Raw genomic sequence first — 72,089 nt, 5'->3', positions numbered from 1 at the left:
GAGGATGGAAAACAAACGAAGATGCCGTTCAGATGGCCATTCTCTATTTCATCCATACTTTTGTTTTTTCTCAACTAGGTGATGTACCTATATCAGTTGATGATTTCAAGATGGTAGAAGATGGTAGTTATGAGCAATATCCATGGGGAAAATTAGCATATTCAAAATTGATAAAAGGAATGCGTCAGGAGTTTTCAAATGCCAAACAAATGTATCGTCTAGGCGGCATGCCATACGCTCTGAATGTTTGGATATATGAATGTGCATCTCAAGTTCCCTCTGAAATTGCTGTAAGAGTGGGCAATAAAATTCCCAGAATTCTTAACTGGCGTGTTGTCGCCGTGAAGCCAAAATTTGAGACCTTCATGTCTACCATCTTCAGTGAGGTACATGCTTTGAATATTATTCGTTTATGCACTGATTCATTATACATAAAATTTAAGATACATTATATATCCATGATCTTGATACAGTATAATTTGATTCATAAGGTAGATGTATCAGCTCATATATTTATGTATCAGGATATAAATGTATCAAGATATAATGTATCTTATACATATACTTTATATAACCTTTCTGATACATATAATGGTATGTATCATAAAGGTATTTACAGCTCATGCAAACTCATTTATCAGTGTTTACAACTCATGAAAACTCTATCTTATGTATCAAATTATAATGTATCAAGAATTACATCTCATGATACATCTGCATGTATGTATCAGATAATGTTGTTTTTCTATCAGTTTAGCATGTATGAAGGATTAATGTTTCTGATACATCATGTTTATGTATCAGCATTAACATATATCAATTATTCAATTTTTTTTGCAGTATCAATGCTCCAACATTGTCCAATCTCAACATGAAATGGAATCTATTGTCGTTCATGACAGCCAACAGAAACCTGAAGATTCAACATCGGCTGCCAAGGTCAATTTTAGAAAACCTCATGAAATCACTGGATTTGAGGACTTTTCAACAACACCACCCACTGAATTTTTAAAGAGATCCAGGGATGTCGCTGAGACATCTTCTCCACCTCCTTCCAAGAGAATGAAGACTTCCCCTGCTAAAAAGCCAATTCAAGTAGAAACAACCAACATGCACAAGGATTTCTTATCACCAAATGAATCAGAAAATGTTGTTTCTCCTGACAATGAACCAGGGGCAAAGTCACCAAAGGAATCAGAAAAGCTTGTTTCTCCTGACAATGTACCAGGGGCGAAGTCAGCTGTAGGAGGTGAAACTTCCGGTCATTCGGATCGAATTATTCATATGCAATTCAAAGCATTGGAGAAGTCCATAAAGAAGTCTCTAAAGAGATACGTAAGTTATTACTTTAAGATGTATCACGTACAATATACTTTTAATTAGGTGATACATTCTAATTTTTCATATACATGTATCAAGGTTGACCGGAAGTTCAAGCGTTTGGAGAACAAAATGGATTCAAATCACATTGATCTTTTGAAAGCCATCGATAGTATGGCGAACCGAATGACTGGCACATCATCTCAAGTTAAAAAAGATGATTTTGATCAATCATTCCATGTGGTTGAACAACAAGAAGCACCTACTGGATTGGAGGTGCACAATTTTGCAAATAAATCTGACCCACCCCAAAAAAATGACAAATCTAATGTCCAGGAAGATATTAAGGTACATACATCATGTAATATTTGATATTTATGCTTTTAAACTTCTGGATACTTTTCATTGTCATGTATCAAATGTAAATGTTATTATATTTTCAGGGACCTGAACCATCCATCATGATAAATCAGGTGGACAACATATCGGAACAAAGCATTTTAGCAGATGTTCCTGAATTATTTGATCATCAAGTTTATTCTGATACATTAAAGGTAATGTATCAGAAACAAATTGATGAATAATTTGATTCTATATATATATTTTGTATAAGCTCTACCTCGTTAAATATATATATATATCTAGACATTTAGTACATTTATATCATAAGTAAATGTTATTATATTTCCAGGAAGATGAACCATCCGTCAAGGATGTATCAGCACACCAAATGGAACCACAAAGAGCAGATACTGATCAGCTTATTGCTGATTCTGATACATTACAGGTAATGTATCAGATTCTTTACTGAGATAAAGTCAACATTTTTTTTTAATGACGTTATACATTACGTGTAGAACACTGGAAAGAAAGATGAAAGAGTAGCTGATGATAAATCTGTCAAAGTAGAAGAGCAAGTTGAGGAGATTGAAAAAGAAAAAATCAAACCAAGCACATCAGAATCCAATACTTCAGCACAATTTTCGACCGAAACTCTGGATGTGATAGATGCTCTAATATACGGACTTCCATTACCAGCCATGCCATTGACAGTTGTTAGTCAAGAGCAAGTTCAGGATGAATGTCTATTACGCGATAGCCAGCTACCAACCACTCTTCCATCAAAAGCTAATGTATTGTCTGACGATGCGAAGACACCATCTCGAAGAAGCAGGATTCCTTCGAAGATCTTACAGTCGCCGTATCTTTCAAACTTTGGGTCGAGTGAAAAGGAAAAGGAAAATTTGTCAGATGTTACGCATCAGACACACCCTTTTGAAGGTTTTGGTATATGCTATCAACCCCCTTCCGAGCTTGTCACAGACTACTCTCAATGGATAGATAAAAGACTTCTAAAATCACATGGCAACAAGTAAGTATGACATATTCAACTTATACCCATACAAGTTGTGTATTATATTTGTTATGTTATTAAACTACAAGTTTCCATTCAGGAATTCGAAGGAGGATCATTACAGATCTAAGTGCTCTTCATTCGGCTTTGAAAAAATGGACTTTGTTGTGGCATTTCCTAAAGATAAGAACTGGTTTTACCTAATGTCACAGCCGGACAGATGCTGGAACGATGAGGTAAAAATTTCATCATAAATAATATGATACAACTCATAATAACTACCTGATACATACATATTAATGTATCTGATACATAGATAGATAAATGTATCTGATACATACATAATCTGATACATGATGCTAGTTGTTATATAACTAATACTTTCTTAAAATGTGCAGCACATCGATGTAATATTTTACTACCTTCGGAAGAAATCGAAGATGCAGTTGAGCAATCAGTATCGATACACAACGACAAATTGCATTTTCAAAAATTACATCGAATATGCACACACACGCTACTATCACCTTCCACCTAACATTTCTACACAAGAAGAAATGGCAAGGTCCACTGTTACAGCTCATCAAGAGAGATCCGTGAAGAACATAATAAGAGGTTTCTCAATACCAGCCGGTTTGCCTTGGCATTTGGTAGATGAGGTATACATTCCAGTAAACTGCGATATGGATTTTCATTGGGTTCTTGCGGTAGTTGTGTTGAAAGAGAGGTTGATACGTGTGTATGATTCATCGCCTAGACGAAGAAGTAGCAACCCTTCCCAAGAGATCCAAAAGATAGCAGCAATGCTACCAACATACCTGCAAGACAGTGGTTTCTTTGACAACAACGAACGTACTGGTTGGTCGTCTCTTGATTCATACAAGGACAAATCAACCGGTAATATGCTTGAACCATATCACCCATTAGCAGTTGAGTATGTTGAAGGAATTGCGCAACAGGGAAGTGGCAGCTTGTGAGTATTAACATCGGCTATGTATACCTAAATCATTCATATGTCAATTTTACTTTTTTTAAATTCCTGTATTCCTTTATTTGCAGGGATTGTGGAGTTTTCCTGGCCATGTTTGCTGAATATCTTAGTGATGGAATTTCTATTCCAAGTACCGTACTAAACGCTGAATTCTTCCGTTCAAGATATGCCGCACTCTTATGGAGATATGGTTGTCAGAAGGCCATGGATAGTTATGTTAGCGATAACGACGATCCAAAAAAACCAAGAAGAGACATATCTCCAAACCAAGGAGAACTGATTGATGTCCAATAATTTTTTTTTGATAGTAAACATTTTAGGTGATTCTGATTCTTTTAATGTATCTGATACATAAACTGTAATGTATCAGATTTAGTATATTTTAATATTTCCATACCTCAGATTTACTATGTTTTTCTCTGGTGTCAAAATGGAATATAAATTCTAAGTTTATGTTTTATATTATACTGTATCAAACTTGTATCGAGTATAATATTCATAAGTATCACATTTTGTGAATTCTGATACATGAATCAAGTTTTTTTTATTAGGATACATCATGTACATGTATCAGATTCTCATTTCTCAATATTTAATGATTCTGATACATTAATTTTTTGCATAAGAATTCTATGTCTCAAGATTTAAAGTATATGATACATCTTGCTTATGTATCAGATTCATATTTATCAAGATTTACTGCATATGATAATCTACAACCTATATCAAATAGGATCTTATGTATCACCAACAACTTTTGTGTAATTATGGTTGTCGAAAATGCAAGAATATTTATGTTTGGGAAAATAACGATCCAAAAAATAAACCATGTGAGATTTGTCATTAATCCAAGTCATGGCGAACCGATGGACGTCCTGTATTTTATTTTAAAAAAAAATTGTAGCAATAAAATGTTCTAATCTTGATACATAAAAAAATTGTCATTAAAAGATTTTTATATTTATGTCACGTGTCAAACTCAAATATAAATTATAATAATAGATGTTATTTTATGATTCAATTAGAATGTACACCGAGATACCACAAACATCATATCTATTTAGGAATGAAATTACAAGTCTTTCTGTTGTGGCCTTCGTGGCCACAACGTCCACAAGAATTTGTGCTACTTGTTATTTTCTCATTAGCGAACTTTTTTCTTCCTTTCTTTGGTCTTCCTGGCATCCTTTTGTATATTGGCGGCAACACAATTTCTTCCAAAATTTCCTTCGGAGCAGTCCAGTCTTTCTTATCTGGCATTGGAACCATTGGTAATTCATAAGTATTTGCCAACGCCTCTGGTTTGTAATAATCAGAATAATATGGGTGCAGGTCAGTAATGTTCTTGCTCTTCAACACTGCAATTGCATGTGGACATGGTATCTCGTCTAGTTGAAATCTACCACAAGTGCATGTTTTTCTCTCTAGACACACAATGTATCTTATACCTAATTCGTAAACAGAATAAAGATACTCTGATGAAGCAACAACCTGCAGAAATTATATTTCAAATTTATGTATCAGTACTGCTTCCTCACATACACAACTATGTATCAGAACTGATGTTAAAGGGTAATAATTATCACAGGATATACATATCAGATGAATCAACAGCCAGCAAGAAATAAATTTCACATATATGTATCAGAAAGTACGTATCAATTACAGAAATAATGTATCAGAACTGATGTATCAGTATGTATTTTAAACATGTTATGTTTATATGTGTCAGTACTTATGTATCATCTACACTAATAATGTACTTATGTATCATCTACACTAATAATGTATCTACACTGATGTATCAGTATATATTTAGAACAATTTATGCATAACTGATTAATCATCAGACTGAAGGAAAATAATCTTTACATATATGTATCAGAACTTATGTATCAAATGTAGAACTTATGTATCAGAATTGAAGTTTCATTATTTAATTAGCACATGTTATACATAACTGATGAATCATCAGCCACCAAGAAATAAATAACACATATATGTATCATAAAGTATGATTCAATTACAGAAATGATGTATTAGAACTGATGTATCAATATATATGTATCAGAAAGTATGTATCAGAAAGTATCTATCATGTACCAGAACTGATGTATTAGTATATATGCGTCAGAAAGTATGTATCGTGTACCTTCATTCTCGAACACTTGATCGTGTTTGAAACTAGGATATCTTCGAATTTTCTACCCAAAGTATGTTTTGTATAAGATACTATTTCTCTATTTTTGCAGTTCCAAGAACCAAATAACATTCTCGTTTGCTCCAAAAAGTCAATTATAGGCAGCTCTCGTGCTTCAACAAGACATCCATTGATACATTCTGCGATGTTAGAAGTCATCATTCTACCTCTGTTGACAGTGGCATAAACCCTTGACCACTTTTCGTATCCTGCATTTTTTAAATATTGTGCCACCCGTTGATCGATTCTTTCAACTTTGGCCATTAATTTATCGACTTTATCTTTTCGGTATGCCTTGGCCATTGAATAGAAGATGTCACTTAGTACAGCTTTGCTCCTTATGTATTTAGTACACACATTTTTCCATATATGCCATATGCATGCAAAATGAGGAACATTGGGAAATACCATGCTTACACTCTTGATTATGCTTTCGTTCATATCTGATACAACACACATATTGTCCCTCTCTCCAAATGCATTCTTGAAATTCTGAAAAATCCACATCCATGATGAATCATTTTCTGTATCAACAATACCATACGCCAACGGCAATATGCAACCTAATAAATCAATAATAGCGATACAATAGTTATTAGAATTCATCAGAATTACAACAAACGTGAAAAATGAGATGACACACTATTATTCAATAAGAAACAGTATAAGAAAGTAATACCTGCCCCATCAAGTGTGCTAGCTGATACAAACGTCCATTTATAAGGTCCATCAAGATGTGCACCGTCAACAACAACTACTGGTCGACAAAACTGAAACCCCCTCATCAAGGGCCTTAACGCTATGAACAAATACATGAATTCATCAGTTGATGACTTGTGCATACTTATGTACGAATTTGGATATACGGTTTTTAGAATATGTATATATACAGGCAGCTGTCGATATCCATCAGCAGGTTTTCCCCTTAACATCTGCAAAGCATGCTCTTTTGAACGCCATGCCTGTTGATAGGTAATATCAATTCCATACGCTGATTTAATATCCTCTCGTATATCATTAGGGGTGACAATTCTCTTATGATTAACCAATTTAGGGGCTGTGAATGCACTAACAAAAGCCTTTGTAGCATGAACTTTGTTGAAAATCCTATCTCTCAGTGCACATGAATGTTCACTATTGAAATATCTAACTTTGAATATATCCGTTTTATTCCAACATGAAGCTTTCATTCTCCAACAACATCCTTCTGAAAGGCATACTATCACATAACTGCATTTGTATTAAAAAAAATGACATGTATCATATCAATATTTTTTCATTTATAAGATCTACAAATACAGTGACATACTGATAGGAAGTGTGTCAACCCATGTACTTGATACATGCTTCTTTGTATGTATTGTTAAAAAAAAAAACATCTGATACATAGAGTATTATGAACCTGATACATACTGACAGCATTATTATCATTTTTTAACTGAGTTACAGGAATGTAGTTTTGATGTATCATGACATGAAAAATTATTTTATTTTAAGAATGTATCATGCACAGACAATAATATGTATCTGATACATACTGTTGGATACTATCCAACATCAAAATTTCCAAATGCAGAAATGGAGTTTTGATGTATCATGACATGAAAAATTATTTTATTTTAAGAATGTATCATGCACAGACAGTAATATGTATCTGATACATACTGTTGGATACTATCCAACATCACAATTTCCAAATGCAGAAATGGAGTTTTGATGTATCATGACATGAAAAATTATTTTATTTTAAGAATGTATCAGATACACACAGTAATATGTATCTGATACATACTGTTGGATACTATCCAACATCAAAATTTCCAAATGCAGAAATGGAGTTTTGATGTATCATGACATGAAAAATTATTTTATTTTAAGAATGTATCAGATACACAAAGTAATATGTATCTGATACATACTGTTGGATACTATCCAACATCAAAATTTCCAAATGCAGAAATGGAGTTTTGATGTATCATGACATGAAAAATTATTTTATTTTAAGAATGTATCAGATACACACAGTAATATGTATCTGATACATACTGTTGGATACTATCCAACATCAAAATTTCCAAATGCAGAATATGTGCATACCTTTTACTGTCGGATCTTTTAACCTTGAAATTAAATTCATTATTGATTTTGTATTTGGCCATTACATCAACTAGAGTTGCTTTATCCTTATAGAATTGATTCTCCTTCACTTCCGCACCATTTGTATCATCTATGTAGTTCGTCAACTCCAATTCTGCTATATAACAACTTGCAACTTTACCAGATTCTTCTAAACCAAAATTATGGAACTCATTCGCATTTGATTCGGCACAAACGATTGCTCCAGATGTACTATCGAATGATTTTATCTCACATCTTTTTATATCAAAGCTTGATATGCACAGGGGATAATTCACGAAACCAGGCTCTTTCTTCTTCAACTCTATGTAAAGATTAACACCCATATCATTACGAATATATATTGGCGACGAGTTACCTTCAACTATGTATCGGATTTTAATTTGTTTCTCTGATTCATCCACACTCAATTCAGCAGCGATTGCTGCTTTTAAATTTGAGTAAGATACATTGTCACCGACAACGATTCCATCACTTTTGTATTGTTCATAAGTAATATCTGATTGCCAAACTCCAGAATGTCTCAGTAGTATCGGGATATTCATATCGATTAATTGATGAAACGCGAAGTTTGCTTTGAATTGATGCTCTGTTGTTTTCCTTGTAGTTGATGCTCTGACTTTTGACTTCAAAATTCATCTACATAACTGTCGCCTTCTTTAATAGATCAGTAATTGATATAAAGAGCCAATCTTTTATCCATAAATAGCTGATGTGCATTAACTATTCTATAGCTAAAGTTATGTATCAGATACATAACTTATGTATCAGCAAAATTGAAAAATAATTGAAATCAACTTCGGTATGAATTGATGCTCTGTTTTTTCCATTCGAGACGACGCTCTGTTTTTTTGCTTGAATCTTCATGGACATAACAATTGTTTTTTTTAACAATTGATGTATCATATACATAACTGATCTATCAGATACATAACCCAAACTGGAAAAAAAAATGGAAACGAAGTTGGTTTGTTTTTATGCTCTGTTTTTTTTTTGCTTAAATCTTCAACTGCACAACCGTTCTTTTTTTAACCAAATCAATCCCATTAATTAGATCACTAATTGATTTGAAGAACCAATCATCCCTTATATTAAGATACTATCCATAAATAGATGATCTTCATTAATTACTGATTGGATAATTGATGTATCAGATACAAATCTAATGTATCAGAAAAGTTGGAAAAAAGGGGATATCGGGTAATTTTGATACAACGAGGGATGTATAGTAATTAAACTTTTCCATTAAGGGATTTAGGTAAAGTATACTATTTTTTTCCCTTTATGTAAGGAACCTTTTAGTTACTTATTTGAGAGAAAAAGATTAGCTACTTGGTTTTGGATGGGTGCTATGAGACATATAATTCCTTCAATTGACTTTCTTTAAGCAAAGGTTAAGTAGTCATTATTCATTAAGTCTAATCATGGGAATTTATCCTCTCTCTTTTTTTTACTTTTCTTTTTGAGAGAGAGGGGAAGAATATATGATGGAAAATAAAAGAAAGTCAATAATAAAGTGAGGGAATATCCATGAAGAATGTTTTTAGTGAGGTATAATTGAGTAGAATTGTAATGATACCCCATAATATCACCCCCTTGCAAGTGGTTTCCATCTTTTTATCCCTACTGTCATAGAGGATTAACATTTGTTTCCAATTTACTTTTTATTGCCTTAGATTTGTTCTTCAAATGAGTCGATTATTTAATTTTTGTCCTTAAAAATTGAACTTACATGTAGCAAGGCATAAGTTTTTTTAAGCGTGAAAAACTTAACTTGTCAAATATATAATATAAAAATATAAACTTATGTCTGTGAAAAAATTATTTGCTCTCAAGAATAAAAACTAAAGACACACACAAAATAGGGGCAAAAGGGCAATGGCCCCTTTTATTGTGGACTCCCCAAAAATTGATATGAGTTTGCTTAGTTTTCTTTTTTACATCCCATTAGTCTCAAAGGATTAATGATAGTTCTTTTTTCCATTTTTATCATAGTGTTACTTAAACTTTCAATATATTGTTGGAAAGTCAAGGTTTTTATTTAATTTTGAGTTTAAGTTACATACACAACGATGTACGTTTTATAAGAATATTGTCCGATCATCTTTTTTTTTTTTGATAACTAGAAGATTTTTATTTACCAAATGAGAATATGTACACAATCAGAAACAAAATCTAGCTGGGTTGGACATATTGCTCCTACTAGCCCAGAGGCACTTAGCATTATCCGATCATCTTAGAATATTTAAAAGTAACTTTTTTAGAATGTGAGATTTGCAATCTTAAAAATAAGACGAATTACATGCTACAACAAACAAAACTAAATCAATGGTATGATATTTGTTTTTACATCAATAATGTATATAAATTAAATTCTTTTATTTACCAAACGAGTGCATATACACAAACATATGGTTAAATGTGGGAAGAGATATATAAATAGAATGGATAAGATTCATCGATCTCTAATCAATTTTTCTGTTCAAATTTTGAGAGGAGAATTTTTGAGTGGAAGCACTTTTCCCCTTAGTGGGTCATTAAATTCAAACTCAAGTTAATTGAGTCAGTAAATTTCGAATATCAAATAACTAAACAAAAACAGTCATATAGTTACATTGATTAATTAGTAGTAAATTCAAGCTCCTGCTATAAAAGATTCTACTAAATCAAGTACTAAAAAATAGTCCAAACTAATAAAATATCACAATTTTGATATAGTAAAGTTTTTATAGTGGAGCACCATGCAAGATTTGAGGGTACGTAATACCAGATATCAACAATCCCAAAACCAAGTTGTTTAATTTCCTTGGATATTTGTGCATAAATGTTCTCCACTCAACAAATAATTGCAACATAAAAGTCATTCAATATGATAGATTTTGTCCATACTGTTATGTGTGGAAGAGATAAAGCATGAAGTTCCTATATCATTTTGTATAAAATATTTACATCAAATCATATAAATTTTGCTATAGTTAAATAATTAAATAAAGTAAAAAAATATATGTTAATTGATCATAATTAAGTGTTAAGAGTTAGGTATAAACACATGACATGCAATTATTGACTTGATGTAAGCCCCAAATTTAAATTATTTTTTATATTAAAGGATAATACTAGTAAGTATCAAGTTGTAGTAATTTAGTAAACATGATATAAGTTAGAAATTTTATCAAGGTATTCAAGAATCACTATATATATATATATAGAGAGAGTGTGTGTGTTTCACTAATCACCCTTCTGATTATGTGATTTTCTCATTGTTGACAGTTAGATTATATTGATGATATTTTAATGGAAAAATTATCCGAACTAACAATCTCGATTCATATATTACTCTTTATAGTAGTTTTGAAAAAATTACAATATAATATATTGAGATTGTGTAATTTTATAGTAAATATACACTATACATATATTTGTGTATATACAAACCCTAGTCGTCATTGTTTACACATACAAACACATATAGTTGATCACACATACATTCGACTTCTGCTTTGAAAACACTTATATACATATACAATTGGACATATATACATACACAACAAGTACGATCAGCTACTATATCAGTGCGATCTTCAGGTAGCATAAAATATTGTATGCATACAAATACATGTGTTTTGTTATTTTTATAAAAGTGAGTGATAATAACGCTATATATATATATATAAATTTCCCTATTTTAATACCTTACATTCCAATAGTAGCTACACAAGAGCTTAAGTCATGCAATGGGGCTTACTGGGTGTTAGTGATATTTTATGGGCCAAATAAAATTTGGGCTAATTTTTGAAAGGCTAGTTTCAAATAGGTTAAATTACTAGGAAAAAATCTTTTTAATAAATAATTACTGATTTTAGCGATATTTTTTATTTATTATTATTTATAGTAATATATAATAATATTATGATATATCTATTATGTATTAAAAGTAAATTATGCATGCAATATAAATGTATTATAAGTGTTTTAAAATATATTATACTTGTTTGGTAAGAAATTGACACAATGTATTATAAGTGTATTAAAGTATGTGATAAATAAATTATCCATGAATAAAACTTGTATTATATGAGTTTTATAAATTATTCTCGCTAATATGTATTAAAATTGTATTATAAGTGTTCAGTGGAAAAAATATATTATTGCGATAAATATTAAATATGTTCTTAATGTAGTACATTTATATAAATTTTTCTTTCAAATATATGCAATAAATTAATTACTTTACAATAAATATAGTTATATTTAATTTACAAAGAAATAGCTAAATTCGGCCCAAGACAGATCATGGCCTCATACTACAAAGCTGAAATCGGCCCAAGGCAGGCCATGGTCTCAAGACTAGAAAATCCAAATCAGTCCAAGGCATACCATTTTTACTTCCTTTTCTTTTTTATTTTGTAGCATTATTTTTTAAAAAATAAATAATAATTCTGCTACTGTTTTTTGTTGCATTTTTTTTAAAAAAATTATAAGAAAAACTTTTTTCATGCATTTCATTTATCAATATTGTGTAAATGATGTATAAAATGTATATATAATATACGTGTAACGACTCATTAGGTCATTTTGAAAACTGGACCTTTTTATTTCATAAAACACTCATCCCGTAAATTTTTAATGGGTACTTTGGACTATTCAATAACTATAGTTATTTAGTTGAAGGGTAATTTTAGATAACTAATTTAATCAATGGACTAAAGTGATAATTTATTTAATATCACATACAACTTATCTCATATTATTAAAATAAGTTAGAGGTATTTGTCACTTTTAATACATAAGAGTAGAAAAGAAAAGAAAAAGAGAAGAAACTACTGCGAGCGAACGAAAGTGCGGCGGTGAACAACGCGCAAGGAGCAACCGATCAAGGTAAGAAATTGTAGCCAAAACCTTGCTTTCTGTATGCATACTTATTGGTAGTCACGTGAACATGTAATAACTATGTATATTATGAGGTGAAAAGAATATTGGGGTAAATTGTTTGGTTGGAAATTGAGTAAGGAATTGTTTTCATTATTAACTAATGATAGTGGCTGTGATTGGATAAGGATTGGGAAAGGAGGGGTGAGATTGAAGTGGTTGAAGTGGTGGCAGTAGTAGCATTCTGAAATTGGTTTTCTTGATATGCCATTAGTTCGAATCAGTTGGCTTCGTTTTAAAATTTGTTCTTTCAATTTTTACATTATGATTCAAGTTTTGATATATTGAGATAGGTAATTAATTTTAGGTGTATTATATTATATAAATATCATTAGATTTTTTTATACTTGAGAAACTGAAACCCTAGGCTTGAGATTTTAAGAAATTGATTATAGAATTGAGTGAGTTGTTTGATCTAGGTTAAACATATAAATAATATTGGTGTCTACGGACCAGTTACTTATAAATATTATATATATTATAGATTGAAAATGGTCTGAGGCATTGAAGAAAGGAAGGACATTGGTGGATTATCTTGCTTTACTTCGGTTGAGGTAAGTTATGGTTTTTATTCTATATCATAGATAGACTCTTAATAGTGATTGATATTCATTGAGTAATATGTGAAGTTTACTATGCATTTAATTATTGTGGTTTGGATATTGGTATGTTATTGTGATGGTCTGAAATCCCAAGACCGTGAAATCTATAATCTTGAAATTGCCCTATAAAAAATGGTGTCTTAAATAAAGAAGGCTTGATGAAATATTGTTAATGAAGTGGAATGTAATCACAAAGAATGATAAATGAATTATATTTGAATCGGGTGTCACGTTCCGACATGATATATTTGGATCGGGTGTCATGTTTCGACACAGTATAATTGAATCGAATGTCACGTTACGACACGGTATATTTGGATCAGGTGTCACGTTCCATCACGATAATATCAAGGGAAAACAAATTAAAATGACATAATACTACCCAGTCTCCAATTACTCATTTTCAAAAGAGCGTGATGTGGAGGCCTGAGTCCTCATGTGTGATCTTGATATTGTTGACTGATTATGTAATTTTTAATTGGTTGTCATTTGTTAAGTGCTGTGGTTGATTTCCCACTATTACTTTATGCATATTGATTTCTATTTTGAGTCGGACGATGATACCTACTCAGTAGATATTTTCCTGTACTGACCCCTACTTGTATCTTTTCTTATTTTATTTTGTGGAGTGCAGTGAGTGTTCCAACGATTTCGACTCGACCACAGCTCTAGTCAGTCTTCAATTCAGAAGATTTCAGGGTGATCTATCCTTCTAGCTCGTGATGGATTCTCTCGGTTATGGCATGGTGTCCTTAGTTTTCAGACACATTTTGTGATTTATTTATTCTGGTGTTTGACATTTCCAAACTTAGTTTTAGAATTTAGATGTCCTTAATGTGATGACTTTAAGATTTTGGGGAACATTATGTAATAGATTTTAGTGGCTTTTGTTATTCCTAACTTTAATTAGATTGAGCATCCACATTATTGTCGTGATTTATAAGTTAAATTGTTAATGTAAGTTGAGGTTTGTATCGTTGGTTCTCCCACCTAGGAGGTTAAGTGTGGGTGTTAGTCATGGCTCAATTTGGGTCGTGACAATACGAATAACTACGTAGTGTATATATGTAATGTATCGATATTGTATAAATAGTGTATAAATGTGTATCAATATTGTATTAATGATGTATAAGCATATATATATATATATATATGATGTATAAATAATTATTTAGTGTATATTAATATATTTATATTGTATAAATGATGTATAAATATGTATATATGATGTATAAATAATTATGTAGTGTATATGTAATATATTGATATTGTATAAATGGGTATAATCATGTATCGATATTATAGAAATAATTATGTAATATATCGATATTTATTTGACTATCGTGCATTCTCATCTTAATAAATAAAAGAATAAACAAAAAAAGGACATAAATATTTATTTTTTCCACAAAAAAAGTGAAATAATTATAAAAGAAAAAAAATAAAAAAGCCAAAAAAAATGAAAACAACGATTTTTTGTTCTTTAAATAGCACAGTAAAAAATAATACTAATAAAAAGTTTTTTTCCTTTAAATATGAAAGAAAATGGCCATAGCCTTTTTTTATATATAAATAATTGTGCGAATGACTATGTGGTGTAATTTGCCCAATTTTGAAACCCAATTATTGAAAGGGAAGAGTTGTTCTTTGAAAGAAGTTGATCAAATTCGGGCTAATGAATCTAATTTTAAATAAGATTATAGTTGAGTTTGTGGGATGCTTAACACATGTTTCATATGTATACGAGTATAATACACATGTAGTGCTTGTCGAATGCAATTATTTTTAAATTGATTTAGCTGGATTTGTATACATATAATATATACATCTACTAATAAATTCACCTAGCAAATTTTTATATACATATGTTAGCATTGATATTTATTGATCTTATTCACCTAATAAATTGATATACATTATTCCGTATTCACCTAATAAATTGGTATACATTTGATTATTTTTTAATTGACTTTTAGTTGGGTGTGCATACATATAAGGTATACATCTGTTAATAAATTCACCTAACAAATGTATATACATTTGTTTGCATTGATATTCATTTGTCTTTCACCTAATAAATTAGTATACGTTGCTCCTTATTCACCTAATAAATTTGTATACAAATATATTTGTCCGTATTCACCTAATAAATTGTATACGTATGGAAAAAAAATTCAAAAATAGTATTTTAACTAATACTTGCTGCAAATTAAAAAGGGACAAAATAATATAATGGATATTTAGGGATATCAAGCAACAATATAAGAGCAAAAACAATTGAATCCTAATTTCAAGATTACAATAACGTGAACTTCTTATCCTTATCTGACTTCTCTTATGTTTTTTCTGAGCCGAGAGTCTTTCGAAAACAGCCGTCCTACCTTGGTAGAAGTCAGGTCTGCGTACACTTTACTCTCCCTAGACACCACGTGTGAGATTTCACTGGGTTGTTGTTGTTGTTGTTGTAATAACGTGAAATAAGGGGGGAAATGATATCCTCTCCCCTATATTTTTTTCAAACAAAATAAACGGATAGAAAGTTTGGCTATGTGGTGCTAAATCTTTTAGGCCCATTTACTTAAATAATATAGTATATAACATTAATTACAAATTTTAGTACATATTTATCATTTATAAAAAATGACAATACTTTTCTTATTCGAAATAGCAAAAAAATAAAGTACCTTTCTTTTTCTTTTATTTCTCTCCCTTACTTTTATTATATAAATAAAGTTTTCTCCCTCTCTCTTCCGTTTTTTTCAGTTTCTTTTCTTTTTCTCTTTTCTCTCTTTACTTCTTCTCTTCTTTTTTTGTCCGTTTTTCCTCTTTTTTTTATGTCCATGTTTTTTCTCTCTTTCTCCCTTTTTTAGAAATAATAATTAATTATTTTAATTTAATTTTGAATTGGATATTATAGAAATAATACTTTTACTATTTTTTAAATTAAATAATTTTTTTATATAAATACATATATAATGCATTTCTAATACAACAAAAAAATATAAACGATAAATGTAATATATTTTGAATGTAATATATTATACATATTATAGGCATGTTTCAATGCATGTGGTGAATATATAACTAAAACATTTTCAACACAAATGTATTATAAGTATTATGTGTGAATTTCAAATATTCTAGTACTATTCAAATTAATTTACGCTGTTAGAAATGTATTATATTTGTTGAAATAACAACAATTGAATTCATAACAATGTATAATATTGAATTATAATTGTAATACATTTTGAATTCAATATATTATACTTATTATAGAAATGTTTCAATGCACGTGGTGAATATATAACTAAAATATTTTTAGTATAATAATATATTTCGTTAATAAGAGAAAAAAATAAAAAATAATTATAATAGATTTTGAATTCCATATATTATAGGCATTTTTCAATGTACGGGGTGAATATATAACAAAAATGTTTTTAATACAATAATATATTCCTTTAATAAGAGAAAAAATAAAAAATATTATAATAGATTTTAAATTCAATATATTATAGGCATGTTTGAATGCACGTGATGAGTATATAACTAAAATATTTATAATACAATAATATATTTTAGCACCATTAATAAGTGAAAAAATAAACAATAATTAAAATATATTTTGAAATCAATTTATGATACATATTATAGGCATCTTTCAATAAATGTGGTGAATATATAATTAAAATATTTTTAATACAAATATATTATAAGTATTATACGTGAATTTTAAACACTTCGGTAATAGTTAAATAAGTTTTAAATTAGGATAATTAATTATTATTTTTTTTAAAAAGTTAGAATGAGAAAGAGACAGAGAAAAATAGATAGAAAAAAAGAAAGAAAGAAGAAGCCACAGAAAGGGGGAGGGGGAGGGAGAGGGAGAGAGAGAGGGGGTAATGGGGTGATTTTAGTTATTAATTAGAAAAATTATCAAATTACACACCTTATATTTCTATATTTTCAATTATTCCCTACCATCTGTAACAATTTCAAAAATCCCTCTTCTGATACATAGGAATGATGCCGATACATCGCTAGTTTTACTGATACATTTTGTGTTTGGTTTATATCAACTAGCGATGTATCATGAAAAAAACTTATGTATCAAATCGCGATGTATCAGCATCATTCGTATGTATTAGAAATTTGGAAAAAAGAGAACTCGGGTAATTACCAAAAAAGTCGGGATAAATTGTAATTGGACTTTTTCACTATGAAATTTAAGTAAAATATCCTATTAATTAAGATAAATATGCTATAGACCATAATTTTAAAAAAAAATACCCTAAAAAGGGTAATTATTAATCTAAAAGAGTTCATTTGTGTAAAAATTCAATCTTTTAAGCTTCAAATTCGCTAAATACTTTTGGGCTAAAAAATACCAATTTTATATAGGGAAATGAACTCTTGTACCCCTATAAGGGAAACTATTTACAAGCTTCTATTCCTTTACTTTCATACTCCCCCTATTTTTAACTGTTAGTTTGTGTTTAATGCTTGATATTATCGGGAGTATATATATACTCTGATAGTATCAAAGAGGAAGATACAATGTTTCGGTGAAAAGACTATCCAATTTGAATAAATAATTTGGGTTGGATTCAATTTGGATAAATAATTTACCTAATGCGTTGAATTGGTGTAGCTTTCCCTTTTATATAAGACTTGTATTTATGTGTCTATTATAGTAAACCAAAATGTAAGAGATTAAGTACGAATAAAAGGTTCATGTTAAATTAATTAATTGTTGCATTTCTCATTAATTAATGCTAACAATAATACCTAATCTTAGGTATGAAGAGCCTTATGACTTAAAATTCTCACATCTCTTACATTACGTTTCGTTAAGAAATTATTGGTTAATTAAGCAAACAATCAATAACAAAAGGTTGATGCTTTTGCCTCCTTTGGTACATGAAATTTAAAGGTGTAAGAAAGTGTCAATTGATTGGTACCATATACGCGAGTACGTGACGATAGTCGATAGCAATGGAGTTCTGTCAGCGATGGCTATTATTAAGAAAACACTCCATTTTTTGATATAATTTAGAAGAATTAGCTCGGATAGTTGCCTATTCAATCACATAAATTTAAAATAGTCGACAAATGTATAATTCATGTATAACCATGCATAAATAATGTATAATATATGTATATCGACTAGAAAGTTAACAATGAATTTGATCAATTATTTATAAAAAGATCTCATTATTTTATGCTTAATTATAGTGATAAAACTCAATCCATATGTTAGTATCATAGTATGTCTAACACCTTAATGAGCGAGAAATACTCAACACCATATATCAAAATAAAAAGTGATAAGGGATAAATATACTCAAATTTGTGATTTAGAGGGGATATACTCTTCTTAAAAAAAATGATGCATATATATATATATTTCATTATCTAATAAATGATGCATATAAATGACCAAGATATTTATGCATGCACAATCTTTTTAACGAGGAGATATCAGCTCTAAATCGCTCTTCTCCTTGGGAGATACCCATTTTTGACTTTTTCCCTAATCATTAATGAGGATATAGTTTTATAAAAAAAAGTCTGCTAAAGCATTAAGAGGTTAAGTTGTTTTATCGGAAAAGAGCCTTAAATATCCTTGAACTTTTGAAATGGTACAAAAATGTCCATCATCTATCTATTAGTCCTAAAATACCTTTGGGTCCCAAAATGACTTTTTTTAAAAGGAAAAGGGCATTTTAGGCCCAATAGATGGATGAAGGACATTTTTGTACCATTTTCAATAGTTCGAGGGCATTTTAGGCTCTTTTTCATAATTAAAATTTTGTTAAATAAATTTTGATTTATAATTAATTTTAAATAATTAAATTGTAACCAATAGACCACCGCCATGTTTTTTAAAAAATTATTCAAATTATTTAATTAAAATTCTGTTAAACAAAATTTTAATTTATAGTTAATTTTAAATAATTAAATTGTAACCACTAATTGTCCGCCGCGTGTTTAAAAAAATCATTTAATTAAAATTCTATTAAACAAATTTTGGATTTATAATTAATTTTAAATAATTACGATAGATGGCCGCCATGTGTTTAAAAAATTATTCAAATTATTTAATTAAAATTCTGTTAAATAAATTTTGATTTATAATTAATTTTAAATAAACTCCCAAGCTATCGACCACACGCCCTAGCATAGCCTTTCCGCAAGAACATCCACCATAGAATTACATTGTAAACAGTAGATGACCACCACGTGTTTAAAAAAATTATTCAAATTATTTAATTAAAATTCTATTAAAAGGGTCTAAAATGCCCTTGAGTTATTAGAAATGATACAAAAATGCCCCTAATCCATCTATTGGACCTAAAATGCCTTTTCCGTTAAAGAAAATGTCATTTTTTGACCTAAAGGTGGATTTCAAGGTCATTTTAAGCCCAATAAATGAATGCGGGGTATTTTTATATCATTTTTAATAGTTCGAGGGCATTTTAGGTCCTTTTCCGTTGTTTTATATATGTACCATCAAAAGTATCGTCATTATCATGGGCGGAGGTGCGGCTTTAACTTTAAAAGTTCACTTAAGTATATTAACAAATAATTTAGGAAAAATTTCATATATGACAAATCTTTTAAGTATAATAACTCCATATGGGTATAGTTTCTCTAATTACTTATAATGACAAATTTATGTTTGCTATGGTCCATTTAAATTTGTATAAACAAAATTTTAAGTAAAAAATATACAAAATTTCTTTCCTTTAAAGATGAATGATGTGCGCGATTATATAAATGATGTGCGCATTATACAAATGTTGTGCGCAGATTATATACCGAAATATACCAACACTGTAAATTGTATAGCGAATTATACAAACGTGTTGTACACGAATTGTATAGCGAAATATACAAATACTATACAAAAATGCGAATTATATAGCGAATTATACAAACGTTATACAAAAACTGCGAATTGTATAGCGAATTATACAAACGCTATAACCACAAATTATAGCAAATATCAGAAAATATACCCACCAATGATAATAAAATAAAACTACACCCATATGAAATAATAAACTAGTAATGTTTACCATCTTATTTACGTAATTTTTCCAATAATTTATTTAGAGCCCAATAATATACATTTTTTAAAATCACGAATACTCATAAACTCAAATTTCTAGATTTATCTCTAATCATATATACATACATTTTGGAGACAACTTGGATGAGGCAAAACTCAAAAGCTAGCAACAACTTTGTACAATTATGAAAATGCAGTGCACTTGATCATGAGGGCAGAGGATAAGGATAATCCTCACTTGTCTACTGATGTTCTTCTTGGGCACTTGACCAACTATTGGACAAGAGGATATGAAGATCGAGGATTATGATAGAATGTCAGTAGATAATAAGTAGCAGAGTGTTGTCTAGTTTCCCTTTTCACTATTATTATTACTATTCTCTTTATCTTATTCTTTAATTTTATTATTACACATATTGCTTTCTTTGCTTCGGTTATCATATTATCTATTATTGCTATAATTTTTTTCTCTATTTTTTTGACATGATTTTTTTACTAATGTATTTTCTTTTCATACTAATTTTGATATATGCTTTACTTGAGTTGAGTGTCCATTAAAAATAACCTTTATACCTTCATAAAATAAAAGTAAAATTTATATACACTTTATCCAAATTTCATTACATCGAATATGTTATTGTATAATATGCTATTACAATATATCCCAATCATCTTATCATGACTCTGTTGGTCCTTGCTTGCCACTTCATTGTCCTCTGGCTTTTAGTTGTTCTTTTAAAGGGGTTGGCTTTGATTAGTGTAAATGGACCATATGTATAGATAAGAAACCCTTTTTCAATTAAAATTGCCCAATAGGTGTCGGTAGTTAGGTGGAATCATTCTTTAGGAAAGAAATATGTATTTTTTATTTTTTTGGAAAATTTATATAGATATGTTATATTATTTTTTTTATTATTATTTATAATAATAACATTTTTCACTGAATTTAACACATATTAAAAAAAACAATTTATAAAACGCATATAATACAAGTTTTATTCATGAATAATATATTTATCACACACTTTAATACGCTTATAATACATTGTGTCAATTTTTACCAAACAAGCATAATATATTTTAAATACTTATGATATAGCTAAAACTATTAATTATTTATTACTTAAAAAAAGCTGTAATAATTTAAAATTTATTAAATATAAATTTATAAATGATTTAAATTATATTAAATTCAAGATATATTAGTCCAAATAAATATTATGGATTAATATAATTGGATCAATTATTTAAATTCAATAAATATGGATTTAATTAAAGTCCAATTTTATTGGGCTAGTCCATTGATTTGGGCTACAAATGATGAATCTACTTTGTTGAGCCCAATATCATCTCATCCTAGAGGCTCATTTTGATATCATGTGTCAAGTGACGTGTCATACCAAGTCAAACAAATAAGCCAATAGGATCATGCCATGTGTTAAAATGACAAGCTCATTCGCTAAAGCCCATTATGTCATGTCACTTAAATCTGATTGGCCGGATGAAAATCTGTTTTCATCACAATTCCTCTAATCCACAACTTTAAATAGGGGTCCTCATAATTCAGAAAAAACATCAGAATTCTAATAAGAAGGCAAAAAGAGCTAGTGGATCAAGCGTCGCAGATTTCTCTACAAGCTACAAGTTCAAGAATTCAAGATCAAGTTCATCAAGTTCAAGAACAACTCAAGATCAAGACTACCAGATTCAAGAACAAGCCCAAAAGCCTTGAATTCAAGTACAAGTCAATATCAGGTTCAAGAACAAGTGAAGATCAAGATCGTCAAGTTCAAGAACAAGTGAAGTTCAAGATCATCAAATCAACAAATCAAGATCAAGATCACAAGATTCAAGATCAAGCCCAAAAGCCCTTGAATTGAAGTAATAAGTCAAGATCAAATCCAACAAGTTCAACCAAATTCAAGATCAAGCTCAAGAGCCCTTGAATTTATATTCAAAAAGACGAATAAGAGGATACATAAAGATTGTAACACTCATATTCAAAAATCAAATACTATGATTGTTGCGATATTTTTCGTTCTTAATTATTATTTTTTCGATGCAAATTTTATTGTCTACAAGTACCTACTCAAATAATTTTCCTTTATTTATTTATTCCTAATTGGCCCATTTATGTTGGTCTTAAAACTCTTAGTTCATAGCCAAAAATTGAAAGGACTAGCCAATTTTATATCTAACTTTAGTTGTCATTTTTGTGACTACACGGAGTTTCGTATAGCAATAGCTATCAAATTAATAATTATATGGCACTTTCCTTGGTTGTATCAATTAGTGAGCCATAACATCAACTCCTAAGTCATGGGCGGAGCAAGAGGGGCGGAAGGAGTTTATCTGAACCTTCATTCATCGAAAATTTATGCTATGTCTATATAGTTGATATTAACTTTTATGTATATACAGTAGATATTTAATTTTTTTAATTAACTTTTTTTTTCTTAATTAACTTTTTATATTTTAAATTCTTTAATTAAAAATTCTGATTCTGTCACTAACTAGTCTTCATATGATCCACATGTTAGTGGAATACAGCAAGAAGTAGACATGCAAGAAACACGTAACATGAATCTTTCCTTGAGGTAGACGTACAACCATTGATGGAGTCTCAACTATATACAGGACACTATAGTAAATAATTCTAGTGCTAACTAATTTATATATGGAGTAACGATATTATTTAAGAAGTATATACGTACAATTAAAAAGTGTAGTGAGATGGTTGGAATTAGCGATCGATGTCAAATGGACGGGTTGGTGAAATTAGGAGACGTTAAAATGGACACTATATTAATTTGCTTAAAAGTTATTGGGTTGAAATCAAAATGAACTGGACAATGAATTATGACTTAAACTCACGACTCTTTTCAAATTTTCATGATATTATTGGATCAAGACAAGCTAAATGAAGACCGTTGTATATACTCAAGTGAGTTGGAAAAAATTGTATTTAATATATAACTATAGTTTCAAGAAATTATGATATGTAGTTATATTTTAGGTTTTGTAGCAAATACTACAGAATACACACACGGATGATGCAGTATATACATTGATACAACTCTTTTATATATTTTTAGCTGATACAATATGCGTTGATATAATTAATACCCGCCTGATACAATTAATGTCCGCTGTCTGAATATAATTCTTTCGTTGATATAATTAATCCACGCTGCCTGAGTATAACTTTTTTGTTGATACAATTAATCCCCGCTGCTTGAATATAACTTTTTCGTTGATGCACTCTTTCACCTATTATAATAATTATAGCTACATTCTATAAATATGCAAGGTGCAGCTACATACATTTCGTAATTCCACTCGAACTATCGTTACTTATGAAAATTCCTCAAAAATATATTCATATCAAGTATCAAATGGAAAATTTGAAAAATGTAAACGACAAGCAAAGTGCTCATGCATGTTTAGTTTAGCTAGTGATACTTTTTTATAAAATGAAATGGAAACATGTATTTATTATTTTGAGCTATCATTAAATTGCAACAGATGATAATTGATCATATAAGTTAATTATAATTAATTGTCCAACTGTTTACTTCATGAGAAGTAGATCTCTCCCCCCTCTCTCTTTACGAAGTCAGAATAATATTCTGGTACATGGTAAAAGCTAAACCCTAGAGAAATAATTTTTAAAACTATTCAGCCAATCTTTAATTTTATATCTACGGGATTCAATTTTTACATATATACAATAAAATTTTAAAAAATACCTTATATATATAGTGTAGTTTTATTTTCTTTGCCGAGAGGGTTGGTGAACACTCTCGTCCCCTTCTAGATCCGTCCCTACCCGGAAGATAATGTTTACTAAGTTACTCTTATTTATTTATATATGCTAATTGAAAATTGAACATTACTAAAAGAAGAAAAAAACTACTTTTAATCTTTCTTTTCTTAATTAACAACAACAAGATCAACAACATATCCCTTATAATCATATAAGTGGATTTGAAGAGGATGATGAGTAAGCGACTTATTTCTATTTAGTAAGAAAAAAGAAAAAAATATTTTCGATAGATTATTAATTTCAATATAATAATATATTCAGTGAAATTTCATAAGTAAAGTCTTAAAAGAGTAGAATGTATATAGATATATTATTTTCAAAAAATTCTCAATTCAAATATAAATATAATATATTTTTAAATTAAAGCGATGATTAAAATGAGACGGAGAGAGTAGTGCTTGGTCCATAGTGAAATTTCTCGTTAGTTGGAAGTGGCAATATGGTCCAAAACATAGGAATGACCCCAAAAGTCAAACAGGAGGGTATAATAATCCTAGGTGAAGATCATTGAAAAATCCCCAAATTTGCTCAAGCCTAACTTTTACTCATTCTTCCCAAAATAAATGTTATTTCAGTAAAAAAGAAATATTTATTAAAAAAATTAATAAATATAATATATAATTTATTAAATTATTTATTAAAAAAAATGAAATATAGGGAAATTGTTTAATTTTATTTTTATCTTAAATTTCTAATATGTCATTCATTTTTAAAGAACAAAAAAGCCAAGAAGAAAACGACTCGTCTTGCACCATTTCCAATGTACTTATCATCCAATCATCTCAAGCAAGAAATATTACTATCAAGGCGTGTCACGATTACACTTCTCTCAAACCCTACATACTTCATTTGTTTCTCCTCGATCGTACGAGACGAATTCAAGATTTAAATATGAATTTATATAATAATTTTAAGTTAATATATATAATAATAATTAAAGTTATAGTTAAATATTAAATAGATTGGATAAAATTTATAATTTCACTTCACCTTCAAAAATTTGAATTTCAAAATTTATGATCAAACAGAAGCTTAGAAAAACGTCTTTCAGTTTGGACCACTCGTAGAAATTGAGTACCAATTAAACATTTTTTCTTGTGAGTTATTGAGCTTTAAAATATAGCCAAAAATCAACTAGAAGATGATTCTGATGAGGATAATTATAAGACATTAAACTCCAGATAACTTTTGAATATTAATGATTTGACAATGACTACTCCTAACAAACCAAAGATTTGCAAAAGTAATATAAAATCATCTAAAGTAGGTAAGACAAATATATGGCCACATGCTTTTCAACATAAATATCACGCTAATTAATCTCCTTCTTATTGTTGATTAATACCATAGTTAATTAATAAAGAGAATCATAATCATATCTCTATTGATTACCCATGCAATATTCAAGAATCAATTTTCTGACAACAAAAATATTAAAAATACGACTCAATATATGGTCAGGTGGGATCTTAATTATTCTCATCCTATAAACTCCAGACTATAAATTGAACTAAATTTTAAAGGAAAAATAATAATGTAAATAGCGCTATTTGATTTTGGATTTGCAAAAAATAGCGACATTTTGCTTAATATGAAATGTAGTAGTATTTTAATTTCAAAATGTAGCATAATATATTGTATTCACACACATAATAACAGTAAAATATAATATATCCACGCGCATCATAAGTGTATTCGCACGCAGGAGCGGAGCCACATTGTGGCTAGGGGGTTCATTCGAATCCCTTTCGGTGAAATAGTAGATGGTGAACCTCTTTGGCTAGTTCGTGTGTCTATTTCTTCAGATTTTAAACTCCATTATTGAAAATCGCAACTCCGCCACTGTTCGCACGTATATAGTATTTTTGTTGCGGAATATATTATATTTACGAGTATAATAATAATGAAATACATTATTTTCGTGCATATATAATATTGAAATATATCGTATCCGCACGAAAAATAAGTGTTTCGTACGTATACAATATCTCCATAGTGGAAGTCGCTAGCTCACGCTAATGTTTTCAATTAAAAATAAGTTAAAAAGTTGGAGAGGTTGTCAATGGGCCATGTAAAAATAAAGAATGAATTATAAGAACTTGGGGCAAATGGAAACTTTAGGGATTTGTGTAATTTCAAGTCAAATGCTAGAGAAGAAATAAGGTGACAAATTATTAAGGGGTGACACCATATTATAAAATTACATTTGCATGTGAGTGGGGTATCTATATTATGGTCAAGTTTTAATCAAAGGGACCCAGATTTGGTAAGTGGGGAAAGAATGCTTTGTTGCAAATTTGGTTATGATATATATGTACTATATGTGGTTGCATTTTGTGATACTCTAGGGTTATTTTTATATGATCATATCATTTGTATATGAAGTACAAGGTGTTCAATTATATAGAATGCAAACAATTCTGTCATAATGCAGAAATATTTCAGAAACAATAACCTGCCGTTCGAAATTCGATGTATATTGATTTTATTTTTTATAAAAGCTAAGGAAAACTTATTATGTTCTCCCTTTTCTAGATATACTAGACACATGTGCCCGAGCTAGCACGGGCACATTATGTATTATTTTTGGAAAAATTATCAAATTACATATCTTATATTTTTATATTTTCAATTATTTCCTACCGTTTGTAAAAAAATCAAAAATCCCTCTTCTGATACATAGGAATGTTGCTGATACATCGCGATTCGATACATAAGTCCTTTTCATGATACATCGCTAGTTGATACAAACCAAACATGTTAAGCAGCGGAAAGCATAAGTTATGTAGTTTCCAAATTGAATAATACATGTTACTCCTTTTGTCTCATTTTATGTGACAATCAATAGATAAAGTCAAGAATCAGTCGATTTTTTTTTAATGTTTTTAAAAATATTTTAAGCTGTTAATTATCATGATCTATATTTTTTTTTTGTAATTTTCAAATATATAAAAAAAAATAAAAAATAAGACAAACAATTTAAAAAGAAAGAATCATAAAAAATTTACAAATATACCTTCAAGCTGCTTAAGCAGGCATGTCGACCTGCTGCCTGCTTGAGTAGCTTAACTCTCTCTTATAATATAGTAGTATAAGATTATTTTTGAAGATGGTAACATTGCGTGAATAAATGAATTTTACATTTAAATCAATTCTAAAGTCTGGTTCAAGAGGTGAGAATTCACGTCGAAGATTAGACATCTGACGCGTATATGGATTATTTAATATGAAGGCCAACATCGAAAATGAGAATTGTGATGAGTCTTGCTCTAATACTATTAGATTGACAATCCGTTGGTAATTTAGCAATAATTAATTTATATTGGTAAAAATTATGTTACTAATCCGTTGGTACATTTTTGCTAAATTATGCACCACTTTTTCCTACCTTATCTGCTAACTGATTTTTCAATCAGTTGTAAATTACCAATGGATAATTTTTGTTGGTAAAAAAATCATTGGTAAGCCGTTGTTAAGTTAAGCGCCAATTTTTTCCTGCCATATTTCCACCATAATCTATCCGTTGGTAAAATTTGGTTGGTAATTCGTCAGTAATTTGTTGGTCCATTCTTGAAGAAATTTTGGTTTCTAATTTGTGGGAAATTCGTTAGCAATTCATCAACTAATTTGGGTGGTTAGTAAATTCTGTTGGTAATTTCGAGTTTTCTTATAGTGATAATAGTCATCATGTGATCTAGAAAGTCACGAAAATATAAGATAAGACTGCATACATAAAATTTAATATGGTCCGATTGTTCTTTGGATCCACTACTAATAATGTAGAAGCTCAGTGTATCAGACTGTCACTATTTACTTTAAACCAAGTAAAAATTAGTATAAGTTTTCTTCAAAAGAAAGCTATATCAAATCTCAAAAATATTATATTCAAGATCTTCAAAATGTCGTAGCAAAATTATTATCCACGAATTTGTTCACCTTTTAGAGGCCACCTAATTTTATTTGTTCAACTTTTTTTAATTTATATTTGTCTTTGACCCTAATAACTTTTAGCTCCCATGAAAGTGGGAAGCACAAAGATACACCAAATAGAGAATATTAAATTTGTTCACCTTTTAGAGGCCAGCTAATTTTATTTGTTCAACTTTTTTTAATTTATATTTGTCTTTGACCCTAATAGAGAATATTAAATTGTTAGCACAGCAAGAACATTGCATACATCTTGGAGTTTATGACAATATTATTGTCTTAATATCACATATCAATCAAGAAATTTTCAATTGTTTAGTATCAATTAGAATAATAATTGTATCAAGATTTTATGGAGATATGCATTTAATTTCTTAATTATTGATAAAATCATATAGCAACAAGAAGTCATATTGCATGCTTAGGTGGCAAAAGTTGTCTCCTAACTAACTTTTATCTTATCATTAGCTTTATGAAATTAAGCATAATGAGTCAATCATCCTTTTCTTGAATCCGTCATCCTAAATCTTCAAAAACTATAAAATAAAATAATTGTTTGGTAAAAAGGCAACTCTTGTAACTAGCTAGTTAAATTATCATGAGTTTGAAGACTAATTTACTTGGTGAGTTTCACGTATTTTAGAGTTGAAGTGAAAAGTTCAAATAATTAGTAAAGTACGAGGCTAAAAATATTTTTATTTTCTTTTGGATATTAATCATGAATAAGTGAAAAATAAATGAAAAAGGTCTTTGTAGTTACTAATATGTCACCTTTTAAAGCAAATTTTAGTATTTTACATAGTTTGAGAGGACTACACTTTATAGGGACGTGTTAGCAACTAATTTTTTTGTTTGTTTGTTTCAAGAAATGTAAAATGATGATTATAATATATACCAAAAGTATAATAAAGATTTGACGATAAAAAATTAGAACCACCTTTTTCTTAAACAAGAGGAAATCGAGAGGATTGAGTAGAGATTTGTCTCTCATAACAACTATTATTTATTAATTAACAATTACTAAACAAGTGTTTCCAAATGTTGCTTTGGTGGCCACTTAATTTATCTTCAATTAATTATTTTTAAAGTATTTGAAATAAATTAATATATAAGATATCTCTTAAAATAAGAAAACATCCACATACAATACGAGTCGCACAATATTTTTTTTAACTATTCAAGCTTTAATTATTCCCTTCGCTTCCTGACCTCAAAGCAGTACAATTTTTCCGGCCAAATCAAGAATTTGAAACTTCTTGTTTTGCTATAACGTTGTATAAATTCATTGATTAGTAATATAAATGTGATGGTTTGAGGCCTTTTGGACTGTGCTTTCTTAATCAACCAGTAGACTTGCATGAATTTGAAAGAGACTAAACAAGGCGGAATACTTATTAAAAATTAGTCTCAACACCATAAGAGAAAAACAAAGTAAAAGCATATTATTAGAGACGTTGCAACGTATGTGGAAAGTCCCGTGCAAACAAAATACAAATTCAAAAGACACGTTAAAGAAAGAATTTTGCTAATGAAGACATTAACTCTTAACATGTACATTATATCATGTAAGAATGGAATTCTTTGAGCTTGCTACCAATCCTAACATTAGTATGAATATGTTGACTTATAAAGGTGATTCATCTTGATGATAAATTTCAACTCATAAAGATAAGTCTAACAGCACCCTAAGACAAATAAGATATAATTACTCTGATAAAACTAATTACAAGAATACTTGTCTAAAATCCAAATCACACTTTATTAGACAAATTTCTTTTCAAGCAAATTGTACATAGTTTTGAGGAGATCAAACTTATAAGGACGTGTTAGCAACTAAATAATATTTTTCTTTTTCGAGGTGTTATCAACCCAATAGGCAAATGTAAAATGGTGACTATAGAATATCGAAAGTATAATAAAGATTTGACGATAAAAAAATCAGAATAATCAATTTTCATGATATATATTATTAATCAAACACTAAACTTTCGTTTGGCTATAAATTTAGAAATCAATATTTGTTTGATCATAGAATTTATTTAAGTTTTGGGAGATTTTGAAATCAAATTTCGTTCAGACCTTTTTTTAATACAAGATATAACTGTTGGCCTATTTTAAAATTATAAAAAACTCACTCTTAAACTTTTATATTTGTCACGATTCCGAACCGCCTTGACTGGCACCAACAATAACCCTCTAGTGGGAGAACCATTTCCTTCAGCCCAACTTATCAAACTTAAGAGATAAACAGTTAAAGACTTGCGGAAGCATGAATAAAAACTAGAATAAGATTGAGTTCTCATAAACTCAGCTAGCAAATTAAATAACAAAAGAAGTGCGGAAACATCCTAGGAACTAAAAGTCGTCCGTACCAAACTCTAACAAAATATCTGAGTAAGAAAAGGAAAACACTCTCAAAAGAAGTCATAATATTAAAATAGTGTCTGAACATCTGAGTTCCGAAAGAAGGACTAAGAATAATGAGAAGGTCCACGGCAGCACGACATAATAGCTCCCTCTTGGACTGTGAACAAGATTTCAATCTTCCACCCGAGGTCTTTCTGCAGCTGGTTGAATATGCCTGTACTCAATACAATGGCAGAGCAAGAAGTATCAGTACATAAAACAACGGTAAACTAGTAGGATCACGCGATTAGCCAGTAAACGAATCATAGACAAGTAAATTCCACACAATAGGTATATACATATATAGAATAAGTCAACTGATCCCAAGTTCAACTATATTCAGCAATATCATAACTCAATATCTTCCACATGCTATAATTTCATACAAGGGTCCTTTTAGGGGACCTACAAACGATCAACTTTGTGTCGGAATGTGACACCCGATCTAAATATATGTCGGAATGTAATATCCGATTCAAATATATGTCGGAACGTGACATCCGATCCAAATATGTGTCGGAACGTGACACCCGATCCAAATATGTGTCGGAACGTGACACCCGATTCAAATATGTGTCGAAATGTGACACCCGATCCAAGAATACCACAATCACAAATACATTTAGTATTTATAATATTTATATTACCAAAAACATGTTCATCACAAAAACAGGCCACGAAGTGGTCATTTCACATATAATCTAGCATGTTTCCCTATTCATATACACACATGCAACAACAACAACAACCCAGTGAAATCCCACATCGTGGGGTCTGGGGAGGGTAGAGTGTACGCAGACCTGACTCCTACCAATGTAGGACGGCTGTTTCCGAAAGACCCTCGGCTCAATAAAAACATAGAACAAGGTCAGACAAGAATATTAGAGTAAATAAGTAGATAACGAAAACCGCCCAAACAATAGTATAATCAAAGCACAAAAAACAGTACATATTATTATTGGATAATAACATAAATACCATAAATAACATACAGCAGAGTACCAGAAATCATAGTGCGTTAATACGCCTACGAATAAGGGAGAATAAAACCAATATGTCCTAGCCCTCTACCCTAATGTGTGTCCTCCACACCCTCCTATCCAGGGTCATGTCCTCGGTAAGTCGTAAATACGTCATGTCCTGTCTGATCACCTCTCCCCAATATTTCTTCGGCCTACCCCTACCTCTTCTGAAACCATCCATGGCCAGCCTCTCACATCTCCGCACTGGTGCCTCTGGGACTCTCCTCTTCACATGTCCAAACCATCTCAGTCGCGTTTCCCGCATCTTGTCTTCTACCGAGGCCACTCCTACCTTTTCTCGAATAGCCTCATTTCTAATCCTGTCACTCCTAGTATGCCCACACATCCATCTCAACATTCTCATCTCGGCAACCTTCATCTTTTGCACGTGGGAGACCTTAACTGGCCAACACTCTGCCCCATATAACATAGCTGGTCTAACGACCACTTTGTAGAACTTGCCCTTAAGTTGTGGTGGCACCTTCTTGTCACATAACACACCGGAGGCAAGCCTCCATTTCATCCATCCTGCCCCAATACGGTGTGTGACATCCTCGTCGATCTCTCCGCTGTCTTGCATGATAGAACCAAGGTACTTAAAACTACTTCTCTTTTGGATGGCTTGGTCCCCGAGCCTAACTTCCGCGCCAACCTCTTGAGGTGTCTCACTGAACTTGCACTCTAGGTACTCTGTCTTGGTTCTACTCAGCTTAAACCCCTTAGACTCCAAGGTGCGTCTCCAATCTTCCAGTTTAGCGTTAACTCCACTACGAGTCTCATCGATGAGGACTATGTCGTCCGCAAAAAGCATACACCATGGCACCTCGCCTTGAATTTGTCGCGTCAATCCATCCATCACCAAGGCAAATAGGAATGGGCTAAGAGCTGATCCTTGATGCAACCCCATCATAACTGGGAAGTGTTCCGAGTCCCCTCCTACTGTCCTTACCCTGGTTTTGGCACCCTCGTACATGTCCTTGATCACCCTTATGTACGCTACAGGTACACCTTTAGCCTCCAGACATCTCCATAGTATCTCTCGTGGGACTTTATCGTAAGCCTTTTCCAAGTCGATGAACACCATATGCAAGTCTCTCTTCCTCTCCCTATATTGCTCCATTAGTCTCCTCATAAGGTGGATGGCTTCTGTAGTTGAACGTCCCGGCATAAATCCGAACTGGTTCTCTGAAATAGACACGCCTCTCCTCACCCTCATCTCTACCACTCTTTCCCACACTTTCATAGTATGGCTTAGAAGCTTAATACCTCTATAGTTGTCACAGCTCTGGCGGTCCCCTTTATTTTTGTAAAGCGGGATCATGATGCTCGATCTCCATTCTACGGGCATCATTGCCGTCGTAAAGATGACATTAAATAACCTAGTCAGCCATTCCAAACCTACCGAGCCCACACTCTTCCAAAATTCTCCAGGGATCTCGTCAGGTCCGGTCGCTCTTCCCCAGCGCATCCTACGAACAGCATCCTTAACCTCATCGACCGTGATACTCCTACAACCCCCAAAATCGTGACTCCTTCCTGTATGTTCTAAAATTCCCAACACAATTTCTCTGTCCCCTTTGTCATTCAAAAGTTTATGGAAGTATGACTGCCATCTTTGTTTGATAAGGGTTTCCTCTGCCAATACTTTTCCGTCTTCGTCTTTAATGCACTTCACTTGATCTACATCGCGTGCCCTTCTCTCCCGGGCCCTGGCTAGCCTAAATAATTTTCTTTCCCCTCCTTTCTCTTCCAGTTCAGCATAAAGACGTTCAAAAGCTGCCATTTTTGCCGTTGCAACCGCCAACTTCGCCTCCTTCCTCGCTATCTTATACAGTTCTCCATTCGTCCACTTCTCCACCTCATCCTTGCTCTCCATCAACTTAACATACGCCACCTTCTTTGCTTCCACTTTCCCTTGCACTTCTCCATTCCACCACCAGTCCCCTCGATGCCGACTACGACTACCTGTCGAGATTCCTAGCACTTCCTTTGCTACAACCCTAATAAAACTAGCTGTCCTATCCCACATATCGTTCGCATCCCCACTACTATCCCAGGCCCCCATATCCTTCAATTTCTCCCCCATCTCAAGGGCACTAACCGTTGTCAAACTCCCCCATCTGATTCTAGGTCGTTCTTCCCCGACCCTCCTCGTCCTTGTCATCTTTATCCCTAAATCCATCACTAAGAGCTTATGTCGGGTTGTAAGGTTGTCGATCGGGATGACCTTACAGTCTTTGCACAAACCCTTATCATCCTTCCTAAGGAGTAAAAAATCTATCTGAGTTTTAGCCACTGAACTACGGAAGGTTACCAAGTGGTCCTCCTTCTTTGGAAAACTCGAGTTGGCTATCACTAACCCGAAAGCTCTTGCGAAATCCAATAGTGCGGTTCCTCCTCCATTTCTGTCCCCGAAGCCAAAGCCCCCATGCACATCATCATACCCTCCCGAAATAGATCCGATGTGCCCATTGAAATCCCCTCCTACGACAAGCTTCTCAGTAGGTGGTATGCCTCCCACTAACTCGTCCAACTCCTCCCAAAAGCGCCTCTTATCCTCCTCGCATAAGCCCGCTTGCGGCGCATAAGCACTAATAACGTTCAACGTGATCCCTTCAACGACCATTTTAATCGACATCATCCTATCATTGACTCTCCTAACCTCCACCACCTGATCCCTTAAATCACTGTCTATTAAAATGCCTACCCCATTTCTATACTTCGATTTACCAGAAAACCAAAGCTTATACCCGTCTACCTCCTTAGCTTTAGAGCCGACCCATTTTGTCTCCTGGACACAGGCTATATTAATCTTCCTCTTCTTTAGAATCTTAACCAGTTCTATGGATTTACCCGTTAACGTTCCAATGTTCCAAGAACCTATTCTCAGTCTAGACGCTCCTTTAACCCACTTACCTCTCCTTACCCTCGTCTTAACGTTCCATATACACACATGCATATCATGAATAAATTTAACAAGTATATGAAACACATACGAAAAACTAGATCATCACCTACCTCAAATTCACGCTTCAACAACCTTACAATGCAAGAACCTTCCCTTTTCGGGTTCGTTCTTCTCGTTCTTGGTCTAGAAAATAGTAAATACACATAAAGGATCAACACAATGGCCTAACTATCATGAAATATAACACAATTCACCTCTAGGCCAAACCCCTGATCCTAACCCTACCCTAGGGTTATTTCCTACCATTAGTTTTCAGTTCAAACCCTCCCCCAATGATTACCCACCATGGTCTTCTAGGTTTTAAGAATCAAAGTATGAATTTAGGGAGTAAAATCCTTACCTTAAACGTGGAAATCTATGGAAAATTGATAGAATTCTCCCTAGGTCACCTCTTGAAGTTTTAGAAACTGATTTTGTAGAAAAAGACCATTTCTGGGGCTTTTCACGACTTAAGTCGCGATTGCCCTACTCTGGCAGAAATAATTCCGCTTTGGCGGGATATGCGGAAACAATGAGCTCGGAGTGTGTGCTCCAAGCCCCCATTTCACAACACACACACCCCTTTCAAAGACGTATTAAAAGATATCCTTCACGCCAATTTTGATTCCGGGAGTTTTACTCTCCCGAATGTGATTCTGCGAAGCCCTAAATGCTCCGTATCATTCTGGCTATCAGCCTATCCAATCAAATTAGAGGTTTGACCTCCCATCATTCACATGATTACCCTAGATTTCTCCTGACTCAGAATTCGTCTAAGTCTGGCTTATGCTAAGTTTTTCCGAAGTTACTACACGAAATTTTCTGGCCCGAAATCCTTCTCCATTGGCCTATTCCTAACGATAGAGACAGGTTGTTACAGTATATATATAAAACTTTGGTAGTTACTACCGTTGTTGTTTTCTCTGTACTAACGAATTTTTGTAATTTATTGTAATTTGTCAAATTGTAATAGCTAATAATTATGTTAATTATTTGTAGTTGTTATTGGAATATCATGTTATAATTTTAGGATAACGTCTAGTTCATTTTTATCTAAAAAAAATATATATATTTTATGTCAAACTTATTGCATATAGGATTATAATTTGTGTTAATGATAATAAACGTCATCGACATGTTATGAATAATTTAAAATTAACAAGTATGTTTGTTTGGTACAATTGTATATTCTTGATAGTTTTTAGAGCTTATGAAAACCACAATTTTTATTATTTGGGTGTGCATTGGATAATTCACTCTTAGTAATAAATAATTTGCAAATCACACAAAAAATATAAAACTATACTAGATAAGTTCGATATGATAAACTCGACTAAAAGCTTTAGGGCATTATCTTGAAACACCAAATTTGCTCTGTCAACTTTTTAATTTTAAAATTCAAGTCCGTACTAATTAAGATCATGTCGAATCCATATTTTATCAAACACTCGTGTTATGCATAATCCCTGATTATTTATATTAAAAAAAAAAATTAATTAATTAGTGAATTGTAACAAGACACATCCTGTCCTTTGTATACATTTATTCTTAGCTAGTTTTAATTAATTAAGATAAACACCATGTGCTTTACAGACTGTTCTTTATCAAACTTCTAAAAGTTAGATATATGCACTAATTTTGTAAATTAAAAAACATGCTACTCTATACTAATCTGCCTGAAATAATATATTATATCAAGTTTTTTTTTTTGGAAATTCCAAATTGCAACAATTAATTATTAAAGGAAAAATTACGCGGATTGACAAACATTACTACTATATTATGCGATAAGGGTATAATTTCAATTAATTACGCGAATTTTTTACAGTAGTTTAATGAAATTTGCTATTATACAAATCTGGAAGTAAATATACAAATGGAAATTGACATAGAAACTGAAAATATAACTATGAAACGTAATTAAGCAAACTATAGCTAAGGAGCCTAACTATATTTCAAATCTTTGCTATTTTTGAAAGTTAATATATATTTTATTGATAATTAAATATTAAATTAAATTAATGTAAATATTAGGCGCCTATAAATATTTCTAGACGGCACCTAAAATTCGCTTATCATCCATTTGTATACCCCTGCTTTCACAATTTATTTTATATTTTTATATCAAATTTTTTATAATAATAATAATAATTATTACTTTATATGGACCATTTTAGTGGTTGTGCTTACTAAAAATAATTGATTCAAAATAATTTTATTTTAAAAAGTTAATAGTATATAATTCATTATTGACCGGATCAAAATTGTCATTTCTTATTGCTTAGCTCTTTGGACTACTCACTTATCAATTTATATCGTGTATACGAAAAATAAAAGGACAAGAAGAAAATAATATTCTTTTATTCATTTTTCATTTTGTATTTAGGTTCGATAAATTTAAATTTGTGTCATTGCAGGGGTTATTTTGCGAATGACAGTCCCAACGCGATTTTTAAATTTGTAGAGGATCAAACTTGAAATCTCTGATTAAGTGTACAATAACAATAATATATCTAGTTTGATCCCATAATATTCAAGTCGTATGAACTTGTGTTTGTGTTTTTTCTTCCAGAATTTATATTTGAATTGCAATTTTTGGATTATTTTAAAGAGCATTCTTTTCTCCTATTTTTTTTTTCAATGATCAAACATTTAAGAAGTTTGTATGTTACGGTAAATATATCATTTTTTGGCCAAGAAAGTATTAACAAAAATATTAGAACCAAAGAAAGATTAAAGATAACTCCAAATTCGAATATTAAAATTTTGTGGCTGAAGTGTTTTATATTCAATTTGTGCGGAGCCCAATCATATGAGCCAATTTAGAAATTCCAATTGAAGAATCCAAAGTTCTAAAAAATAGGATCAATAAAGGGACAATAATGTAATAAGAAGTAGAATCAAAATTTGAAGTTTATAAATTTTAAATTTGTCAGTAAATTTGTAATCATTATAATAATTGAATATATATATATAAAAAAATACTTATCATTCTATTACAATCCGTGTTTCATGATTTAATTATTAGTCATTTGATAACTAATTAAAGTTATACATATATTAGTAATATATGAATTAGTAATGTATTATTATATACAGAATTTAGTTATTCATATATTAATTGTTCTACTTTCTATCATTAACTTATACTTCCTCTGTTCTTTTTTCGTTGTCACAATTTTTATTTTGAGAGTCAAAACTATATAAACTTTGATTAATATTTTAAGATGATATGAAAAAAATTATAATTTATAATACTTTTCGTATAATTTTCGAATATCTAAATTTTTATTTTATTATATTGAATTCTGATTTATCTATGAAGCTTAGTCAATTTGATTCTCAAAAGGCGCAATGTGACAACTAAAAAATAACAAATAGAGTATATGTATTACTTATAGTTATATTGTTTTCTAAATTGTAAATCAAATACCATATTAATTTTATGTATAAAAACTTTAACTCCTAAGGAACTACCAAATATATATTATCATCTATACAAAATTTAATACCTAGCTCACCTTTAAATTTACTATCAAAAAATTGAAAATAATAATCCACTACCAAACGACCCCTTAAAAATTTAACGTTAGACAATTTTAAAGGAAAAAAGAAAAGGACAAAAAGAATCTTCTAATTATGCTAATGGTGAATTTTTGTTAACTGTAAAATCGAATGCTTTCTTCTTCCTATATATAAATTCTCCATTTGCAGTTTTATTTTTGAAGTTTGTGAATTTGTTAACTGAGCAATCGCTTTCTCTTTCTTTAATAGAGAACAACTACACTGTAATCCCACTCTAGTAGAGTTTTCAGCTGAGAAAGAGAAAGAAAGAGAGAATTGTTTTTCATTTATTCCTCAGCGATTCAAAACTACAGCCTGTATGTTACCTGTCCATCTACTACGCTAGTAATGTTCGCTTTCTTGGTTTTGGTGTTTAATTTTTATTCTCATTTATGGGAATTTGTCGTTTTTGGGTTAGCTCAATTTGAGGAAAGATGGAGAAATTTTTTTTGGGATTTGCTAGAAAATTGATCAGGAATTTTGGGTTGTTTTTGAGTTTTCAGAAATGGTTTTTGCTTGAATAGTTAAATTTGGTGAAATTTGGGTGAAAATGGGTTCCTTTTTGTGGATTATGGGTTTGTTTTATTGTTTATCTGAAATGGGTTTTGTTTAAAAATAGCTGAATTTTATCAGAAATTTTGGGTTGTTTTTGAGTTTTCTGAAATGGGTTTTGTTTAAAACTGTGAAATTTGATGAAATTCGAGCTAAATTTATTTTTTAATATTTTTTTTTGGGAAACGGTGTTCGTTTATGTGGATTTTATTGGTTATCTGAAATGGGTTTTGCTTAAAACTGCTGAATTTTATCAGAAATTCTTGTTTTTTTTTTCTTTCGTGAATTTGGATTTGGCTTTTGAGTTATCTAAAATGTTTTTTTTTCCTGTTATTCTTTTTCAGTTTTACAGCTGAAAGCTGATTCTTGAAATTCGCGTAAAAGATAGGAGGAGGCCAACAACAGCTATTTATATTCTCTGCAAACGCCGCTCGTGGCCATTAAAGATAGACGGCTATAATTGTGAGATTTGGTGAATTGTGATTGGTGAACCTTTCCTTAATCCGCCATTTTCTCATTTATGTGCATTGGTTTTAACCTTCAGAGCAAACTTTACTTGGGTTCTATACAAAGAACTTTGAAGGAGAAAAGACTTGTTTTTGAGTTTGTTACTTATATTATATGATTTAGTAGTTGACTATTTTGAAGGGTGACATAATAGCCATAATCATCGGCAGGACGGTGAAACTTGTTGGGAATTTTCTGTTGCCTTGGGAGGAACTTAAGGTACAAAAGCGAAGTCCTTTGATTGATTCCTTTTATGCAATTATTCAGTGAGGAAACTTCTTGTTTGACAAAACTAGCTGTTCCTGTGGTTTATTGTGTGTGGTTGGCACTCTGTATGAAGACATGGTGTGTTAATTTTATAATACACTTTATTAGTGGAATTTGGCGTAGTTAGGATTGATTGTGGTTTATTTAATTGTTTATAGAGAGTGAAACTCGGTCCTAAAACTCGGGGATTGGCGTGGGGTATTTAAAGAGTTATGGGTGCTTGTTTCTCTGAGAATTTTGTATATGTGGTGAGAGGGTAACTGAGGATTTTGATGTGGAGTTGTGATAATGAAAACAATGCAAGTAGAAGAAGTTTTCTTTGATTCTGCTGATGCTTTGGTGTCGGAGGAATTGGGTTTTGTGAAAAAGAATTTGGGGTATGATCTATGGTTGATGGAGCCAGATAGTGTGAAGAGTCGACGAGAGAACTTTTTGAATGAAATGGGATTTGTTGGATTTGACTGCTTACCTAGTGCAGCCAGTGATGAATTTGACTCAATGGGATTGAATAGGATTGCGGAAAGTAGTGAAGCAGTTTGTAGTTCTGCTTTGGAGGAAGAATTTATGTGTAATGAGAGGGAATCCAGTGGTAATGCAAATTCATTGACCGACGAATTAGATCAGGGATGGTTTGATGATCTAGTTGAAGTTTCAAGTGATTGCACTTCCCGTTCTCCTGATGGAGAAGATACTTGTTTTGATGCTACTTCTGACCACACACACGGTAAGGATAGTAACTTGAAAAACCAGAAAATGAAGAAGTGGTGGAAACAATTTAGCCTAAAAATGACGAAAAGTCAATCTACTGATGTATCTAAGACTTCTAATAAGATGTTCACTGAAAAACAGAAGGTAACACCAATGGAAGTGCAACTGAACAAGAAAAAAATTAATGAGTTCAGTGCTGTTTATTGTGGACAAGAAATCAGTGCTCACAGTGGCCTAATTTGGACAATGAAGTTCAGCCCTGATGGAAAATATTTGGCTAGTGCTGGTGAAGACGGGGTTGTTCGGATATGGCTAGTCACAGTTGATTCATCATGTAAATCACCCAACAGTTTCAGCAGTCACCGCGTCAAAGGCAAGCATGGACATAAAAAGAAAAAGTCTTGTTATACCCCTGTTATTGTTCCTGAGAAGGCATTCAAAATTGATGAGTCGCCGCTGCATGAGTTTTATGGCCATACTGCTGGCATATTGGACCTTGCTTGGTCCTCGTCTAACGTGAGTCAACTTTTTAACTGCTTTTTGCATCACTTATTACTTGCCATGTGTCTGATTCAAATCATCCGGGATTCTTTAATGCAGTGTGTTCTATCATCATCCAAAGATAAAACCGTTCATCTATGGAAAGTTGGTTTGGATGGATGTCAAGGAGTTTTCCATCACAAGAACTACGGTACATATCTGAAGCTTTTATTTTGTATAACTGTTTGTTAGATGTTTGGCTATTTCACTATTTTATTGATAGTTAAGAAGTTTAATTTGAGTATCATTTGAATTTGATCAGTGACATGCATCCAGTTCAATCCAGTTAATGAGAACATCTTCATCAGTGGCTCAATAGATGGAAAAGTTCGAATTTGGGGAGTTCCAGAAAAGCGAGTTTTGGAATGGGCCGATGTGCATGACATTGTGACCGCCGTAGCTTATCAGCCTAATGGCAAGGTTTGTGTTAATTTGTTTGATTTCAAAATGACTAATGATGCTACTCTCTGGACTCGAGAATCTGACTGATGTATATCTTTCAACTTTCATGAAACAGGGCTTTATAGTTGGTTGTATCTCTGGTACTTGCCGCTTCTATGAATTAAACGGTGAGTAGTTCTTCGCACTTACAAAAATCCAGTTCTTTCATTATGGTACTTGATCGTGAGAAAGTTGGTAAATCTTGTTTTTTTCTTATCATGCAGAAAGCGTACTTTCACTGAACAAACAAGTACATCTTCATAGTAGGAAGAAATCTTCTGGCACCAGAATCACTGGCATTCAGGTTTTCCTCTTGAAACTCTTAACATATGCTTGCACATTACTTTTAGTAGTCTTTTTGACACAAGGCTATTTCTTGCAGTTTTTCAAAAATGACTCCCGAAGAGTTATGATAACATCAGAGGATTCCAAAATCCATATTCTTGATGGGGTCGAGATTGTGCATAAATATAAAGGTAAAGGATTGTTTTTATTAATAAATCCTTCAGAAAGGCCTGTGAATGATCATACATATCATTTTAGATCGAGTCTCACTCCGAATGCATGTTTGCTCTTATCTTGGATGTAACAGGTCTATCGAAATCAGGAAGCCATACATCTGCTACATTTAGCTCAACTGGAAAACACATAGTATCAGTCGGGGAGGACTCACGAGTTTATCTCTGGGACAATGCTGATATAAACATCCAAGCATCCAAACAAACAAGATCCATACGATCCTGTGAGCATTTCCTCTCGGAAGGCATTTCTGTTGCAATACCGTGGTCAGGGCAGGTAACAACAGCAGGGGATTCAGAAAATTTTGGCAGTTCCAACTTTGATCCACTAAGGGGTGAACATCAGGAGGCTTGTTCTAAGACTTGGGATTCAAGACGATTTTCTGTAGGAAATTGGTTTTCTATGGATGTGTCTTTTAGGGGCTCTGTGACATGGCCAGAAGAAATGCTTCTTCCACATGATACACCGTGCACTGAAAATGATGAACACCTTTGTACTTCTAATGATGATCATCTTTATCAGCAACATCAACATAACAAGAACCTTAACTACAGAGCGTTATACCCAGCATGGGGCCTTGTCATTGTGACAGCTGGTTGGGATGGAAAGATTCGGACATTCCACAACTATGGATTGCCTGTCCGGGTTTAAGAGTGATTTTGTTGTCACAAATTCAAGCATTTTTCCATAACTCGGACATACTTGAATGGATGGAATTGCCCCTTCATCTTCCAAAAATGTTGCCACACCTGTGTCAGATCTTTGAGAAATGTAAAGTATTTGGAGGATCCAACACGGGTGTGGCTGCACTTTTGGATTATCCGGGGAGCATAGCTTACGAGAGCTCATCTGCAGATAGAAACTGTGATGGAAATGATTTCGATGAATCTTTACAAGAGTAATATTTGTTTCCTTGTGAAGTTGTATAGTTAATTGTTTCTTTTTTCTGTAGTATCCTCACAGAAGTAAAGGTCAAGATTCTAGACCTTCACTCTTCCTTCTCATCTGTTCAAGCTAGAACATGGTACTCAGATTAAATTTTTTGACTGAACATATTGTAATTTGTATTCAACAGTGTAAAGATAGAATTTTGTTTACTGAAGATGATTCAAAAAGGACTTCATATTCTGTTTTATACTTTGTTAAAATCTTCTCAACTCAATAAACTTTCATCTTTGACTTGGTAGAAGCTATAATTTTTTTTTTTAAAATCTGATCTCTGCTGATAGTTTTTCTATTTTTGTTACTAAATTGGAAAATTTTATTACAATAACATCAAATCCAGTGAAATTCCACAAAGTGGAGTTATTGGAAGGTAGAGTGTATGCACTTGGCTAAAGCAAATCAAAGCAGTAATTAAAAGAAAAACGTGACAGTAACTTTGGGAAATTTTATTAGTAGTTTAATTCTAGAGTAGCATTACCTTAGGACTAGAGTTACTAAGAACACTTAAGTTACCAAGTCTTGCCAAATTATTACAAATATTAGTAGAAACATGCTTAATAGAAAGAAACTAATCCATCCTTATAGGATCCCATAAATTTGAGATCCTGCATCTGCTTCTGATTGAGATATCCCAAAACAATTTCAATTGAGTAGTGTTTAAACTCAAACAAGTTGAAATGACAAAAATTACCCTTAAAATGGATTGATCTTTAATTTTTGCCTTTCAACAACTAAACTTATGCCTAGTAGACATAAATTCTTTAGAAACTGAAGTCACAAAGGAATAACTGTTCGAGCAACGGATAATTAGAGATTAAACTTTTAAGAACTTTGAAAGAAATTGTGACATAACGTAATTCAGGAATGGAGAGGATAAACTCAACATGCTACAACTGAGCTGACAAAATTATCCCATAAAATTATATCCCACCCAATCTGTTTAAATTTGGACAGATTATCCATCAATTTATTAGTTCAACCTATTTCAGTCAACTTAAATTTGAATTGATATCTAGCCAAAATTAATGCATGCAAAATATGTCAAAATATTTTTAAAAAGACATTATAATTATTTTGTTTGATATGTTATATGTAGTTATAATAAAGAAAAATAATAAATTTTATAAGGTACTAAAAATCTATAAAAAAATAAATAAAGCAATAAAAATTTAGTAAAAATTGGGCGAATAGGGTTATAAATATAGCGCATTTTAGTACATATCAACCCAAGTAACTTTTGCACGGGTCAAATAACCACCAATCTAAGGAAAACCTACCTATTTACACAAACATTCCTACTGTAAATAGTAGTTCACTCTATATATAATTTTAAAAAATTACATATTGTATGGCTAATTAATAATTTTATATTTCAAGTCAGATACACCACTTCTTTAGATTTCAAGTCAAATACATGTAGCAAATATATATATACACACGTATTTTTTTTTATACCAGATATATTCTGAAATACAGATACATAGGGAGAGAGACGAGCGAGATAGTCAACATGTATCTTTTGCTACTAAATACACATATCTTGAATACAAGATATATTATGAAATACAGATAGAGAGGGAGAGATGCGAGCGAAAGAGTCAGTGTATCTCAAATACATGCAAATCTTGCTTGGATACGATGTACCTAGAATAAATTACACCTTAATTGATCGGTATGTATTCGAGATACAAGTATTTAAGTGCGCCAGATACATGTATCTGACGAAGTAAATGTAGTATGGAAGGTAGTTTCAAAAACTAAAGGGAAGACACATAATTAAGCCCAAACTAGTGGAATTTATGTTATCAGCTCATTTATTAACTCAATCCATTTTGACCCGCTCAAATTCAGCCCAACTCATCCATTTGCCATATATACCCATAATAACTACTTAAGATCCTATGTTACTACTAGATATAGAAGTTCTTGTCAGTACAAACCTAGTATATGTTACTCTCTAAGTCCCAATTTTGATACAGATGGAATTTGGAAAGTCAAGTAATTTTTTTATACGTTTTAAATTTTTTTTTATTTATTTATTGGGATGTATAGTACTTTTTACGTTATTTTCAAATACTATATGTTACTTTCTCTCTTTGCTCTAATTTATGTGGCACATGGAATTAAAAGAGTCAACTAAATTTCTTTCATGATTTTTAAATATTTTCAGTTCTTAATTGTTGTGATTTATAATATCTTTTACGTAATTTTTAAATAATATATGTTACTCTACCAGTTCCAATTTATGTGGCACATATAGAATTTCGAGAGTCAACCATATTTATATCTTTCTTAAAAAAATATTTTAAATTGTTAATTATTATAATTTCTAGTAATTTTAATATAATTTTTAAATATATAACGTATTTTGAAGAGTGGTGTGCACGTAGTCTCTTATTAGATGGTAAATTATTTTATGTTCTTAATTACTGTAATTTATTATATTTCTTACAAATATTTTAAATATATAATAAAGAAATTAAAATTGTTAATTATTGTGATTTATAGTACTATTAACGTAATTTGTAATTTTGAAGAGCCGTGGGCTTGTAGTCTCTTATTAGATAGTAAAATCTTTTACGTTTCTAATTATTTTGATTTATTATACTTTTTACATAATTTTAAATATATAATAAAAATTTTAAGTTGTTAATTATTGCGATTTATAATATTATAAATATATAACGAATTAAAAAAGAAAATAAAAAATAATATTATGCGCCAATTTTTTTGCAAACACATAGCTAAAGCACACATGTTGTTCATGAATTGTGTGCTGCAAGTCTCATATACAACAACAACAATAACGAGCCAGTGAAATCCCACAACGTGTGGTCTGGAGAGGGTAAAGTGTACGCAGATCTGACTTCTACCAAGGTAGGACAGTTGTTTCCGAAAGACCCTCGACTCAGTAAAATAAAATAAAGAAGTCAAATAAGAATGAGAAGTTCAAAGCGATATATCTGTATTTACCCCGTTAATCATAACAAATATACAACAATTTGTATCAGATTTGATCTTTTTAACTTTCCACGGAAATTGCCAGAGTGTTAAGTGAACTTAATTTCAAAACACTCTCCTCCCTCTAGTTATTGGGTTGACAAGAGCTATTGGATCGAGAACAAGAAATAGAGCCAATGATATGTGGTTCACGAATTATGTAAATTGTTGAGTAAAGAGTCTGATTCCTCGAGTCTCCGTTCTTAGTTTGAGCTTCTCGCCCCCTTTTTGTCTATCTCCGTATTTTTTGATCTTCTTCCTCTTTGATTAACATTCTTAGTTTCGTTATAAGGACCGTTATATGTTATTTTTCAATTGTATTTTGTGTTCCTAGTGATTATAATACATATCATTGTTGTGTTGGTAACTTAAGTTGTTACAGTTTGTCTTAAAAAAATAAATTAAAAGTAGAGAGCTTCTATTTTTTTTTCCCTTTCTTGTTTGGAAGCCATGAATTTTGAATTACCCTACTAAAATGAGTATAGTTTCATGGAATTTATTGTAGACACCTAATGTAGAACTATATATGTTAGAATAGATATGGTATGATGATTTATATCCATTTATGGAACAGTAAGCATTTTTTTTAAGTGAAAAAAGTTTGGACTTCCAAGTAAATTTAAGTAATAAATTATAAAATCCCCCAATTACAAACATTATGGTATATGGTAAAAATTAATTCCCCTCTTCATACTTTGATATCTGTCGAACAACATTCCCCACATTTAGGAATTTAAAATGTCATGCCATAGCCAAAGTAAAATTTACCTTAAATAAATTAAGGTAATACATGTTTTTTGTTATAAACATATTTGTATTATAGTGAATGTTTATTATGTGGAGTCCTTGGAGAAAAGTTAGAAATCCTACTTAAGGACCAAGTTAATTTTCCCTATAAATAAAGAAGTTTTTCTTCATCTTCATCGTAAGAAACTCTGAAATATTCTTCTTTCAGAATATTTTTAACAATTCTGAAAGGAAATTCTTCTTCCACCGTGATTGGAATCTCTATGAAAGGAAATTCTTTGCTTTATGTTAATGAGTATGAGCATAATTGATTTATATACTGTACTAACATTAACTTAATCTAAGTACCTGATAAGTATGTAATGATTTTTTAGAAGTGATTGGACATTATGTAATAAATTTTTTAGAAGTGATTGGACATTTCTCTGTGTGAGCATCTGTACCTGTTTAATTTTAGTTAGAAAATATTAATAATTATTATTAGTGAACAAGTTTTACTTACTTGGAGTTGGTACCTCCAATAGCCCATTTTCGATATTTTAGCCTTATAAATATTGCTTGCAGCGCCTAATTAACTACCTATCTCACTGCTATTAGACTATTGCTAACTTGTGCTATACTATTGATCGTTCGTTTATCTGAGAGTATCCTTTCAGTAGCGTATATCTGTTTTTCTGACTTTAGTGAGCGATGGTAGACTAGGGTCATGTTCTCGATTGGGATCGAGGGCTAGGGTTGGGGGGGGCTAAGGGGGCTGATGGAGCTTCTAGATTGAGAGTAGGGTCTTGGAATATTGGAACTTTATTGGGAAAGTCAATAGAGTTAGTTAAGATTCTTAAGAAAAGGAAGATTAATATAGCTTGCGTCCAAGAGACTAAATGGGTAGGACCTAAAGCTAAGGAGGTGGACGGATACAAACTTTGGTTTTCGGGCAAGTCGAGGTATAGGAATGGAGTAAGGATCTTAGTAGATAGCGAGCTTAGAGATCAAGTGGTAGAGGTTAGGAGGATCAATGATAGGATGATGACGATTAAGTTAGTCGTTGGAGGGCTCACCTTGAACATTATTAGCGCCTACGCGCCGCAAGTGGGGTTGGACGAGGAGATAAAAAGGCGCTTTTGGGAGGACTTGGACGAAGTGGTGGTCAGTATACCGCCTATTGAGAAACTATTCATAGGAGGAGATTTCAATAGGCACATTGGGTTTGTTTCGACGGGCTATGACGAGGTGCATGGAGGATTTGGCTTCGGGTGCAGGAATGGTGGAGGAGCCTCACTCCTGGATTTCACAAAAGCTTTTGGATTAATGGTGGCCAACTCGAGTTTCTCAAAGAAGGAGGAGCACTTGGTAACCTTCTGTAGCTCGAGGACGGCAACGCAAATAGACTTTTTGCTCCTTAGAAAAGATGATAAAAACCTCTGTAAGGACTGCAAGGTCATACCAAGTGAGAATCTTACGACCCAACATAAGCTATTGGTCATAGACTTGGACATAAAAAGGAAGAAGAAGAAGAGGGTCGTGGATGACCGACCGAGGATTAGGTGGGGTCGTTTGACTCTGTCTAGTGCCCTAGAGATGGGGAAGAAGCTGATGGCTATTGGGGCGTGGGATAGTAGGGGGGATACGAGCAATATTTGGGATAGGACGGCGAACTGCATTAGGGAAACAGCTAGAAAGGTGCTGGGGGTCTTACGAGGCCGCCATGGTGGGCACCGAGGGAATTGGTGGTGGAATGGAGAAGTCCAGGGAAAGGTAGAAGCAAGGAAGCAGACATATGTAAAGTTGGTAGATAGCAAGGATGAAGAAGAGAAGAGAACGAACAGGGAAAAGTGTAAGATGGCGAATAAGGAGACAAAGATGGAAGTTTCGGCGGCTAAAACGGCAGCCTTTGAACGCCTTTATATAGAACTAGAGGACAGAGGCGGGGATAAGAAGCTATTTAAGCTTGCCAAGGTGAGAGAGAGGAAGGCACGCGACTTAGATCAAGTGAAGTACATCAATGATGAGGATGGCCAAGTATTGGTACAAGAATCCCACATTAGACAGAGATGACATTCATACTTTCACGAACTCTTGAACGAAGGAAGGGACAGAGAATTTGTGTTGGGATTGGAGAACTTAGATAGGCATCACGATTTTGGATATTGTAGGAGAATAATGGTTGAGGAGGTTAAGGGAGTTGTTCGTAGGATGTGCAGGGGAAAAGCGATCGGACCTGACGAGATCCCTGGGGAATTTTGGAAGAATGTAGGTAGGGTAGGATTGGAGTGGCTGACTACGTTGTTTAAAGTCATTTTCAAGACATCGAAGATGCCGGAAAAATGGAGGTGGAGTATAATCATTCCCGTGTATAAGAACAAGGGAGACATTCAAAGCTGCAACAACTATAGAGGTATCAAACTGCTAAGTCACACTATGAAAGTGTGGGAAAGGGTGATGGAAATGAGGGTGAGGAGAAGTGTGTCTATTTCAGAGAACCAATTTGGATTTATGCCGGGGCACTCGACTACATAAGCCATTCATATTGTAAGGAGATTGGTGGAGCAGTATAGGGAGCGAAAGAGGGACTTATACATGATAATCATTGACCTAGAAAAGGCCTATGACAAAGTGCCAAGAGAGGTCCTATGGAGATGCTTGGAGGCGAAATGTATACCTATGGCGTACATTAGAGCGATTAAAGACATGTACAATGGAGCTAAGACTAGGGTAAGGATGGTAGAAGGGGATTCAGAGTACTTTCCTATCATGATGGGGTTGCACCAGGGATCGGCTCTTAGCCCATTTCTATTCGCCCTGGTGATGGATCAATTGACAAGACAAATACAAGGTGAGGTGCCTTGGTGTATGTTGTTCGCGGATGACATAGTCCTGATTGACGAGACTCACAACAGAGTTAACGACAAGCTGGAGGGCTGGACACAGACGCTGGAGTCTAAAAGATTTAAATTGAGTAGGACCAAGACAGAATACTTGGAGTGCAGGTTCAGTGGCCTGCCGCGTGAGGCTAACGGGGAAGTGAGGCTTGGTACCCAGGCCATTCAAAAGAAAAGAAGCTTCAAGTATCTTGGGTCTATTATACAAAAAGATGGGGATATCGATGATGATGTTTCACACCGTATTGGTGCAGGTTGGATGAAATAGAGGCTCGCCTACGGAGTGCTGTGTGACAAGAAAGTGCCATAAAAAATCAAAGACAAGTTCTACAAAGTAGTGGTTAAACCGACTCTATTGTACGGGGCAGAGTGTTGGCCAATCAAGAAACTTCATGTTCAGAAGATGAAAGTCGCAGAAATGTGAATGCTACGGTGGATGTGTGGGCACACTAGGATGGATAAAATTAGGAATGAATATATCCGAGATAAAGTGGGAGTGGCATCGGTGGAGGATAAGATGCGGGAAGCGAGACTGAGATGGTTTGGGCATGTGAAGAGGAGAGACACAGATGCTCCAGTGCGGAGGTGTGAGAGGTTGGCTATGGACGGTTTCAGGAGGGGCAAAGGGAGGCCGAAGAAGTATTGGAAAGAGGTGATTAGACATGATTTGGCACAATTGCAGCTCACCGAGGACATGACCTTATATAGGAGGTTGTGGAGGACTCAGACTAAGATAGTGGGCTATATGGCTTATCTTTTCTCCATAGTAGTCATAGTTTTGCTCATTTGTTTATTAATATTTGATTTCTGCATTTGATTACTGCTTATATTTGTTGGTCCGGTTTACTTTGGGTATCCTATTTATCTATAGTAGTTAATGCTCCTTTCTTTCCGGTCTTTCCTACCCTGACTTTGTCTCTCTCATTTCTCATATTTTTATATTGTTTTCGATATGCTTGGCTCTACTGACCTATGTCTTATTTTCCTTATTTCTTTTCTCTTGTTCTTCTCTCTTAAGCTGAGGGTCTTTCGAAAACAGCCGCCCTACCTTTCAAGGTGGGGGTTAGGTCTGCGTACACTCTACCCTCCCAGACCCCATATAGTGGGACTATACTGGGCTTGTTATTGTTGTATTAGACTCAGAAAGTATACATGCGAGCAATGAACTTCAAAAAGATTATTGCATTTGATGTGGTATAATATTATCAAAGGCTCGAGGGTGAGTCTTAATTTAGGGTAAAACGATGGATTCAAGCTCTATCGCATCAAAAGAGTAAGACATCGGATTATATTCTCGACGCATCATGATGATTAGATAATGAGTTTAAGTCTCATTGATTTATGGCCTAAAACGCCTTTATATGGGTAAGAAGATGGATTCATAACCAATTGCACCAAGAGGGTAAGATATCAGGTTTGAGTCTTGGTGCACCATGAGGAAAGAAGTTGGCCGATTCAAGTTGTCACGCCCCGAGAGGGTACCCTAGGCGTGACCGACACTCGAAGACCATTGCTGGTCCCTAAGCGAACTACTTGATCTGATTACACATTCAATCACTCAGTGAAAGAATCAAAAATAAATTAAAAAGACATCCAAGTAGGCTAACCAAATCAACGTTTCGAGGGAAATAATGTATTTAAAACAAATCTCAAATCAACTCCATATGATAAGGATAGTTTTGAAAACCAAAACATCTATTCGACACTATCATCTATCTGTCTATGAAGCCTCCAATACTATTCAGAAGATGCCAATGACAAGTCCATGGCTACCTAAAAGAAATACTTTAAAGAAAAGATAACTAATCCAGAGTGCCTCCGGATGCAAGGAGGACTCACCAAATCTGAGAGTAGAAGTGATCATCAACGGTTCGTCTGTTAAGGATCTCTAATACCTGTATCTGCATCATGAAATAATGTAGTCCAAATAGCGTCAGTACATGTAATGTACGAGTATGTAAAATGGCAGGAAGGAGAAACAGCCAACAAATACTTACCTCAAGCTCATCAATCAACTAAAAGGATATGCAAAAATTTAGAATTTAGCAAATGTTTCTCAAATCGACTCAATCATCTACAATCTCAATCTAATAATCCTATCATGCAAGATCATATCCTAATTGAGAGTTTCTCTAACCGACAACCATCACCTATGAACTGGTGATGTACATCGAAGCGATGTCGTTGCCACACCTGTCCAATACCTTGCCAGGATAAATGACAAATCACTATTATTGGATCCACAATCAATCAAAGTCCTTCATTTTGGGACTTAAAAGATTTAACCCTCTATCTTACGTTGGCGACGTAGTTCATGGAGATTGAGTTATAACTACACTCTTACCCAATTCGGTGCCAATACTCCTCCTAAGACTCAGTAGGCTCATAAGACTCAAATCAATCAGTTTATATAAGTCAATTCATCTAGTCACATTGGACTCTAATCAACTCAATCATCATCTCAATCATCACTTTTTTCAATTAGAAATTCTTTTCAAGACTCATTCATGACTCATCAGAAATCCAATCAACAATTATTTAGACTTCTACTATCCAACTCAAGTTCAACTCATGCTCATTCAACATTCACCAATCAAATTTTTAGACTCAACCATTGTGTAATATATTGAAAGTTAATACTCAAATAGGATTCATTTAGGGAGAAATATAATCATTTATTTTATGTGTTTAATTCATGAAAACTATCAATCATGCAAAGTTATGCAAAAATATACTAGGATTTAAAGAGATCTTTCAAAGATTCATTCGTAGGAGACTTATATCACTTACTACTTAACCAATCATATACTTAGGGCACATGGAAGAAACTTAAATCATGCTTTAGTTAGTCTTACATACCTGTAACTCGAAGGACAGTCAAAAGTTTGGAAGATGGGAGTTAACGCTTGAAGAGAGATCACCTCCATTCTTCGAATAGTAACACGGTAAAGCCAGTAAATGTCTCAAAGCTAGACTTGAAGCATGCTTCAAGTGGGAACTAGCTTCTTTCTCTTCTCCAATCTTTGCTCTCAAATAAAATAAGTGTTAATGAGGACTAAGGCACATATGGTACTGTTAAGGGACTCAAAATAGTCTCAAAATGTCGAGATTTTGATTGAAAAAGTCCAAACTATCCTTTGAAAGAATCTAATTTTGGCCTTGTACGGATCGTTTCTACAACTCATCGAAACTTTGACGAGTCGTAGATCCACTCATCCTATCAAACACTTAAAATTGAGTCTCTGAATCTCTCCTACGAATCTCAGACTTTTTAACGAGTCGTCGTCATCACTCATAGGAATGACTTTACTTTTGGAATTTTTCCAAGTGTTTTGGAGGTTCTACGAGTCTTTTTTATGACCTATAAGAATTCTTACGAGTCGTAATCAAGAATAGAAAAGACCCCAAAGACTAAAATTTTTCTAAGTGTTTCAATGTTCTACAGATCATTTCTACGATCCGTACAAATCTCTACGGGTTGTAATGTTGACCCATAACTTTTGATGGTCTGAAAACCTCAAGTAAAATAGTCATAACTTTTTACTTCAAACTCAAAATGAGAAAAATATGATGGCGTTGGAAAGCAGACGCAAAGACCTTTAATTTAATAGGTCATGGGCCACCTAACACATTATATTTTAGGATATATGATCGTTTGAAGTTGATCTAAATAAAATCTTATATCGAAACTCAATCGATAAGAAAGCTTTCAACTCAACTTTGTGCTAAAGAATTATTATGACCATAATTCACTTCAAACATACTTCAAGTACTAAAGAATCAGTCATAACAATTCCATTACATTAGAATTTATTGGATTTGTGCCTATATGCATACAAAGAATGGTTCGGGTCTTAGCGTAATTTTTTTTGGGGTGTTACACAAGTCCCACGATTTATGGCATAACACGCCTTATATGGATAAGACATTGAGTTTGAGCCTCAATGCACCATAGTGATTATATAATGATGATTAAAGCAAAATAATGTGATTTTGGTGAAAAGTCATGAAACCTATTCATTAAATTTGCTCCATTCCTTGATATGAATGTGATAGCAGTGCAAAATATGTCTGAAAGAAGACAAGTGGTTGAATTATACACATGAATGTGGAATTAGATACTAATCTATCATAAATGGTGCGTTCCATTCATGAAGAATGAGAACTTTTGATAAATGCTACAGATATAGATCCATTCTCTAAATTGAATGTGGTAGCAATGCATAATATGTCTGAAAGAAGACAAGTGGATTGAATATTACACATGAATGTGGAATATGGAACTAAGTTATCATAGTTTGATATACTTAGATGATTGTGTTCCATTCATTAAGAATGAGGACTTTTGATAATGATGAGAAGAATTATAGAAAATTCAAATGGACAATCCATTAAAGAATCTAAAGATTCTTTTAAATGGTGAATTTTCTTGTATTGCTTGTTATCAAGGCAAGTTAACTATGACTAGACCATCACCAACGAAAGTTGAGAGTGAGTCCCTTGCGTTCTTGAAACGTATACATGGGATATTTTGGACCTATTCACCCATATAGTGAGTTGTTTAGATACTTTATAGTCCTAATAAATGTTTCTTTTAGATGGTCTCATGTGTGCCTATTGTCATCTCGCAACTTAGCATTTGCAAAATTATTGGCATAAATAATGTAATTACGGACACAGTTTTTTGATAATCAGATTAAGTCCATTTGTCTTGATGATGTTACAAGTTTTTCATCTCAATCATTTAATGATTATTGCCTATCGATTGTGATTGAATAAACCGACTATTGAAGTGAATGTGATAGTGAAAAAATGAAGCTTATTTATATGAATGTGCATTTTATCGTGATGAGACCACGACTCACCTTCATAAGAGGTAGAGTAATTGAGAAGAAATACATCTGAAATTTACTTCTGAAGTAGTAAATATGAAATTTACTTAAGAAAATAGCATATATCATGGTAAACTTTGGAGTTTACTAGTGCAGATAATTCACATGAGCGACTTGTCCATCTCGAAGATATGCATACTGAGTAATAGACATATATTGGAGAGTTAAAAGTTTCTTCAAGAATTGTTTGATGTTGTTTGTTCTCATAAAAAGTTGATTGGATTAACTACTATTGGGATTGGATCCCTTAAATTCTGAAAGAATAAAAAGTGAATATGGGTCCGTTCACCTGTCATGTGATATGTTAAAGAGATACATCTATAAGATAATTACATGTGCGTTTATTGTCAACCTGTAGTTTGACATTCACAAAATTGTTTGTGCAAAATAATTGAGTTAAGAGCACAACTTTCTGAATATGTAATCAAGACAATTCATCTTGATAATATTGATAAATATCCAAACTAATGTGACATTAAATGACTCGGATAAATAGTCAATCATTGCTTATGAGAACTTTGTTCCATGGTATGAAATATGATAAATTGCATAGCAAAATAGTTGTGTGCATCAGACTAATAAATTATGATTAATTTCTCTCTCAATTAATTTATTATCAAAGACCATGTTATTTTTATCTAATAATTTAATGTGCGGTATATGATTAATGAATATACCATGATGCACTAGGATGGATTCTCCAAATATATTGGGATATATATTAGTTTGTCTAACATAAGGGGGGAAATAAGAAGCAATCAAGAGTTGCAAATGCTCCTATTGACTAAAAGACAGAGTCTACGACATGCATGAAGCATGATAGACTAATCGATTATAAATAAAATGATCCTTGAAAAAGGGAGAGGAGCAAAGGATTAAAATGATCATAATTAGAAGGTAATGTGCTCTTGAAGAGCATGCGACATAACACTTCACGAAACCTCATGAGAAGGGTAGGTACCTGAAAATAATGAAGTGATGAGATCTCAGTAAGTTATGTCACGTTGCGAACTGATACAAAATGATATCTTGTTGATGATATCTTGATACAATAGCGCGCAATATTGTAAAAGATTATGAGGATCTGAATTCTACAATCTATTAAAATATGCTGACGTAGAATTATTTATCAAGTAAAAAGTGGAATGATGCATCTTGGGAAGCGTAAAACTTATTTTACTTGCAATCTAAACACTAGAAGATGTCATGCATTTAATATTGAAAGTTGTCACTTGACAAAATTGATATGAAAATCCCTTGAGAATTCAAAATGATAGCATATGCATGTTTTTGAAAAACTTATTTATAATCCTCATATGGATTAAATCAATGAAGAAACTTTCGTATTGTTATGCAAATTTATAACTTGAATTGGAACTCTTAAAGAGTTTTCAAAAAGCAATTGATTATTTGCTTAAAGAAGTTGAAGTGAGGAATTTGCACGATTCTTTAGTCTTGAAGGGATGATTCATAAAAAGGAGATAGAACGAATTCCATTTTGTCAAAGATTTTCTACACACATGAGCTCCCAAGAACGGTGATATCACGTGCAACAGATTTGTTCAAGTAATAATATGACTGATTTATTCATCAAATCTCTACCAACTACAACTTTCGAGAATATGGTGCACAAGCTTGGAATGCGAAGATTCAAATCATTGGATTGATGTTCCCATTAGGGAGAGTTAATACGTGATGTACTCTTTTTTCCTCACAAGGTTTTGTTTCATTGGGTTTTCCTTGTAAGGTTTTTAATGAGGCATCCAAAATGCGTATTATTAGATATGTGTATCTTTTTTCTTCACTAGATTTTTTTCCATTGGGTTGTTCTTGTAAGGTTTTAACCAGACACATAATCTACCAAATAGACATCTAAGGGGGAGTGTTATAAACATATTTGTATTATAGTGAATGTCTATTATGTGGATTCCTTGAGAGAAAAGTTAGAAATCCTACTTAGGAACCAAGTTAGTTTTTTCCTATAAATAATGGGGTTTTCCTTCATTGTAAGAAACTCTGAAATATCCTTCAAGAGAAATAACAAGTCTTCTCTTTTCTCCTATTTTATTCTTCTTATTGTTTTATATAGTTTCATAATATTTTTTTATATATTCACACTTATTCCACTAATGATGGACATAATATATCAAAAGGCAAAGAGCGAAAAGAAAATACCACTTCAATGAATAGTTCATAATGATGCATCTCTTTTGAGACTAAAATATGTTATCATAACTTCTGATCGTTATATATATACTAGTTTAATGTACGTACTTTGTACGTGTGTCTCACATCAATCAATAAAATTATATGTATTGAAAAGCATGCAACTCTTTATGAGCGCTAGACAATTGAAGATCTTAAGCAGGGACGACTCTATGCCTTACAAAATAATGCACTTGCCTAAGGGTCCTAAATTTGAGTGGCCTCATTTTATTTAGTTATAATAAAATTATTATAGATATTTTTAAAAATAAAATAAAATTGTATAGTCCATTTTATTTTTTAGTTTAATATTAAAAATTCTTCTTTACCTTTTTTTTAAACTTCAAACTTCATGTGAAGTTAAAAATATCTATAATAATTTTATTATAACCGAGAACGCAGGTGCCCGCCCATTGATACCGTTTGAATGCATATGTTCTTGACCAGACGTACATGCCATGGATTTAACCAAAAGTTTGTTGAAGAATAATTTTAATTAAATAAACAAAACATAGAATAAATTAAATCACAATTAGAGCAAAAATTTCAAAAATCTCGATAGAAGTACATGAAAAGAAATTCACAACAATTCACATATAAAAAGTAATATAGAACTACATAAATTACCTGCTTCTTTTCTTGAACAATATAACATCGAAAACGAATCAACTTTATTTTCTTACCATGAAATTCTCTCTTCCACATTGAATCAATATTTTTTGAACTTAAGTTGGTATTCATGTGCAATAAAAGTCTCGTAGAAATCAAATATGACATCAATTTTTAGTGTCAAACATCACAATAATTAAAAAAGAACCCACTAAAAAATTACGGAATCAAAATCAATAACCAACTCATATGGAAGAATCATGAATGAATTGGTGTAACAAATGGTATCCCATAAGAAATGATAGAAATCAATTTGTCTGCCAACACTTTTTTAATTGAGCTTGCATAGGAGCAAAACTATATACTAAATTTTGAATGTCGTAATTTTGATACAAAATTATAATCTTAGATATAGTGCAACAAATAAAACTTGATAATTGCTCCTCAATATCGACAATGTCTTTCCATAATAGCGTTACAATTAAAAGGTAAATCATAACATACCCTTTAAAGGCTTAAATCCAAATATCACGTCCTAACTTTTAGGAAGAGAAATTTGAGTCACTATTGAATTTTTTTCCTTCTATAAAAGTGTCTCATTCGCTGCAATCACTTTTTTTTTTTACTTACTTTTAGTTGAAATTGGAGAAGAATGACTATTGTAGAGTTCGACATTAATAATTTTCCTCAGCGTACTCTTTCCATATATTTTAATTATTCTAATAGCTTTCAACATATATTTTTCTTTTACTATAAATTTTAAAAGTCCTTTTAACGTTCATAAGGAAAAAAGAAAATCTACCAATATTAATTCTCCTTATATTTTTTTCTCATATATTTTAGGACTCCTTTTTTAAGTACACAAAGAAAAAGAAAATCTACCTACATTAATTCTCCTTATATTTTTCTCTTATCATATATTTTAGAACTTCTTATTTTTCAAGATTATAGTTAATATTATTAAAATAATTAAATAATAATTTGAGAAAAATAACGAAAAAATGATTTTGTCTAAAATAAATTTTTTTAATGAATGACAAGAATTTCAATCAATATTTTAATGCTCTTCATGCTTTTAATATATATAGTATAGATAGATATATAATTGGACATTATGTATATATACCAATGTCCATAAATTATTAGGGAGTACTTTTGTCATTTTCTTAATCAAAGATCCACAGATTTGAAATGTTAAAAGGGCAAGGAGAAGAAAATGTCAAAGCAGGAAGAAAGTCAACGGATGCAAAGTCAAAGAAATGTTGCTTAAGCAAAGCGTGTTTTTCAATGTGGAAGAATATAACGGTGGAAATACATTAGGACCACAAATTACATACTTTGACTATTCCATGGCATCTTAATTTTCATAAATACCACTATTTATGCTCCTTACAATAAATTATGACGATATAATTGAGTTTTCTAAATATATCAATAGTTTTTTTTCTTCAAAACATACAATACATACATCCATACATAAATATACTAATAGTTATACTTGGCTCGGAGAAAAGAATTTAAAAAGTTGAGTTTCATTATGTTTAAGTGATCAGTTGGCAAAGTCGTGAATAGAAGGATCATGTTGACAATTCAAATCAAATATAAGAGTTTTTTAAGCTATTCCGCGTATAATTTAGACAATGATACATATACTATGGAAGGTGGGGGTACGATATAAGGGGATAGGGTTGTAGTTATGGGAGATACGGGAGGTGGGGAGTAAAGATGAGATGGTGTTGGAGGGGTTAGGAGGATGCGATCAATTTGGAAAAATATGTGTAAACTTATTTTTTCTACTTTCATGCTAGGAAATATTTTTCTTTAATGAATTTATTTTCCTAGAGAAAATCTTTGTCAAGAATTTTGACCAATCAAACGGAAAAAAATTGAAGAAAATATTCTCTTCCATACTCTCTTTATCTTTCTTTTTTTTAATTTTCCTATTACCTATCCATGCTTTCATCCATTGATGAAACATTTTCTTCCTTACACATGACCATTTGTGCCACCAAATTTCCGACGGTTTTCCAAAGTTTCTTTCTCTACATCTACTTTTTGGGAAGAATTAGGAATTAGAATTTTACGAGTATAATAATCACAAGCATTTGTATCATAATAATTATGGTTACAATTAAATGTTTATAAATATTTTTGAATATACAAGTCGGTCTGGATAGAAATTACTGAGTTTATCTGAATCGATAACTACTAACCTAAGGTGTCTACATTTTCTTTCATGACTGCAAACACATGAATTTTTTTATTTACAAGAAGGATGAATATGATATGTGTCATTGTCTTCTCCATTCATTTTCGTTTAATTTCTCTGATATAATAGGGGTGTGTGTGTGTCTTTTGTTTCAAATGACGTTTTATTTGCTTTATAAATTGGTATTCTACACGAGAAAAGATTTAGAAATTTTGAGATGGATGTTGATTATTTGTTCATGATCAGCTATAAGATAAACTTAAATTGTTTCCTCAACTTTAACAAATATTAATTATTTTATTTTGAGACATTATTAATCTCTTTCCTATATTTCACTAATTCTTGTTGGACCATATTTGTCTTCTAAAATATTAACTAATTTAGTATTCATTCTCTCATAAAAATTGTAAGTTTGGTCCAGAAGTAGCTTGGTTAACTATAGAAAAAAATGTTCTAATTAAGTTTAGGCACTAGTTCTTTGATTTTCGGAAACAACATCTCTATCTCCATGAGGTAGTGATAAGCTTTCCGTATATGATATCTTCCTCAAATCTTACTTGTGATTTCATTGGGTATGTTGTTGTTACTTGCACCAGCGCTTTGATTATTTATTTTTTTTAAAAAGGTGATGGATGTCCTTTGAAGAAACAAAGATTTATTGATTTCTTACGGAAAAATAACAAAAATGGTCTCTTATGTTTGGGGTAGGTTTAAAATAATATTTAAAAATAAATTTTTAAACAATTTTGGTTCCTTAAATTTGTCAAAATTGAACACTTTTATCTTCTTCAAATACTCCATCCATTCCTTTTTACTAGTCAAATTTTGACTTGGCATACCTATTAAGAAAGTAATGATTGGTATAGTAAGTTTACTATTTTACTCCTATTAATTGATAGAGTTTTAAACATATTTACTCATTACATTTTTCAAAGATATTAACTCAAGGTTAATAAATTGAGGGTATAATAGAAAGAAAAAATTGTTCTTTCTTTATCTGTCAAAATTGACAAGTAAAAAGGAAAATCAAATTATGAATTTTTTGACAAGTAAATAGAAACGGAGGGAGTATCTAATTAACTCTAGTCGTTACATTTAATAAGAAGCGTAAAGAAATCATACTCTCTCCATTCTATATTAGTTGATCACTTTTCATTTTGCACGGTGCTTAAGAAATCATAAATAACAAGATGGTTTTACTAATTCATTCCTTAAAAAACTTCTTAGGAACTTTACAAATTCAAAAAGAATTAATTACACGGATAATATAAAAAATATTAATTAATACTTTCTTAATTTAGTAAGGTGGATAACTAATAATCTAATATGGTAAAATTATTTCTAGTATAATGATCAACTGATATGGAACGCAAATAGTAATAAAAAACACCATAAGAATTTGAAATATTGGCATCGCTTCATGTCAAGTCTTCAAGGCGTATCCAAATTCTCTAATTCTCTCGTAATAATAATCAACTTTCGTGGAGATGTGGGAGCTTGAGACTATTTGTGAGCTGTTATAATGGTTTATTATCTTTGAAATGATGAGTTAAATTAGAATCTACGCATTAATTTACTCCATATTTAAATAAATAATTGTTTTTATCATAAATTAGAGTAATAATTAAGTGTTGGAACTATAAAGTGTGTGGCGTTCTTCTTTGTTATTAACTAAATCACTTAATTATAATGTTTAAATGCTTTATACACCTATTACAGTCACCCTCTTAGGGAGCTATTGCAACCTCTGAGGTTAATTTGTCACACAACTACATGAGGAAAGTTCTCTAATATCATCTGTCATGATCTAAGCTCAACAATTAATGTATTGTCCACTTTGATTCAATCCTATTGAGTGAGCTTTCACAATTTTATCTATTGGAAAATTTGTCTAAATAAGTTTTGTTTTGCAAGGAAAATCCTTTTCGAGTTCAACCCCAGCGATTAGTGTCAAGAATTATCATTAAAAAATCTCAAAATTATCTTTCTACAAAAATTAATACTAATTATGCCTCAATATCAAATAAGTGACATGAATATTTATTGGCCATATCATTCTAATATTATCATCTCACATCAATGTTATACAAAATATAAATTTAAAATGCACTAAAATATGAAAAAAAAGAAAAGGAGGCATAACGTGTTACTAAAATAATAATAATAATTAAAAAAGCTCTTTAGTATTTGCTAAACCAACTAAGCTCCCAATGGAAAGCTACAATGTGAACACATAAAAAGGAAATTCAACTATGATACAATTGTCATTGAATCCCGCTAAATGTGGCAATATACATTATTGTACAAACAACAATGTTTAATGAGCAAATAAAAAGTTAACCTCATCAAATTCTAATCTTACATTAATTTTACTTGGACCTCATTAAAAAAAAAAGAAGTAAAAATTAAAAAAAGTCTACCTTAAAAGTCAAAGAATGGATGGAATAGATCAGAAGCAGACGGAGACGGTGAAATCAACGGAGCTGAAAACAACGTTGACGGACTTGGACTTAACATCATCATAAATGGATCCGTCGGAAACGGCGAAAATAGTCCCGGCGGAGATACCGGTGGTAAAGTTGCCGGCGCCGGTGACAAAATCCCCGGGATCTGACACATTTCTGCGCTTGAATTTCCAATAATATCCAAAATATCCATCGAATCAAAAGTTTCCATAGCAGCAGCAGCCGGAGGAACAGCAGCAGATGGACTACTCGCTTTTTCCATAGAAGCCAACTTCGCCGCCGGCGATAAGTTTCCATCACCGGAACCCGACCCGGAAGTCGATGTTTCCATCGAGGAAGAAGTAGATCCAGTAAGTCTTTGTACAACACTCATGAAGTCACTAACTGTCGTGTGATAGACTTTCGGTGAAACGGCGTAGATAATCACCGTTTGGGGGTTTTGGGTCGTTATTGCCGCCGGAGCTACGGCGGTGGTATGTGGCGGAGGAGCAACCGGAGGTTTCTTGATCTTGTAGGAATCTTTGTTGACTTTAAGAGGAGCTGGACGGGGACCTTGTAGTTCTCTCCTCGTCGGAGATGGTCTTCCGTCGGAGGCGCCGGCGAAAAACTCCGGTGGTGGAAAATCCATTAGAAAGGGGGAAAATTATTATTTGTGGATATTTCTAAATGATATATGAGTGGTAATAGGAAATAGCCTACAAAAGGGGGCAAAGTGTGATGTGCTTTGGAACATGAATGGAAAGAGCTAAGCTAAAAACTTTGAATATTCAATTTCTTTTAACATGTTCTAAAAATATATAAAAAAATATTACTATATCATTTCTACACTAAAAATATTTTTTTTTAGTGGTGAACAACTTGGCATGAATTGATCACTGTTCTTAATTTGACATGTGGTAATATTACTATATGCATGTGTAGAATATATGAAGACATGATTGGAATTCACTAGTAAGGGCACCTCTCACCCTTGCACCAAATTTGGTGATGGTACAAAGCAACTACATCTTATTGCATTAAATTTTAGGCTAAAAAAGAATTTTATTTTAAGTTCTACATAGATATTCAATTTTCAAGATCACTACGGTGATCTCATAAATATTTTATTAATACATTACGTAGTTTAAAATAAGCTTTTTTGTTCTTAATTTTTTTTATGTCGAGCAAGAAATTGTTGAAATCGATAATTTTTATTTACTGTCATTTCTACCGTCAGAGTTGAACCATTTAAAACATCTTGAATTGGTGCGTTAAGATCACGCTCATCCTCAATTATCATGTTGTACATTATAATACATGAAATTAATATATTGACCAATTTATATTTTTGCATATTTAATTTTTATCAAGGTTAATCATACTTATATCCAATTCAAATTTATAGTAGAATTAACATAAATTTAATTTCAAAAAAAATTCAAGTAAAGGAAAATAATATATAAAAAATTTAAAATTTTAATCTAAAATTAAATATTATAAAAATATTACGTAAACCTAATAAAATGTTTTAATTAAAACATACCAATTTATATAATATTTAATTAAAAATATGATATAATAAAATAATAATAAAGAACAATTGGTGTGACAAATAGTGTAGCACCAAATTTGGTGATACACTATTCACACATCAAATTTAGTGCAAAATTTGGCATGGGTTGGAGCAATTTTGCACCAAATTTTACACCAAATAAAATTTGGCATGGTTTGGAGATGGCCTAAGGAGCAAGTGCTTAAAACATGATTCTTAATTTGACCCCAACTGACAACTGTGGTATTTAGTTTTGCCTGTATACAAGTAGGTATTTTAACTATTTAAAATTTAAATAAATAAACACTCGAATTCTACAGGTCAAAATGCGTGAAATACACCCAAATCACCTGTGTTATAAGTAAAATTCGAGTGTTTATTTGTTTAAGTTTTAGATAGTTAAAGTGTCTATTTGTGCACTAACAAAGTTAAATGTCATAGTTGTCAGTTGAAATCAAGTTAAAGATCATATTTGTGTATCATGCCTATACAATATATACACATACAAATATATATATATATATATATATATATATATATATATATATATATATATATATGTATATATATGTATGTATATGTATATATATGTATGTATATGTATGTATATATATATATATATGTATGTATATATATATATATATGTATGTATATATATATATATACATATACATTTTTAAAATCAAATTTTCACTTTATAAAATAATATATTTAGTGTAATTATAGAAGTGAAATTTGAAAAGGATAAGATATATGCAGATTTTACTCCTATTCTTATTGGTAAAAATATTGTTTTCGAAAGACCATCAACTAAGAACAAATGTAATCAAAGTATGATAGGAAAAAAAGAATCGGCAACAAAATAGTAAGACAAATAGAACAAATGATACAACAGGTAATAGCACAAATTAGGAGAATAACATATTACATGTATACTAACTAATACTATAACGCTCAACAATCTATTACTCTTCTACCATTATCCTCAACCTCCTCATATCTTCTTATCTAGGGCATGTACTTAGTAAGCTGAAGATGTGTTTTTTCATGCCTAATCGATCACCTCCAGTCAGGTCTTCTCTGGCCTAATTCTACCTTTCCTAAAACCTACTATAGAGTCAATCTCTCACGTCCTCTTCACTTGTGCATTTACACTCTTTGTTCATATGTCCGAACCATCTCAACCTCATTTTCCTCATCTTATCTGCCACGATGTCGCCATAACCTTATCAACCTCGTTCCTAATCTTGTCTCTTATAGTATACCCACATATCTGTTTGATCACCTTCGCTACATGCCTTCATCTTCTGAACGTGTTCATTCTTGATTGGCTAATAATTTGTTCCTTCAACAAAATAGGTTTAACCATCACTCTGTTGAATTTACTTTGAATCCTTGGTTTCACATCCTTATTATTCAATATAATTAAATAAAACAAAATTTACTTCATCTTCTGAAAGTGTTCATTTTTGATTGGCTAATAATTTGTTCCTACAACAAAATATGTTAACCTATCACTCTGTAGAATTTATTTTTAATCCTTGGTTTCACATCCTTATCTCTCAATATAATTAAATAAAATTTATTGAGTCTTCTTTAATTAAAGAAAAAATTTATAATATTTTAGGAAATTCTAAATAATTTTTGACATCTTCACTACTTATCAGGAGTTTGATATTATGAGAAAACAATATAAACATTGTTTATCTCGTTGGGGAATTGAGACATATCTAAGGTGTGTCTATGTAAAAGATGCTCTCAACTTGCTTGGACAAAGACAAGCTAGGAAGTATGCCATACTAATTATATTGCTCTACTTAAACGTGTGTATATAGCTTAATCTTCTATATGGATGTGTTCGATATGGAGGAAAATATTTTTTAGAAAAAATCATGAAAATATTTGAAGTATGCTGATAACAATAACATATTATGTTAATTTGGTGAATCTTCATATTAGGGGAACTGTAAACATTAGAATTATATTGAATTTAAATTCGTAAATTAATTCAGACTATATTAAATTTAAGAAAATAGTCCAAATGATGTGACAATCCAAGTCAAATAAATGATCCACTAAAAGCACACTATGTGTCAAAGTTATGTGACAATTCAAGTCAGATTAAATGAGCCACTAAAATCACACCATGTGTCAAAGTTATGTGACAATCCAAATCAGATTAAATGAGCCACTAAAATCACACCATGTGTCAAAGTTATATGACAATCCAACTCAAATTAAATGAGCCATTAGAATCATGCCATGTGCCAAAATTATGTGGCAATTCAAGTCAAATTAAATAAGCCACTAAAATCATGCCGTGTGTTGAAGTTATGTAGCAATCTAAGTCAAATTAAATGAGCCACTAGAATAATGCCACGTGTATATGTGACATGTTCTGACCAATCAAATTAAAGCTCTTCACCAAAGAAATCTGATTGGTCAGTTCAAATAAACCAATCAAATCACACCCTTATACCTCTCCCTACAACTATAAATAGGGGTCCTCATTATTCTCAGAGGGTTTTTTAAAAGAACAAGAAGCAAGAAGAGAGCTTGTGGATCAAAAGCCACAAATTTTCTACAAAGTTCAAATAATCAAATTCAAGCTCAAGTTCAAGATCAAGAACGAAGGAAAATATCAAGAAGTTCAAGATCAAGTTACTTGTTTATATTTATTATTCGTCATGACCATACAAGTGTTCGTGACGAATAATTCAAATCCAAATTTGAAGACGAAGATTCAAGATCAAGCTATTCAAGCCCTTGACTCTAAATTAAATTCAAGTTCAACATATTTCATATTATTTGAAGAATCAGAGGATTATCATAGAAATTGTAATACGCACTACATTTTGAAATAAAATATTACTCTTTGTTACTCCTATTTTCCGATCTTGATTATTTATTTTTCTCGGCTCAAAAATTTATTGTTTACGGGAACATACATAAATTATTTTGTGCTATCATCAGGATTTCAGCGCTGAAACGTTGGGGAATTTGACATGACCCCTACCTTGTTTCATAGATGCAAACAAAAGTTACAAAAATGAAAGGGGGCTATATATCTGACCTTCATCATCAAAAGCAGGCAACATTAATGTTACCTAAGCACATTTTGTTAATTATGTTGGCCAAGAACCTTAACAATCTATGTACTAAGTAGATTTGTTTATGTCATCACAGAAGCATACTAATAATGTGCATGTTAATATATTGTTGATAACAATTCAGTGAATCTTCACATATAGAATAAATGTTACCTAAGCACATTTTTATTGTTGATAACAATCTCATAATATCTATGTAAAGGATATTATTGAGTCGGAAAATCTAATAATCTTCGGTCAGTATTGTCATATGAATCAATTAAAAATGAAAGTTCAAATTTAATATACGCTGACCTATAATAAGCAAAATAAAATTAGAAAATACAACACAATTTAAACGTGAACAATATCTCTTTTCTACCATCTTGACAAAGTAAAATTTAAAAGTAAAATTTAGATATGCTATTGTTTGATGCTAGTTAACCAAATTGGACCAATTTTGCAGCTCGTTTTTTCTAACTTGCACAAATACAATATAAGAAGTTACTCAAATTACATTTGACCATTAACTCTATCTTTTATATATGTACATGTACCTATATTGAATCCTTTCTGACTTTTTCGTGTGATTATATTTTTATATTTTAAATCCCCTTAATGAATATTATGGTTACGCCACGAGTTCGTCGTATGTTTTAGTGGCAAAGGCCCTTCTTTGATATATGAAAGGAAGCAACCCATCATGAAAAACTCCTCTCTCTTTTTAAATATCAACTCAAAGTCTTTTTTCTATTGTGAATCCAACAACTGGAAGAGTTTGCGGAGATGGGTGAGTTGCATAATAGAAAATTTGTAGGTCACTAAATCGTTGAATTTGAAATTAAACTATCTACCTTAGACGAATAACATTGAGACTTTCAATGGTCCTTTCCCAAAACTAATATATGTCTATAAATGGACTTTTATAAGATTACTACTTATAAATTTTTAATTAACCCTAAACATATTGTGCTTAATTTTTTTTTGGTAACTGTAATTTTTATTACCAGATTATCAATATAAACAACTTTGAAGCTCAGGACATGGACATAGTCCCCAGTCTCAGAGCTCATCAACTTGTCATCAAAACTATTTTACTAGCTAAATTAAGGATAGAAATTTAAGCTATTCATATATCCTACTAGTTTGGGAATCATACTTCCTCTACAATGAATTTCCTGGATGAGTTGCCTGATAATTACCTCTGTACTTCTCCTCTTTTGTTGAAATATTTTGTTGTTCCTTTCTTGCAAAATGTAGTATATAGTTGCTGCTAGTGTCATTCTGTATACTTCAGTGTGTATTGCTTTCTTTGATGCATGAGTAATAGCCCAGTTCACCTTTTCATCCCACTCTTTGCTAGTCCTTGTGATGGATAGACATTGTAGTAGTTTCTGCCAAACTTCATTGCTCACAGCACAGCTGAAGAATAAATGTTGATGAGCTTTAAATTCTGTGTTACATAGTGAGCATGTTGAGTCAATTTATATCCCCCATTTGTCTAGTCTATCCTTTGTGTATAGTCTTCTTTGTATAGCCAGGTACATGATGAATATCTATTTAGGATTTCCATGGTTATTGCATACCAACCTCCTCTATGGTACCTTAGTATATGCTTTTCTCAACTGCCTGTGATGCTGAATGCTAATGATTTCATGGTCTTTGCCACTTGCAGTCCTACTTCTGTTAACCACTACCCTGCTTGAAGAATTTTCCTCACAATCCAAGAGGCTTGGTTGGATGATACCTCCCATGGTGTTCTTCCCTTCAGGTAATAAGTATGAACCCATACAATTCATAGCTTGTCCTTTTTCTTTGCCAGATTCCATAGATGCTTAAGTATGGCTGAGTTGTTCCACGCACATATTTTTGATATGTTAAGTCCTTCTACAACCTTTGGATAGCATAGTATTTTCCAAGCTATAAGAGCTTTCCCTTTAGTTTGAGTATCCCCAATCCATAAAAATCTTTTGCAGATTACTTTCACTTGCTGTAGCACTTTCTTTGGTAGTAGGAAAATTTGAGATCGAAAGGCTTGAATAGAGCTAAGGACACTTGGTACCAACTGAGGCCTCCCTGCATAGGATAGTAATTGTACTGTCTATATATTTATTCTTCCCAACATCTTGTCTAGCAGTGATTGGCATTGATTTATTGTCAGCTTCTTAGAACTCAGAGTGACTTCTAGGTATTTGAAAGGTAATAACCCCTTTCTGAACCCTGTGCGCTGCAAAATTTGACTTTGAATTACTTCTGGGACTCTTCAAAACTATACACTGCTCTTGGCTTGATTGGCTACAAGGACTAATATTTAGAGAACTCTTGAAAGCATTCATATAGCTTAGTAGTGGATGACATGTCCCCTTTGCTAAATAGGAGCAGGTCATCAGCAAAGCTTAGCTGTATGATCTATTGTTTCTGGCACCTGGGGTGAAACTTAAACTCCTTGTTTGATCTTAATGTTTTCAGCAGTCTAGTTAAATACTCCATGGCCAAGACAAATAGGTAGGGAGATAGTGGATTCCCCTTGTCTCACCCTTCTCTCTGCCTGAAATGGAGGACTTAGGCTTTCATTAATCATAATAGAGTAAGAGACTGTCTCAAGAGATCTCATGATCCATGTAACAAACATAGCAGGAAGTTGTAAACCATGTAATACTTCCTCCAAAAAATTCCACTCTAAAGAGTCATAAGCATTTTGCATATCTATTTTAAACAAACATCTTGGTGATATCCCTTTCCTCTTATAACCTTTAACTAATTCATGACTTAATATCACAGTATCAATTAATATTCTACCAAGTACAAAGGTAGCCTGACTAGGATATATAAGATAATCCATTACATTCTGCAATCTAGATGTGAGCATTTTTAAAATTATCTTATAGATGGTAGTGCAACAAGAAATAGGCCTATACTCTCTAATAGAACTGGGATGTTTCACTTTTGGTATAAGAGTAACATAAGTCATATTAATGAAGGAATACATCTCAGTTGTGTGGAAAAATTGTAATACAACCGTAGATACCTCCTCTTCTATGATTGGCCAAGCTTTTTGAAGAAGCATGCATTGAAACCATCTAATCCTGGTGCCTTGTTAGCATCAATCCCTTTTAGTTCTGTTAAAACATCCTCACTAGTGAAAGGTTTGATGAGTGCCAACTGTTGAGTTCTTGTAAGCAATGATCCATCCCTGAGTATTACTGGTTTAATGGTAGGTATAGAGGGACTTGATTCTTCTAGAAGTTTTTGATAAAACCTCACATCTTCCCTGATGATTGCATCTGATTCTTTAAGAATTGTACCATCATCCTTGGTGAGCATAGAGATTTGATTCTGAGATTTCCTTTCTTTCATACTGGTAAAAAAATATGTTTTGTTTGAGTCTCCTAATTTGAGCCATTGCACTATAGATTTTTGTTTGTATATTGATTCTTCAATTAGACTCCACTTAACCAACTGTGCCTTGGCCTGTTTTGCAGCATATTCTGTGGGATAGGTGTACTCCTCATTTGACTTTGTATTGTTTCAAGTTCTCTTCTAAAATGCTGGACGATCTTAGTTGTTACTCCTTTATAATCCTTCTGATTAAGCTTCTGCATTTCTCTTATTACACACTTCAGGTTGTGCCATATGCTTTTCATTCCTCCCCCTTTATCTGCCAACTATCATTTATCTTGCTCCTAAATTCTGGATGATGGGCTAGACAATTATAAAATATGAATGGTTTCTTCTTACTATCCCTTTGTTCCTCCACTACTATGCTCAGAAGTGAATGGTCTGAGAAGAGAGGGTCCATCACCATTACTTGCGTTGGTGGCATTTGCACTATCCATTCTGTATTAACAAGTTCCCTATCAATCTTGCTATACACATGCCTATTTGTCCATGTAAATTGCCTCCTAACTGTAGGTAATTTAGACAGATTACACTCATTCAAGCACCTTCTAAAATCCTTTGTTTCTGCCCCTTGCACTTGACTACCCACAGGCCTATCTTCTGGTCTCAGAATTGGAATTGAGTTAAAGTCCCTCATAATCAACCATGGCTCTATAATCTGATTATTTATGTAATGTACTGCTTTCCATAGTGTCAATCTAGAAGTTATTGTGTGAAACCCATATACTACAGTAAAGAAGAATTGAATATCATCATGTTTAAATTGCACCTTGCCATGCATATGATGTGCTGATAAGTCCAACTTAGTAAAATGTACTACACCTGGGTCCCATATCATCCAAATCCTGCCTCTTACAGTATTTGTAGCATTAGTACACCATTTTCGTCCTAGCGTTATTTTAGTTATAATACTACTAACTTTATCATCTCTAACTCTATGTTCATATATAGCTATAAGTATCACTTTATTCTTCCTGATGAACAACTTCAGCTCCTTATATTTTATCTCTTGGTTGAAACCTCTCACATTCCATTACTAACATATTTGATAAAGAGGTTCAGGTGGTACTTCATTCTGCCTTTCCTCTGTTCCTCCACTTTGTTGGCCAATGTCATATGTACTATCAGCTTGGACTGCTATATTGTTGGAGTTACAACTCTGACCTTGCATTACTCCTTGCCTGGCTGATCTAAGCTTCACCGTGTGCCATTCCCCCTGGCCATTTTCAGTATTACTCTCTATGGTTTCCTTCTCTTCATCTGGAATTATTATTTGTGAACCTTTATCTTTTCCTTATTCCTCCCTTCCTGCACTGCTGGTCTCCATTCTTTCCTTTGTCCCTGTCCCTGCCCTTTCTTTATAGGTGCTACATCTGGTTTGGCTACACAGGTATGTCTCACTTGTAAATATTTTTGACAGAAAATAGGCTTCCATTCATACCATATTTGTTGGTCAAAGACTCTACCCTTAGGATCTTTGATCTTATTCATCTTGGGTAATGTTCTGATCACATCCATTTCAACAAGTATTCTTGTAAAAGATATTCTACTCGCTTGTGTTGTACATTCATCCGCATACAGTGGGTGGCCTTAACTACTCCTAATCTTGCTCAATACAACAGAATTTCAACCATTAAGAGGCAAGTTTGGTAGTTTGATCCACAATAGTGTTGTAGTTAGGATTTCCTCTTTGAAATTAAACTCCGGCACCCATGGCTTCATAATCACAAGTCTTCTCACTAAGAAATGAGGTCCTGAACATAATACCCTATGTCGTTCTTCTTCATTAGGAAATCTTACTACAAAGTATCCATCAGCATGATACGGAACCACTGGTTTGGTAGAGGACAAACCTTGACTTAGAATAAACCTTTCCATAGCTCTAATTGAAGGTACTGTACCAACCATATGACTACAACTGAATGATTCCATTTCACATCATCTGCATCTATATCCTCTTGTAAAATCTCTACTATTTTACCCTCAATAATTAATGGAGCTATATAGTTCAGATTCATACCTCGAGCAGCCAGACGAGTAGTTGCAAACAAATTCAGCCAAGGCTTCTCAGGTGCTGGTTCGAGTAGATCAAGCTTTTTTTGAGCATTTCGTGCAGATCTGGATCCTGCTACTGTTCCATTGGTCTCCTGCAAGGCTTGCTGAGTTTTACCCCCAACTTTTTTATACTGTGATAGTTTTGGCTAGTGTTCACTCCTAATCGTCTTTCCATTGTCCAGTACTGATCTCCTCTCCGGAATGCTTATAACCCTCTCTGGTGTTGTTAGT

At 32.1% G+C, this 72,089-nt stretch overlaps 4 protein-coding genes across 6 annotated transcripts in view; 2 read left to right on the top strand and 2 right to left on the bottom strand.

Annotated features, from left to right (window-relative positions):
• The window catches only part of LOC129885595 (uncharacterized), a 2,101-nt gene extending 112 nt beyond the window's left edge, over positions 1 to 1,989 (top strand). Inside the window, exons 1-5 of the mRNA XM_055959930.1 lie at positions 1 to 386; positions 841 to 1,242; positions 1,420 to 1,596; positions 1,764 to 1,874; positions 1,966 to 1,989. The exon at positions 1 to 386 is cut by the window's left edge and continues 112 nt beyond it. Of these exons, the coding sequence (XP_055815905.1) occupies positions 1 to 386; positions 841 to 1,242; positions 1,420 to 1,596; positions 1,764 to 1,874; positions 1,966 to 1,989 (1,100 nt within the window). The remainder of the gene's footprint in view (positions 387 to 840; positions 1,243 to 1,419; positions 1,597 to 1,763; positions 1,875 to 1,965) is intronic.
• Positions 1,990 to 4,361: 2,372 nt separating this feature from the next.
• Positions 4,362 to 6,144, bottom strand: LOC129885586 (uncharacterized). The gene is made up of 3 exons (XM_055959919.1): positions 5,818 to 6,144; positions 4,956 to 5,156; positions 4,362 to 4,385 (listed from the first exon to the last, which is right to left on the bottom strand). Exons 1-3 carry the CDS (start codon positions 6,127 to 6,129, stop codon positions 4,362 to 4,364), a joined length of 537 nt encoding a protein of 178 aa, XP_055815894.1. The 5' UTR covers positions 6,130 to 6,144.
• Positions 6,145 to 38,453: 32,309 nt separating this feature from the next.
• On the top strand, positions 38,454 to 42,959 carry LOC129901005 (uncharacterized). 3 transcript variants are annotated; one of them, XM_055976117.1, is made up of 9 exons: positions 38,454 to 38,619; positions 39,199 to 39,580; positions 39,787 to 40,852; positions 40,937 to 41,027; positions 41,139 to 41,296; positions 41,394 to 41,445; positions 41,542 to 41,621; positions 41,700 to 41,793; positions 41,910 to 42,959. In XM_055976117.1, exons 3-9 carry the CDS (start codon positions 39,917 to 39,919, stop codon positions 42,485 to 42,487), a joined length of 1,989 nt encoding a protein of 662 aa, XP_055832092.1. In that variant the 5' UTR covers positions 38,454 to 38,619; positions 39,199 to 39,580; positions 39,787 to 39,916; the 3' UTR covers positions 42,488 to 42,959. The 3 variants fall into 3 exon arrangements, with proteins under 3 accessions (XP_055832092.1, XP_055832083.1, XP_055832099.1); XM_055976108.1 differs by having other exon boundaries at positions 39,199 to 40,852; XM_055976124.1 differs by having other exon boundaries at positions 38,454 to 38,647; positions 39,199 to 40,852.
• An 18,605-nt stretch (positions 42,960 to 61,564) lies between these two features.
• Positions 61,565 to 62,552, bottom strand: LOC129886844 (protein MKS1). The gene has a single exon (XM_055961720.1). It carries the CDS (start codon positions 62,410 to 62,412, stop codon positions 61,741 to 61,743), a length of 672 nt encoding a protein of 223 aa, XP_055817695.1. The 5' UTR covers positions 62,413 to 62,552; the 3' UTR covers positions 61,565 to 61,740.
• Positions 62,553 to 72,089: the final 9,537 nt, after the last annotated feature.

This window comes from Solanum dulcamara, chromosome 1 (assembly GCF_947179165.1).
Source record: "Solanum dulcamara chromosome 1, daSolDulc1.2, whole genome shotgun sequence".
NCBI classification, from domain to species: Eukaryota; Viridiplantae; Streptophyta; class Magnoliopsida; order Solanales; family Solanaceae; genus Solanum; species Solanum dulcamara.
The sequence above is the reverse complement of the archived record's forward strand: the minus strand, read 5'-3'. Positions and strand labels throughout refer to the sequence as shown.

What these genes read in the sequence shown, in the direction of transcription:
- LOC129886844 (XM_055961720.1), bottom strand. Translation starts at nt 62,412, where the DNA reads ATGGATTTTCCACCACCGGAGTTTTTCGCCGGCGCCTCCGACGGAAGA.
- LOC129901005 (XM_055976117.1), top strand. Translation starts at nt 39,917, where the DNA reads ATGAAAACAATGCAAGTAGAAGAAGTTTTCTTTGATTCTGCTGATGCT. An exon ending in TTGCTTGGTCCTCGTCTAAC is followed by an intron (nt 40,853 to 40,936) that starts GTGAGTCAACTT and finishes TCTTTAATGCAG; the next exon opens with TGTGTTCTATCATCATCCAA. An exon ending in CCAGAATCACTGGCATTCAG is followed by an intron (nt 41,622 to 41,699) that starts GTTTTCCTCTTG and finishes TATTTCTTGCAG; the next exon opens with TTTTTCAAAAATGACTCCCG.
- LOC129885586 (XM_055959919.1), bottom strand. Translation starts at nt 6,129, where the DNA reads ATGGCCAAAGTTGAAAGAATCGATCAACGGGTGGCACAATATTTAAAA. An exon ending in TCAAGTGTTCGAGAATGAAG is followed by an intron (nt 5,157 to 5,817) that starts GTACACGATACA and finishes TAATTTCTGCAG; the next exon opens with GTTGTTGCTTCATCAGAGTA. An exon ending in ATTACAAACCAGAGGCGTTG is followed by an intron (nt 4,386 to 4,955) that starts GCAAATACTTAT and finishes TATTTGATATAG; the next exon opens with GTTGTAGATTATCATATGCA.